The sequence below is a fragment of the Nilaparvata lugens genome, chromosome 2, assembly GCF_014356525.2.
Source record: "Nilaparvata lugens isolate BPH chromosome 2, ASM1435652v1, whole genome shotgun sequence".
Classification (NCBI taxonomy): Eukaryota; Metazoa; Arthropoda; class Insecta; order Hemiptera; family Delphacidae; genus Nilaparvata; species Nilaparvata lugens.
In genome coordinates, this window is record NC_052505.1 from 42,342,586 (window position 1) to 42,414,674 (window position 72,089).

The 72,089-nt window shown below is 35.3% G+C and overlaps 2 protein-coding genes and 1 long non-coding RNA gene across 3 annotated transcripts; 1 reads left to right on the top strand and 2 right to left on the bottom strand.

Annotated features, from left to right (window-relative positions):
• The first annotated feature begins 12,905 nt into the window (after window positions 1–12,905).
• LOC111046671 lies at window positions 12,906–13,781 on the top strand. The gene has a single exon (XM_039420082.1). It carries the CDS (start codon window positions 12,906–12,908, stop codon window positions 13,779–13,781), a length of 876 nt encoding a protein of 291 aa, XP_039276016.1.
• Window positions 13,782–24,752: 10,971 nt separating this feature from the next.
• LOC111051538 lies at window positions 24,753–28,662 on the bottom strand. The gene is made up of 2 exons (XM_039420083.1): window positions 28,272–28,662; window positions 24,753–25,741 (listed from the first exon to the last, which is right to left on the bottom strand). Exons 1-2 carry the CDS (start codon window positions 28,660–28,662, stop codon window positions 25,005–25,007), a joined length of 1,128 nt encoding a protein of 375 aa, XP_039276017.1. The 3' UTR covers window positions 24,753–25,004.
• A 21,083-nt stretch (window positions 28,663–49,745) lies between these two features.
• LOC120349892 lies at window positions 49,746–50,015 on the bottom strand. The gene is made up of 2 exons (XR_005570491.1): window positions 49,978–50,015; window positions 49,746–49,877 (listed from the first exon to the last, which is right to left on the bottom strand). It is a non-coding gene; the product is annotated as an uncharacterized LOC120349892 (long non-coding RNA).
• Between the last annotated feature and the right edge of the window lie 22,074 nt (window positions 50,016–72,089).

Genomic DNA, 72,089 nt, shown 5'->3' on the forward strand with positions numbered 1-72,089 from the left:
TTTAATTTCCTTATTTTCTACTTTGATTTCTCGCATCAGGTCGCTCATTGCATTTTTCAGCATAACTGTAAACATACTACTAGTTTGGTCCATTAGTACTTTTGTTAAGGGATCTAGTTCAGTGTTTGATAATATGCTATGTTTCCCCAGATGTTGTTCTGACTCCTGAAGTGCTGGATCCGTGAGCTCCTCTTTGCCCCCCTCGGTGTTGACATCTACTACCCCAGTGTTCAGTGGTGCATCGGTGGCTTCGATCTGAGTGGACGACAATTGCTGTAAACCTTGAGGGTCGAAAATTATAGAACTAACACTTCCGGGTTCCCTCTCCTGTGGCATATTGATGTCGTCCATTGTGGGATTTGATGTACTAGGTGTCGACAAAGTGGGATCTGGGCAACCACCGTTTATATATGAAACATCGGAATTAGCCGGAGTGTGATTCATATTGATACTGTGTTAAAATTGAAATTTTATAGAATGAAAAAAAAATTCAAGCAACAAGGCCTTTATAGTGGTCCACAAGATAGAATTTATAAGTGAGTAAATAATATGGTGACAGTGATAGAAGTTTCCAAAATATGGATAATTACACAAACAAAAAGGTATTTATTAATTGCTATGTAATTTAAAGCTTATTTTATCTTAGTTTCTCCCTAGATCTGTTACTTGCCCGATATGTATGTATTGTCAAAAATGGCCCACGTTTGTGGGTCATAGATGAAGAATTTTCGAGCCAAGAAGATAGCCTCTCATAGAGTCACTTATAATCTATGAAATAAAAATTCCTTTTAGAGATTCCGATCAACGTATTAATGCAATTTTATAATCAGGGTGTGGATGTTTTGAATAAGTTTGATAATTTATTGCACTTTCAAGCCTTCATGAAATTAATTGAATGTTCTTTCCAAGGGTGTTCTTATGAATTTCTCAATTTACTATGGATATTTCATCAAAATGACCTGGTTTGTTTGAGCGATCGGGTTCAGCACAGAGGTCTTTTTTTGGCCGTGGTTGTTGGTGATGTCCTCAGCGGCGGAGTTGGTCCAGCCATGCAGCATCGTCCTGGTCCCCGTGTAGGCTCCGTCCGATTCAGCACGCAGCGGTCCTCTTCACTGTTGTTTGATGCGCTCGTTGTCCGTTGTCCGTCTCGATTCTCAGCCCAAGCACACTGCAAAGTTTTTTCGGGCAGCTTCAGTGCGATTTATGACAGGGCAACAGTAGTTATTCAACAGATTAACAAGCACTCCTAATCCGGTCTATGATATCTTGAAAATTTTAAATAATAGACTGTGAGCTACCTAGAGTGAATTCAATAATTATCTTGGCTATTGACAAAAAATTGATTGAACAGATTATTAATTCAACAATGTGTGATCTATCAGCACAGAATTATACAGCTCATCTAGTATAATTCACTTGTCTTCGTAGGTAGTTTAAAAATTGCAAACTTTCATGTGTGGTAATTTGTTTTGTAGGAATTTCTGTATTCTTAGAAATAACAGTGTTTGAAAATTGTGATTTTTCACGTGGTCTTCAAAGTTTTTCAGATCAATTTTAGATATTAAAGATGTTAAAAAGTGAGATTTATGAGCTTGATCTCATTACAAAATAGTGCTCTGCAACTTCTGTAATTATAGAAATAGAAGTTTTACAGTGATTAATTACTTTTCCGGAATGGTATGCAAGTGTTGGAGGTTAGGCTTCCTCTACCTTGAACTACTTTACTTTGAATATTTGCTAAAATAAATTAGTAAAATATAATTAAGCTCTCAAATAATAATCCAGATAGTTTGTTTTTATAGAGTGATAATTCATTTCTTTCGGTATTGCGTTATTGATAAAGATTTTCCAAGATTTCCACTAATGTGTTTGGTGAGGCTAGTTTTTCTTTTTTAATTTCCATTTTCCTCTCCATAATCATGATTTTCCAAGGAAATATTGAGCTAGTCGTGACATAGGCTCCCTTTCCGGCGAGTAACTAATTCCAGTTGGTCGGTGGAAAATACATAAAACGTCTTGTGAAATATTTCCTTATTATCCATTTTATCTACTCTATCATTGATTATTATGACTACACTCATTCAACATAGAAGATGTTCGTACAAGCAAGTACTTATTATTTTTGTGAGGTTTAATCCTCGTGATTTTTTATAATTTTTCATTTTAAGTTCTGCTTTGATTATTATGATCAACATAAATTATTAAACAATTATAAGTACACTTATTCAACATAGAAGATGTTCGTATATGCAAGTACTTATTATTTTTGCGAGGTTTAATTCTCGTGATTTTTTATAATTTTTCATTTTAAGTTCTGCTTTGATTATTATGATCAACATAAATTATTAAACAATTATAAGTACACTTATTCAACATAGAAGATGTTCATACATGCAAGTACTTATTATTTTTGCGAGGTTTAATTCTCGTGATTTTTTATAATTTTTCATTTCAAGTTCTGCTTTGACTCTATACTGGAGAATAGATCAGCTTGAATAATACTGCATTGTGCACCAGTGTCTATTAATGCTTGCACTTTCTTACCGTACATTCTATAAATGCTTGAAATTGTTTTAATTCGTTTTCTTCATGTCCTGTATCTTCTTCTAATAAGTCAGCGATTATCTCATCTCTGAATATGGTTCTCAATTTCATGGGGGTGGAACTTTCGTCCTCTGGGAAATATCCGATTGATTTACTCAGTAGTTTGGAGCTAGAAGCGGTTTCGTTATCCTTCGAAATAGGTTCAAAATTATTTCTTCTTTCGTAGTAGGCCTGTTTATCAGTTTCGTTAATCAAGGGTAGGCTATCTCTGTTTCGCAGTGGTCTCTTTCCAAAAGCTGTTATTTCCGATAAAGTATTACAGTCTGTTTCAATTTCTTTTTCGTTACCAGTAGTTTCATTTGAGCAATCCGACTGTTCACAATGCTTTTTGAAGCGCGTACGTTTTCGATTTCTTATACGCGAACATCGGTACCTCGCGTGTGATGTGTGATTGTTGTTCTTTTCATGAAAAATGTATTCTCTTTCCCGTACTCTATTTGGAGTATTTTCTTTAAAACGAGTGTGTTTCCTCTTCTTTGCTTCAGACTCCTCATCACTGTTTCGTTTTCTAAATTCTATTCCCTTAATACAATCAACAACTCCTACACAATCAACATTATTCACACAATCTACATTCATTATACCTTCGGTTTTTTCTCTCTTCCGATTACTCTCACTTATCTCTCTTTCATTATAAGTACTATACAGCTTACTAGGCCTGAATAATTTCATTTGATTAATTTCGTAATCCTTAGTACAAGTTTCAGACATCTCCGAATCATCATAATTATTGTTTATGTTATCTCCCACATTTGCGTCTGGTTGAAGGATAGCACTCGATTTTTGCGTAATTCTCTCAATTGTTTCTTCTTCTATCGGTACTATCCTTTCCTTTAGTTGTCAGATATTTTTATTGGTGTCCCTGAATTTGAATTTTTGCTACATGAATTGTTGTTGCTGGGGTCGCTGCTGTGAGGGTGGCTCGGTCGTGCATTGCTCGGCTTCGGGCTCTGTGGCGGGTTTGGCAAGTGTGTCTGCTTGTGGGCGTGGGAACCTCCATCTCTCATATGCTGACTCTCGTGAAATCTGCGTTGATTGTCGCGGTGTTGTTGGCGTTGTTCCTGCGGTCTCTGATGCTGCTGCTGCTGGCGCTGGTCCTGCTGTCGCGGCTGTTGCTGCTGCTGCTGCTGTCGGGGTCCATCTCCTCCCTCATACATCCTTCGGCCTGCTTCCTGCCTGCTAGGCTCCAATCTACGAGGCTCCCATAAACGAGGCTCCCATCTGCGACTGTCAGGATACGTGCTGTCTGCTTCTCTGATGCCTGCTGATAGCCGCTCGTCGTTGTTGGTTGCATTGAGTCTTTTGTGATTGACTCGTGGGTTGTTGTCGTTTATTGTCTGAATTCTATTCAGACAATCTTCCAAGTCACGCAGATTATTGATTTGAGGACAAGAGAGTGCTGGCTGAACGTTGTAAGGGAATTTCTGTGTTATTATCTGAACTAAATTAATTTCGGAAAGTGGGTTATCCAATAAAGAGTTGAAATATTCTATTTCTGCTGCAAAATCGCTATATGTATCTGTTCTACTGTTGAAACTGCAAGTTATTATCTTGTTTAAAACAGTTTGTTGTTTTGATAAGGACCAGAATCGGTCTAGGAATGCCTTAGTGAAGTCACCCAAATTATTAAAATCCTCCATACGACTTCTAAAGAATGTTAGAGCTTCGCCTCTGAGATGCTGAGCCACAAGCTGCAGACGCCAGATTTTCCATGGTATCGTTTGAAGTTCATTTATAGCTATGATTTGATTAACGAATTCTTTTGGTTGCGGGGTTTTCGGGGTATTATCAAATTGACCTAGATTTGCTAACAGATTGGATGCACCCCATACTTCGTATCCATTAGGTGATTTTTCCTTCACTAGTTCATTGATAAGACAGGTTTCTTTTATTTTAGTAATTTCAGCATGTGTTTTGTTAATCTGACTTTGTAAATGAACGCGAACGTTTACCATTTCATGTTCTTTAATCTGACTTATCTTCTCATTTATCTCTATGATTGCTTGCCTATTCTCTGAAATTTTCTCGGAATGCTCTTCAATCTTAGCTGAGAACTGAGATGTTACTTGTTGAGTACTATTTTTAATCTCTTCAGTTAAATTCCTATGACTAAGCTGCATAGCAAAAAGACTCTTCATTGATTCAGCTAGACTTTTTAAAGTAACTTCATTATCGTCTCGATTACTAGCTTGAGGAGAACTAGCAGAATTTCTTATTGAAGTGGGAGAAAAATGAGTTTCACTAGATTCAGATTTGTTTCCTTCAACTTGTGTTGATGATAAAAGGGCCAAACTTTCTCTACTGAATTCATTGTTTGGTAATCTATCTTGAGATTCGGATTCGGCATTATTATTATTAGCCATCTTTTTAGATTAACCTTTCCTATTCTATCGACTCTAGGTAATATTATTATCAAAACTAAAATCAATTTCAAGGCGCTAATAGCAACAATTACGATAACTGAGAGAATTTATCTTGGAAAATTTCTAACATAAAATTTCAAACACAAAAATTCATGCAGCCAAATTACATTCCTATGAGAATCTCCAAACGTGCAAAATAAACATCAAACACAAAATAATACGAGAAATCTTAGACTAACTGTTTCTGTGGGAATAAACAAATTCAATATGCTTATAAATTCTAATAATTTGAGAATTTCTTTGAATATTTGAGTCAAAAATTATTATGACATTGATCTTTGATCTCCCGTATTGATAAATCATATACGGATTGTGACTGAACTGAGCGCAAATGAGTCGCCTCAAAAAATTGTTGTAAATAAATTAATTTAATGAAATTGGAAAAGATCTTATATTGGCTTGTGCAATTATTGATCGAACTTAATGCCCCACGTTGGGCGCCATGTGTCAAAAATGGCCCACGTTTGTGGGTCATAGATGAAGAATTTTCGAGCCAAGAAGATAGCCTCTCATAGAGTCACTTATAATCTATGAAATAAAAATTCCTTTTAGAGATTCTGATCAACGTTTTAATGCAATTTTATAATCAGGGTGTGGATGTTTTGAATAAGTTTGATAATTTATTGCACTTTGAAGCCTTCATGAAATAAATTGAATGTTCATTCCAAGGGTGTTCTTATGAATTTCTCAATTTACTATGGATATTTTATCAAAATTACCTGGTTTGTTTGAGCGATCGGGTTCAGCACAGAGGTCGTCTTTTGGCCGTAGTTGTCGGTGATGTCCTCAGCAGCTGAGTTGGTCCAGCCATGCAACGTCGTCCTGGTCCCCGTGTAGGCTCTGTCCGATTCAGCATGCAGCGGTCCTCTTCACCGTTGTTTGATATGCTCGTTGTCCATTGTCCGTCTCGATTCTCAGCCCAAGCACACTGCAAAGTTTTTTTGGGCAGCTTCAGTGCGATTTATGACAGGGCAACAGTTATTCAACAAATTAACAAGCACTCCTAATCCGGTCTATGATATCTTGAAATTTTTAAATAATAAACTGTGAGCTACCTAGAGTGAATTCAATAATTATCTTGGCTATTGACAAAAAATTGATTGAACAGATTATTAACTCAACAATGTGTGATCTATCAGCACAGAATTATACAGCTCATCTAATATAATTCACTTGTCTTCGTAGGTAGTTTAAAAATTGCAAAAGTTTCTGAGTAAAATTGAATGAATTAGAAAATTGAAATGATTCAGTATTAGATCTGTATGGGAAAGATTTATAATCGCTCTCGAACTGATTTGATAAAAAGAATTGTATTGAACAAATTTTTAAAAGTTCATGGATGGTTTAGATCTAATAAATTCGATGTAAATTTGAATAAACTTGAGAATACTTTGAAATGACTTTGAGATAACTTTGAGGCGACTCACCGGATATTGTCTACATTGGCACACAGAAAACACTTATGACATGAATAGTCTGGAGATTCAGAAATTTGGCTGCTGACTGTCTCGAGCTGACGTCTCCACAGCTATTTATAGTGTGTCGCCATTTTGACTAGCTTTTGGAGTTCATAAACATTTTAAGTTTTGAATCTCCATCACAATAATTCAGTTCAGTATTACAAATTTTAAGTTAGATTAAAATATTCCCACAGAAACTAACAGAGAGCAGATTTTTATTTTATTTAAACAAAAGGATGTGCAGGCTGCTTGAGTCAAGCTCCACTCAACATGTCTCGAACACAAAAAACTACAAATACAATTTTTTGGAGCTTAGGAATTTGAAATTTACAGGTAATGTGCACCAAAATTCCTCCTTTCATGTGTGGTAATTTGTTTTGTAGGAATTTCTGTATTCTTAGAAATAACAGTGTTTGAAAATTGTGATTTTTCAAGTGGTCTTCAAAGTTTTTCAGATCAATTTTAGATATTAAAGATGTTAAAAAGTGAGATTTATGAGCTTGATCTCATTACAAAATAGTGCTCTGCAACTTCTGTAATTATAGAAATAGAAGTTTTACTGTGATTAATTACTTTTCCGGAATGGTATGCAAGTGTTGGAGGTTAGGCTTCCTCTACCTTGAACTACTTTACTTTGAATATTTGCTAAAATAAATTAGTAAAATATAATTAAGCTCTCAAATGATAATCCAGATAGTTTGTTTTTATAGAGTGATAATTCATTTCTTTCGGTATTGCGTTATTGATAAAGATTTTCCAAGATTTCCACTAATGTGTTTGGTGAGGCTAGTTTTTCTTTTTTAATTTCCATTTTCCTCTCCATAATCATGATTTTCCAAGGAAATATTGAGCTAGTTGTTACAGTATTTATAACTATACGGACTTCTTTTAAAAACAATGTTATATAAGAAATGATCAAATGCCAAAATCCAATTAACTTATTGCTGATTGTAGCCAATATTATTTTTTAAAGTGGCTTATACTTGACTTTACTTGTGAATAAATTGATAAAATTCAGCAACTAGAGCCCATAAAATATCCTAAAATATTATTTCAAAAAATGAAAATATTTAAATAATTACCTTCTTTCACATAAAAACACCTACTTAAAAAATATTCTTGCTTGCAGTCACAAATAGTTTTCCATTGCCCATCATTCATTCATGACAAATCTTAATCTATATTGACTTGTTCTATAGCAGCTGCTATCAGCCTTGATTTATACTCAATAATGCAATTTCATGAGCTCTGTTCTCATCACCAGCCCCACTGTTGGATGCGAGATGTTTATATGACGTTATATTTAGCAATGCATGTGCCCTGCTTGGCTGCAGTCGGTAGAGCAAAGATTTTTGAATAAATTTAATATTTTTGTGACTTGTGAAAGAAAAATACCACCAGTTTCTCACCAGCTCTCCCAGGAGCTCAAATAATTCTCTGCTTACGATGGCTGTAAACGTCGACTGCTATAACAGTTCACAGTTCTTATGACTGATGGTTAACTCCACAAATATAGATGCAGGAGAGGCAGATAGATAAAAGGGCTCTGATTTTTGTACTAGACAATATGGTATCGTCACCAATGCCACCCGCCACCATCTGAAAGGGGTCAGCAGTGTAAGATGATACCGAGTGGAATCAAAGGCGATACTCTATCAGAATACCTTATGAAATCTATTAATTTATATTGCTGCTGCAACTTAATACTATGACCCTTTAGTTCTTCCAAATCTGATGCGATGGTTCTGAATAATTTAAATAAATCTTGAGAATGTATTATTTCCAAAGATTTAATAATCAATGCTGTATATCAACGATTCATCCAACTTATTCGGTGAAGAATATAGTTGGTTCATAATTCAAATACCATGTCAATACTGGTAATAATATAGACTATAACAAGATTGGTCATGCATGAAGATAGGATCATAAATAAAGGGTACACCATTCAACACATAAAAAATATATAATTAAATGAAAATATCAATGAGCATTAATAAAAAATAGAGCAACAAATATGAAAATAATATGAGAAAATATATATATTAAGAAAAAATATCACAGATAGCTCACTAAATATTTTACTTGGCTTATCTGCATTCATTAATATCATGAGATTCTTTAACCAGCATATATTCTTCCAACTTATACAGCTCAGTTGTCGACTTGCTGTTGCTTGTCAAATAGAATTTATAAATGTCACATCCAATAAATATGAAAAAATATAAATATTAAAATATATCTCAGGGCTTGAGTTTGGCCTCTGGTGGAATTCAGATAAATCAATCTATCTTATGAACATGAGCTTCATAAAAAATCATGATAAATTACTGATAAAAAAGATAAATGAGTGAGCATATATAATAAATCAAATATTAATAAATCTTTCATCTGTGCATACTTAAATATTTGAATCTCATAAATTGTTCTTAATAGTATTCCCTTTTTGTTTCAATATTTGTGCAAATTTCAATATTACTTTTAATCTTTAAATAACCCTTTCGATGAGCTAGCTTTATTTAATTGTGATTATATTGTAGCACTGAGGGCTCCCTTAATAACTTTTCAAATAAACTCATGTGTCGATTTTTTCACAAAGATGATGGCGATCCAGATTCGTTTCGATGTCCTAGGCCTTTTCTGGTGGGCTGCTGTCATCTTCTCCAATGGGACTATTTAAATTTAATGACTCATGTCATTTGGCATGCTTGCTTACTAAACCCTCTGATCATAGTCTAAGTGAATGCTATTTATATGCAATTAATTTGCCACAAGGTGTCTGGCTAATTCTCAAAATATATAGCTCGACTGATTACAAAGGTCGCTCACTAGTAAATACCAAAGAACCCAACCTCAAAATATTATATATATTATGAAATAAATAGCAATAATACTTTTATTCTGATTTGGCTGTTCAAAATCATAGCCTTGAGAGCAGTTATTATCTAATCTAGACCGTTGACACCATATCTGGTGATAACAATACAGCTGCTTGCTCGAGACCTATCGATTTCCTTTCATTACAAGATTTTGGGGAATATCAAAAATTATATTCTTACATGGTAGGCCGATATTACTCGGCGATTTGTGTAGATTTAATCGAGTATTTTACGTTGATGATTATTTTTACAGATGAAAGGAACTTTACAATCAACATTAAATTATCAAACACAAACAATTAGAAAACAATTTATAGTAGTAATAGACTAACTTGATTCAAATTTTTTTTAAAGTTTTCATGATTTTTACTTTAGTGATAGAACTTGAAGGGGGGGGGTAAAACCATTTTCCCAAATTTTGAGGTACTCTCTAGAAAGAATATATCCCCCCTGGATAAGCCACTAGGTTCAGAGGTTGGAGCCCCCTGGCTAGACATGTAAGGCGATTGAAGCGAGCCTGTTGGCTAGTACAATAACACAAAATCTGTATGCAGCTTCACTTTTTGGATACTCAATATTCTGCATTTTGGCGTGTTGGTGCATATTGTCACAAAAACAGTGCGGTACTGAATTTCATTAATTATGATGTTATGATTCCTAGATGTCGAGAGATGTATTACCGTCCTTTTTGAAAGTATATTTCGTCTGTTATTGTCGGTGCATCTGCAAATTAAATATCAAGTGACATCTTTGTGCCATATGTACCAGATAACTTCTATCTGACAATGTATCTCTTTAGAATTAGAAATTCATCAAGTCGAAAACTGGTGGAAAGTTCACATGAAAAAAACAAAGAAAGAAAACCATGAAATAATAATGAAAAATAAACCCATGTTTATTACGAAGTTGAAACCTTCTTTCATAACTTGAGAACTATCAATCATAGAAAAGGAAGGTATCAGCATCAGCTACAATTTCTACTATAGGAATAATTATCATTCACCTCACATGATAATAGCATCAATTCATGAGCAATAAATTTTCTTATAAACTTCCATCTCTGTGCATTTAATACTCTTCTGGCCGAATCTCGGATCTCAGATTTGTAATAATGTAATCGATACTGTGTTAAGTATTGAGAAAACATTCTCTATCCATTCGAGCTATTGTGTTATAACTTGCTAGAAATTTGCTCGTAGCCTAGAATGAGATTGGAAATAAGATCTAAACTTTCAAAAGTATTCCATATAAGTGGGAAGTGGTTGCAAAAAGCCGACTTTCCGGTTGCATTCTGGATATTCCTGCAATTTGAAATTTGTAGTTCAGCTGATAGCTGATTCCAGAGTTCGTGCTTCCGTTCCACTAGCAGCTAGCAACTTCCGTCCTATATTGTTGAAAGATCCTGCCAAGCGTAGGAAATCAATAAATTCTTTGGCTTGGATATACTAGAGCGATGCAAACGCTTCACTCACTTTACTGTGACTATCAAATAAACCCTCACGTTGGATGCGTTTCTGGTTGGATACGAGTTCTATCCACTTTGGAAACGTTTACTTGCAGACAAAGCACTTTTGGACAGAAACGAATAATGAATGCCACTCTTGGAACCAGAGCAAAGCAAACATGTAGCGCATGTGTGTTTCACCTTCTTTGTGCATGAGGAAGGATGCGTATCTCTCACTCTCAACGTTTTCACATAATATCACAATATCAGGCACCGAGCTTCGCTCGTTATTTTTATTTATTTATAAACAGAACACAATTCTCTAAAATGATCGTGTTTATACTTCTCAGCTGGCTGTGAAGGGCCCCCCGGCTGAGCCACACCGCCCCTGATTATTGATTTTGATCTTGTTCACACAGAGAGGATCTATTGCCATAATTTCAGTTTTCTCATACGATATGTTCAAACCAATCTTCTGTGAAATTCGTTCAAGACTCAATCTGTGATCTAACTTATCTCGTATTCACCGTAAATACAGCCAGATCATCCGCAAATCCTAGTGTACTGCACTTTATTGCGTCTCGACCTACCCCTATCTCAACTCACTGGGTTTTCTACTTGCCAAATTTTTATCATATAGTCCAGTGCAATATTAAATAGAAGTGAGGAGAGCTAATATCATTATCTCAGTCCAGTCTTTATTGGGAAAGGTTCAGAAGGCTCTCCTCTGAGTTTAACTTTTGACTGTGTATTTTTCAAAGTCAATCCCATCATCTTTTTCAACTTTGGATGTAGACCATAATACTCAAGAATCTTCAACAAAGTTGGTCTGTGAATGCAATCATACGCCTTCTTGAAATCAATGGATGCTATGAACATCTCTGTTTATTATTGATTTTAAATTTCTCAATCATCAACTTCAAAGCAAGAATCTGGTCAGCACAACTTCTGTAAGGCCTGAATCCTCCCTGATATTCCCCTAGTTGATGTTCCAATACACCTTTTGATCTATTCAAGATTATTCTGAAAGAATTTTTCACGTACAGTCCAACAGAATGATTCAGGTAGTTTATCCTCCACAGAAAGATTCCATTCCTCATTCCACCACAAGTGTTTCATCCTAGGCTTCACTGGAGCAGTCTCTTCTGCTATTATTTTTAGTTTAGAAACGAGGTTGTCTAAATTCTGAGTACTTCCCGTTTCTTCATAAGTTCTCCTCTTATATGCCTCGTTTCTCATCAGAGATGCTGGTTCCATTCTCCTTTTAACTCTCACAGGCGGCCTTCTTCTTCTTCTGAATGGTGTTAGGTTGATTTTGATCTTGACAATGTAATGATCGGATCCAGAATTGGTTCCTCTCAATACCTTTACATTCTGAATCTCTCTATGAAAGTTTTTATACATAAATACATGATCAATTTGACATTCATCTTTTCTAAAATCAGGATGTTTCCATGTTTTCAGTCTATGTGGAAATCTTTTAAAGCAGGTTGATTTAGATGTTAGATCATTATTTCTACAGATTTCAATGGCATGAAGGCCATTCCTGTTCGTTCTTATCTGTGTTGGCCATCTACCTATAATATATCTGAATCTCTTCTCCTTTCCCAGTTGAGCATTAAAATCTCTTACCAGAATTATTACTTGATCTGGTGGTACTTTGACTATTCTTTCACCTAGAAGATCCCAAAACTTTTGAAGTTCTTCCTGCTCTTTTTGTATGTTGTTTTTATTGTTAGTTGGAGCATGAGCATTATTATAGTATAGATCTTGTTTGCCGACTTAAAAGTCAAAGCTTCGTCACCAATAGTAACTTTATCAATTTGACAGAGATAGATAAGGACTAACTGTATAAATCGAGTAATGATTGAGAGCTCGACGAGAGCGGTCGTATCGGAGTGGTTGCTGAGTCAGCTGTGCAAAGTTTAAACGTTCCGTAACAAAATATTTCGTGCTAGTGAACCGTGCTGTAGTGAATATTTTATTTGAAGATTTAAAAATGTCTTGTTTTATTTGCTCTAAATCCGTTCGGAATTCAGGTGAGCTGATTTCATGTGTCGACTGTGAAGCGAATTTTCATATAGGATGTGTGAAAATGACCAAGGACGATGCGGACTACATAAAGAGAAACAAACAAATTTGGAGATGTAGCAGCTGTTCCTCTACACGTCGCAAAAGTATGGTGAGTGAATCGACAACAGGAAACAAGGACGTGACTCTCCAAGAACTCGCAGGAGTTCTTGAGGTAATTGCAGGAAATCAGACGTCGATGAAGGAGAATATTAAGAAAATGGAGTTGGAACTTGGGAAATCAATTGAATCATGTCATCAGGCGATTAACGACATAAATAAGAAGTTTGATGAACAAAACAAGCAAATTAGCACATGCCTCATCAACATCGATAAGCTTTCAACAGAAGTAGCTAGCCTCAGGAAAGAAAATGCAGAACTGAAGGAACGCGTCGAGGATATGGAACAATACTCAAGATCGAACATGCTGGAAATAAATGGTATACCCAAAAAACAGGATGAAGATGTAACAGAAATCATTTGTAGAATGAGCGAAGCATTAGGACACAAAATAAAAGCAGATGCAATCGACATTTGTCACAGACTTAAACAACGAAATGAAAACCTACCTCCACCAATCGTTGTCAAGTTCGTTCGTAGAACAGACAAACAAGTAATATTGAATAAAAGGAAAGTTACGAGGCAGTTTTCTACAAAGCAGATGGGAGAAACAACGGACCATCCAGTCTATGTGAATGAAAGTCTAGCACCTACGCGAAGAAGGATTTTCACCATGGCGAGAGAGATCTTCAAAAGAGGCGACATCAAATACCTATGGATCAAGGAAGGGAAGATTCTAGCTAGGAAAGAAGACGGAACACCAGTTATTGAACTCAAGAACAGTGAACAAGTGAAAAAGTTGAGCGTCAAATACCTATGGATCAAGGAAGGAAGATTCTAGCTAGGAAAGAAGACGGAACACCAGTTATTGAACTCAAGAACAGTGAACAAGTGAAAAAGTTGAGCGTATTAAGTGCATCTAAGCAGCCAGGTAACCAAGAAAATAACAGTGTCAGTACCGTAAATAAAAATGTCATCAGAGATAAGTAGCAGAGAAACACTAATTATTCATCAAAATATACGCAGTCTGCGAAGTAATTTCGATTTATTCTTAGTGCAAATGAGGAAATTAGAAAACAACCCGCTAATAATAGTCTTGACAGAAATATGGATACTAGAGAATGAAATAGACTTATATCATATAGAGGGCTATTCCGTACATGGTAATTTCAATCATAACTACAGAGCAGGAGGAACTTTGGTTTATATAAGCAGTGAGATAACGTTCAAAACAAAGACAATAGTTTTTATTTCAGCGGACTGTGTACATATATCTTGTTCATATAATAATTTTGAATTTCAGTTGTTGGCTGCTTACAGGTTGCAATCAAACTCACCCAAAATATTTCTTAACGAATTAACCTTGTACTTAGAAGAAATATTTAATATTAACGAAAACAATGAGGTCCCTTTCTTTTTCACGGGAGATATAAATATAGATCTTTTTCAGAACACCAGAATTATTGACGATTACAAATATTTAATGAATAGTTTTGGATTTGAATCACTCAATACTGATTACACTCATAGGTCCCGATTTTCCAACTCTTTAATAGATCATCTTTACTTAAAATCCGGCAAAAATAGAACAAAACTGAATAAAATTAATCTAATTCCAGAAATACTACATTTAGATATAACTGATCACAGTACAATCATACTTAAAGTTGAAGGATTGAAGAGATCCAACGAAGAAGCAGATACAAATTAAAAAAAAATATGCCTAATCAATTACCGGAAGTTGAATAATATTTTATCATCGATTGATTGGGATAGAGAAATACCAGCAGTATCAGTTGATGAGGGATGGGAAAATTTCATTGACATTTTAAAAAGCGCTATCAGAGATTCACAAGAAAATCTTCTTTTAGAAAATAACTTGACACAGAAATATAGGTCGCCATGGATAAATAGTTATCTGATCAAGCAAATAAACTTAAGAAATGAATTATACAAGAATGTTATCAAACAACCTAATAATGACGACTTAAAACAAATATACAATACATTCAAAAATAACTTACGTAATGAACTGAGAGAAAGAAAACAATATTATTATTCAAAACTGTTTAGAGAAAGCCAGGGAAACATTAGAAAGACGTGGAAAACAATTGACGCGTTAATAGGATTGAAAAAAAATAAAGAACCACTAAAACTGATTGTTGATGAGCAGGGAAATAGCATACATGATAGTAATAAAATTTCTAATTCGTTTAATTCTTATTTTCTAAATGTTGTGAATAAAATGAATGATGAATTAGAACAAACCACATTGCAAACTAGGGAAGAGTCTGCTAGAATATCAAAAATAAGGTTTCCACACAATTCTCCAACAAATTCAATTTTTCTCCACCCTACAAATCCGGAGGAAGTAGCAAGTACAATAAGAAAATTGAAAAATAAATCTTCGCCAGGTGTAGATGGGATAAGCACAAGCATGATTAAAAAAACTTACATGAATTATTTGAACAAATTAACCGATCTAATTAACCTAAGTATTGCCAAAGGAAAATTCCCAAGCATGTTCAAACACAGCGTAGTTATACCTATTCCTAAAAAGCCAAATTGTAAAAACATAGATCAGTTCCGCCCAATTTCACTTTTACCGGTTTTTTCCAAGATTTTAGAAAAAATATTCAAGATTAGACTTGAAAACTTTTATAAAAATAATAACTTTTTTAGTGATAACCAATATGGTTTCCGTGAAGGAAGAAGTACAGAAGCGGCAATTAAAAATCTCATTTCAAAAATAAATGACAGTTTTAGTGTTAATAATAAGTGTGCAGCTCTGTTTCTTGATATATCTAAAGCATATGATGCAATTGATAAAAACATGCTTCTAAAAAAACTTAATTTATCAGGAGTAAGAGGAATTGCCAATGATTGGTTAAGATGCTACCTATCTAATAGGAGTCAAAGGGTCAGAATTAACGATACGTTGAGTGAACCCGGGGACATTACCATAGGTATTCCTCAAGGATCAGTGTTATCAAGTACTTTATTCCTGGTCTTTATTAACGATTTGACGGATGGTGACTTACAGGGAAAGATTACATCTTTTGCAGACGATACAGTTATATTTTATTCGGCCAAAACAAATCAAGAACTTAAAAATAAATTAGAAATGGATCTTAAGCACCTTAGGTGGTGGTTTTGCGAAAATAAATTAACTATCAACACAGACAAATCTAATATAATACAATTTAATCTTCAAAACACGGATCAGGAGTTAACTAGTATTTACTTCCATAAATTAGATTGTGCGCAACAGGTGAATAATTTATTGTGTAACTGTGAAACTATAAAACAAGCACGTACAGTTAAATATCTGGGCCTCATATTGGATAGTAGGCTCACTTGGTCAGATCATGTACAGAAGATAAAAAATGAGTTATTTGTATACATAAGGAAGTTCTATTACCTCAGACAGTTATGTCCAAAAGAAGTATTGTTACAATTATACCATGCAATTATTGGTTCTAGAATAAATTATGGAATAATATGCTATGGGAGTGCATACAATGTTCATATTAAACCTGTGATTACTGGTCAGAAACATATATTAAAAATAATTTGTAATAAACCTAAACAATATAGTTCAATGATGCTCTTCAGAGAACTGTCAATATTATCAGTGAGACATTCTTTTCTATTCAAAGCATTGCTGGATTTAGCTGAAAATAATTTCGATATTCAACAGATGAGAGAAAGAATAAACCTCAGGAATTCACAGGACATTAACCTCCCAAAACCAAGATTAGAACATTCCAGACGACACTTCAAATACATAGCTATAAAAATATTCAATTCACTTCCAGTAACAACAAGGAAAATAACGTCACGTCAGTTATTTAGAAAAGAAATCAAGAAATTCATTTTACAACTAGACAACCCGAATGATTTTTTTTACTAAATTAATATAGGTCTAAATTTAGTATAATTTACACATTACATGACATGAACACTGCAACAATCAAAGATCATTGAACTCACAAATCCCGTCCGGTATGCGTAAACAGTAAGACAGTATCAAATTTCAATCACTGTATCTTTCTTCAAAACGGATTCATTTATGGTATAATTACATCAGCACTTTGAAAAAAAAACGAAACGTTAACTATGAATAAAATTGAACTAAATATGAAAAAAAACAGCAACCACTCCGTACATAGTTTTAAGTTTTGTGTAAGTGTGTGTGTGTGTGTGGTGTGTGTGTGTGTGTGGTGTGTGTGTGTGTGTGTGTGTGTGTGTGTGTGTGTGTGTGTGTGTGTGTGTGTGTGTGTGTGTGTGTGTGTGTGTGTGTGTGTGTGGTGTGTGTGTGTGTGTTTGTGTGTGTGTGTGTTTGTGCGCATGTGTGAATGTGTGTGCGTATGAATGTGTGCGCATATGTGAATGTGTGTGCGTATGAATGTGTGCAAGAATGATTATAAATATTGACATATTGATTTATTTCAATATAATACCATATTCAATTATTATGTACTTCATGATATAATATTTAAATTTGTATATAAATATTTTATTATATATATTCAAGTGTCCCCACACAGGGTAGCCTATAGGGAACACATATTAGAAATTAGGAAACAATATTGTATTTGATTTTTGGAATGCATTTGATTGTATAATTATTTTTTTTGAATAAAGAATTTGAATTTGAATTTGAATTTGAATCAGATAAGGCAGATATCAGATACAGCAATTATTAGCCATATTATAAAGATTACATCAACATTTTAACAGCTTATTTATTCCCTATAAAAGACTACCTAAAGGATATTGAGGTTAGGTTCGCTAGTAACAGCACATATCGGCAACATTTATAACTGCCAAGTGAGAGACATACAATTCTCTTAGCAACAATCTGTTTATATAGTTGTGTGTAACTGGTAATCATAAAACACCGGGGGTTTGGATCTGCTTGGACAGAGGGGTTTTGGATTTAAATGGAATATTGTGAATAATAAATAGAAACTATTTTATTTAAAAAAACATACTATTCATTATCAAACAGCAATAAGCACAAAAAATCTGAAAAATAATACATTTTTATATCGCATGATGATTGTTAGAAAATTGAACATTGTCTGTACTTGAACCAAGATTCGCCCTAACGACCAAATGCACCAATCAGGGCACAGTATTCAATTGGTGCTAACTTGTAAATAATTTAAAAATTCTCCACGTGGATATTATTGAATACAATAATATATTCTTTTATCACTAAATTGTATGAGTAGCTCTAGGTGCATGTGTCTGTGATTTTTTTAGAAAAATATTAGCCTGTTTAAATGTATTCAATCAAAGGAACTACTTATTTGGGACACAACTACGTCATCCTGTTTTAGTGAAATCCACCAATCACAGTTAACATTTGAATTTTTGGGAATTGGGAAAAATAAGGAAGTACCTTCCCAAAAGGAAAAGAGACAATCTGCCCACTCGCCTGCCACCACTACTAGAGATAGCAGCCCAATTCGAGAGACAGAAATTTTAATCCTTTTAGATCGAAGTTAATGTGGTAATTCTATCAATTTTCAATAACTCAGTGAAGTCGAATTATGACATGACATATGTTTGCTGTTTCCTACTGCGAGGACTATACTGATTTAAACAGAGGAAAGGAGCTTGAATCGTACAGACTGGAGCCACACTACATCAACGATCTAAAATTTATCATTGCAAGTGAGTTATATTTTAAGGAATTTATTCTAGAGGGTATTAGCTAACAACTCTCCCAATCTCACTTAATTATAATGTTTTGAATATGTTTTAAACATTTTAATGTTTTTAATAAAATTCATAATGGCTAGAAACAAGGAAGTATAGAGAGGGGAAATTCTTTACGTGCTATCTTGAATGCCAACAAAAACAGCAAGGCGGCGGTGCCTCATGTAGGGAAAGAGGAGTAGTGCTGAGAAATAAGCCATCAACAAACCTGGAAAAGTATTCACAAAAATAATTATTGCAAATGATGCTGAACCCTAAAAGCATGGAATTCTCAAGGGAATTTCCGTAATTGCAAATAACTAAATTGGTAAAGCTGCTGACAGAGGTTTAGAATTTCTCGAAGCTTCCCTCAAAATTAAATGCCGCAGAATACAGTGAAAGATATTAGCCAACTACTTTGTGTATCATTTTATACAGAATGAAGAGAATCTACACAGGAAATAATAAATAGAAGCCTAGAGTATAGGTCACAGTGGTATTACTAAGGGATTTCGTGGGCACTTCGAGAAGATGGAAACAGACCTAAGTATTCTGATTCTAGTGTACCTCAGGATATCCGAACTACTTGATGCGCATTTGGTGGTCTTGTCTGGGCCGCATAATGACCGACCGACTCAAATTGGTGGATCCAGTGTTCATTGAAACGATCATAGAATGGTTATCATCGATGATGGAGAATTTTAGTTTTTTTTTATTTTTTCAAAATTATTGTACTGATTTGTTAAGTTCATTTACTTTTGTTTGTAAATTGTCAGTGTTATGAATAAATTTCAATTTCAATTTCAATTTCAATTTCAATTTCAAAACTCTAGTAATCACGTGTCAAATCACAATAAGCTATTCCACAACATTTAATATTACACATTTTCACGTAAACATGATTTTATCTGACAAAATGGCACTTTTTCAAAAAAAAATCATTTGTTAAGAGTATTTTTTTTTAATAACTACTTTCGATGATGAAAGTTCTTTGGAAAAAAATAATTCATTATCTATTCCCGCTTGTTTCATCTTTTGTTCTGGAGTTACGATTTTTTATGTAATTCCACCCCCTGTGGGGGTTGAGCATCGTACTCAAGAATGTGTTGAAAACCAGAATTCACTCACAGTATCCCTGGTTGTTGTAGGAGGCAACAAAGAAGGAACCCACTTCCAAAACCCTTCTTCTCCTTCTTAATATGCTTTGGAACTATTCATTTCTGGGATCTCACTTTTTCCATTGACTTGGCTTGTGTCATTCTTCACTTCTTTTCCTATCTGTCGGGCTTCCTTGGCCATATTTTTACTTCTTCTTAGGCCAACCCAAGGTTTTAATGTGAACCGTGCTGATTGGTGGTACTTTTATATCGTGTTTCTAACGGTGCCTGCAGGATATCAGGCACCCTCCTGTAGTATTAAGCCTTACCTGGACATGCGGGGCTCTGTCGGGGTTGACTCTACTACCATAGCTGTTCGTGGAAACCACATAAACAAACCAAATCCCAAAGCAAATCCAAAAGTATCCTTGCCTTCAAACCAGTGGGATTTGCCCCATCAGGGCAGTTTTGGAGGGGCAAAAAGAAAAACCCAAGACATCAGAGACTTGCATTTTTAAGATTGCCATCATGGATAATCTCTTTCTTGACTAGAAGTACAATACTATAGGTTTTATCGATGGAAACTATCTGATACTAGTCGGCAGGCTTGCTTCGCTCGTCTGCATTTTTCATATGGGCATGCTTCTTTCCATCAAAAAGTCAAAAGAGACTTTTAGGAACCGTTTGATTCAAATTATGTAGTCCAAGATGGAAAAAATCGTGTTTCTATTGGAATGAATAAATATTTCTCTGTAGAGACTTTGTAAGGATATTATGAAAATTATTGTATTCAGTTCAGGCATTTAGATTTTGAGAAGGAATGACGTGGTTAACTTTGTGACATTATTTTTGGTGTCACATATGCCCTGCTGGCAGCAGTCGGTAGAGCAAAAGATTTTTGAATACTTTTAATATTTTCATGCCTCCTGGAAGAGAAATACCACAAATTTCTTATCAGCTATTCAAGGAGCTCAAATAATTTTCTGCTTTCAACGGCTGCAAATGGCGGCTGCTTTAACAATTTACAGTTCTCATGACTGATCTGGTCGACTCCACAATTATAGATGCAGAAGATGTAGATAGATATAAGGGTTCTGATTTGTGTACTAGACAATATGGTATTGACACCAATGCCACTTGGCAAATCAAAGGCGACACTCTATCAGAATACCTTATAAATTCCAATAGAATTAGAATATGACCCAAGGGTCATAGTATTGAGTTGCAGCAGCACTATAATATAGTGCTTAATACTCAATACTATGACCCTTGGGTTCTTCCAAATCGGATGTGATATTTCTGAATAATTTAAATAAATCTTGAGAACGTAATATTTGTGAAGATTCAATAATCAATGCTGTATATTGCCAATATATCCAACTTATTTGGTAAAGAATATAGTTGGTTGATAATTTAAATATTTTGTCGATAATAGAAATAAAACAGACTAGAAATAGATTGGTCATGCATGAAGATAGGATCATAAATGAAGAGTACACCATTCAACAAATAAAATATATAATATACATGGAAATATCAACGAGCAATAATAAAAAATAGAACGATAAATATAAAAATAATATGAGAAAATATATATTGTAAAAAAAAATATTACAGATAGCTCACAAAATGGTTTCACTTTGCTTATTAGCATCAAATAATATATCTCATGCTTCTTTAATCAGCATGTATTCTGTCTATATGAAGGCCTACAGCTCAGTTGTCGACTTGCTGTTGCTTGTTGAATAGAATTCATGAATCTTACTTCCATCAATATGAGAAAAAAAAAATTGAAATATCTCAGGGCTTGGGTTCGGCCTTTGGTGGAATTCAGATGAAATAATTCATCTTGGGAACATGAGCTTCATGAAAATTCTTATAAATAACTGATAAAGAAGATCAATGAGTGAGCATATATAATAAATCAAATACTTATAAATATTTACTCTGTGCATACTTAAATATTAATTTCTCATGAATCGTTCTTATCAAGACTTTCCCTTAAGGTTTGAATATTTGCACAAATTTCAATATTAAGTTGGATTTTCAAATAAACCTTCGACGAGCACTCTTTATTAAACTGTGATTGAGTCATAGCACTGAGTAGATATAGAATGGCAACTCTAGCGCACTGCGCCAAAATTCTCCACCTAACCTAACCTAACAAAGGAAAAAATTTTCAACCTAACCTAACCTAACTTGGGAGAAAATTTTCAACCTAACCTAACCTAACTTATGGAATAATTTCCAACCTAACCTAACCTAACCTAACAAACCTAACCTAACCTAACATGAAATCAAGGTCAAAGTCAAGGTCAAGGTCAAGCTCAAAACTTCAAAAACTTCGTCGTAAAAAAAACTTGGAAAAAAGAAAGAAAAAATATATATAATAATAATAATAATAATAATAATAATAATAATCAAAAATAAATAAAAATTAAAAAAAATTAATAATGAAAAATCAAAAATTAGTAATAATAAATCAGAAGGTCTCCCACTCACCCTGGAGTGTTTATATAGTGTTCACAACAGTGGGAGGACCATCAGTGTTCAGTCAAGAGCTATAGAAGACACATCTGCCACGTTCAGTTCTAGGACCCGACGTTTCAGCACATTGCAGCACAGCTACACACTTCTCTTTGTGAAAAAGTATCCTAGGACACACGGCCACCATTTTGATCTTCAATAAAATAGCATATGTTCAATAAAAATAGCAATGAATTGCTGATTTTTATTCCTCAAATCCTCTTCACCCACATTTAGTAATGTAAGAAGAAGTGATCATTCTATAGAATATACAAGGAGCTTGAATATCCAAACAGTAATAAGATATCCTCTGGGTAGCATGTATGCTTTCAGATATGGATTTTAGAGTGTGATCAAATCATTGTATCACAAGGAATATTTTTCCTAGTTATATTTAACATATAGCATTCCATAGTATTCAGTCAGTGTTCAGTTACTGTTCAGTCACTGTTCAGTTACTGTTCGGTCACTGTTCAGTTACTGTTCAGTTACTGTTCAGTCACTGTTATCACTTACACCCTGAGTAGCTTGTGCCGCTGTGCCCAGAGAGGATGGAAGGATAGGGACAGCAGCCAATGGGCCACTGTGCCGTGGGAGGATGGAAGGATATGGACAGCAGCCAATGGGCCGCTGTGCCCTGGGAGGATGGAAGGATAGGGATGGCAGCCAACGGGCTGCTGTGCCCTGGGAGGATGGAAGGATAGGTACAGCAGCCAATGGGCCGCTGTGCCCTGGGAGGATGGAAGGATAGGGATGGCAGCCAATTGGCCGCTGTGACCTGGGAGGATGGGTGGAAAGGGATGGCAGCCAATGGGCCACTGTGCCTTAGGAGGATGAGAGGATAGGGACGACAGCCAACGGGCCGCTGTGCCCTGGGAGGATGGATGGATAGGGACGGCCGCCAACAGGCTTCTGTATCAGGAGAGGAGGACAGGGACATACAGCAGCCAATGGGCCACTGTATCAGGAGAGAAGGACAGGGACATACAGCAGCCAATGGGCCACTGTACCAGGACAGTAGGTCAGGGACGTATGGCAGCCAACGGGCCGCTATAGAAGGACAGGAGGTCAGGGACATATGGCAGCCAATGGGCCGCTGTACAAGGAGCAGTAAGGTTGGGAGCGGAATGCTGCGGTCTGGGGCTTGTCCGGCGTTTAAATACTCTCCCTAAGTAGAGGGGATGGAGTTGCGCCGCCTCCAGAGGCGGTAAGTTTCCTCTTGATGCGCGGAAGATGGTGCACCATCGGTTCCCTCCTTATCTCCGTGGTCAGCTAGCTTTGCTGATAGCCGAGAGTCTTTCAATAGTATTATTAATTATTTTTTTGTCACAATTTCACTTTGTGACACTGTTCAGTCACATGACTAATGGCCACGCCCACCAGCATTAGGGGCATCAATGGGGGGGGACCTATTGATCTGGTCATGCAGGAACTGTAACTCTACATGGTCATGGAGACCTCCATCACACCAGATTAATATGTCCATGGTAGACCTACTGGATGAAGATGTCCATGGGGGACCCGTCACTCTAGATCAACATGGCCATGGAGACCTGTTGCTCTAGATCAAAATGGCATTGAAGGGAGACCCATCACTCTGGATCAACATGGCCATGCTGCTCTAGATCAAAATAGCATTGAAGATAGATATTTTCAACGACTCCCACTCCACCTCCTCCATGACTTATTTAACATGGGCATCCTCAATGACACAGTCAGTATTGAAAATGTCTGTATGGCATGGTTGGGTCGTCCACTCAGTGGTCAGTCAGTCAGTTCAATTACTGATCAGTCACTGTTCAGTCTTTGTTCAGTCACTGTTCATCCACTGTTCAGTCACTGTTCAGTCAGTGGCACTTGGCATCCTAATGTACTTATAGCTAAACTATATCTAAGGAGATGGTATGTAATAAGTAAACAGTTTGGAAAACAATTAGCTCTTTATTGATCAATTCATCATCTATTTCATTGAAAAGTTTACTACAAACAGATATATCCCTGTTCCATAATTGAAGTTGTTTACTATATTGAGTGTGCAGGAAATTAATGTTTCCATGGTGTTTCTCCTTGGCCCATGTCAAGCAGGTGATGTCTCAGGTAGTAGACTCCTTTTTCAGCACTGGTCCTTGGCAAGTCCTTCCTGTTGATGTCTGATAGTCTTTGGATGTTATTCTGTGATTCCTGTAGAACACTGTTTCAGACAGAGACAATACCCTGTCATTATTGTTGAATCACCTCACAACCTCTTTCCTTCAGGTAATTGATGCTCCTTTGAGTCAAAAGTATAGGTCTAGTAGTATTTATCACCACTACATCATCCTCCTCCTCCTCCTCCTCTTCCTCCTCTTCCTCCTCCTCTTCCTCTTCCACCTCTACCTCATCATCCTCCTCCACCTCCTTATCAGATTCCTCTTCCTCATCTTCTACATGATCCTCATCCTTCTTCAGATCAAATGGGAAGATTGATGGAAAATTTGTCTCACCATAGTCACCCCACTTTGAGAATAGGAGTACCATCTTCTTTATTGTTCCAGATACACAGTTGATCCACAAAATGTCTGTTCTTCACAGATGATTCCAGCACAATGAATCTAATCTGCTATGTATCCAATATATATCCAAATTTGTACAGCATTATGATTTTGATTGTACCTCAATGTATTACCTATTGTCTAAGGTGTTGCTGTTCTCTGCTTTCTCAAGTAAAGACCTTCACCAACCTTCGATCTCTGCTATCTCAAGTAAAGACCTGTACCAACCTTTGGTTTCTGATGTCTCAAGTAAAGACCTTGATCTCCTCTCATTGATTTTTTCTTTGATGGTTGAATCTTTTGTTTCTTCCCCTTCTTAGCCACCCTGCTGACTTTCTTCAGTGATCTTTTCATACCTCCCCCAAACTTTGCCTTAGCCTTCATGATGTTGGTGACTGCTAGTGCTGCAGCTTTTTCCAACACCCCTGTATCTTCAGATCTCACTCTGTCCCAGGCTCTCTCTGCCAAGATGCTGTCTGCTACTGCTCTGCTTGCTGTATCACCACTCTTGGAATAGGCAATATCATGCTCCTTGCAAGCCTGATCAAGTTTATTGATTCCTGGATCACCTTGTGCTAATTGCTTCTCAAGTTTTGTTCCTGGTTCACAGTACTGATAGCCAGGGATATGAAGCTCAACTGGTAGAATGTCGATTGCCTTATTAACTATTGTACTAGCAGCACCCTTGATAGCTGACAGAACACCTCTTCCTCTATAGATCTTCTGACTTTTCTCCTTACGAAAATCATGCCTTGGAGCAATAGATCCTCTCCCAGTCACTTGTCTCTCAGAATGTATTTGACTGCCATCTCTGCCATCATCCAAAAGGCATTTGATTGTATTCTCATACTTGGCTTTGTTGTAGTTAACAATCTCACCTCTTGAATCATTGTTCTGTCTGTGCACACTGGTCCAGTTCAATATTTCTCCATAGGCCTGTTGTGCCATGCTATGAATTTGGAAAGTTTATTTGGAATTTAGAATTTAGAAGCACATACAATATAACTTAATAAAAGGGATTCTTGATAAACATACCTAGTGCTACAGAACGGGAATCCGGAAATGACAAGAGACACAACGGAATAGAGAGAATATATCAACTATATTGTCACCTCTTACACTTAAATTTAACAATTAATAAAACAAAAATGAAGTTACATCATGAGAACCAGAAAATAAAATTACTAAATTTAGAAAGTTATCTCTGATATAGATAATTTGTTAATAACCTACTCTGGCTGCTTTACATTGAAAACGTTTCAGATTGAATCATTAGAAGCTTAAAGGACTCTAATTTCAGAAAGAATAATTGAAAGTTATCATAGATATTGCTCAGAAGTTAATTATAAATAACTATACATATGTTAAGAAAAGATCAACATAAAATTCAGGAAACTCTTAGAACATCCAGAACACACTTAGAAATTTTTAAATCACTATCAAAATGCTATCAAATGTTAATCATATCCATTCTGTATCTTTGTAATTATTATGAAAGCAGCAAAGACAAATATTCCTAAAAAATCACATCACAGAATTCTACCATGGAAAACTATTCAAAAAATATATGTCATCAAAACAAATTTAGAAAAGGTTAGGGTCCTTGAAACTCCATTTGATACTTTACAACTTTAAAACCAATATTATTTTAAAACATTAATTTATCAATAAGGGACCTTTAAAACATTTCATATACTAGTTCAACTTTTAGTTGTTTAGTAGATTATCAAATATAAATTAAAAAACTGAAATTCCCAGCTGGATCCTTACAGAGAAAATATGGCCTCATATTTCAATGTAAAGATACAACCAGAAAATCTATTACTCAAACCTAATTAATAAAATTAGTAATCTATCTATCCCCAATAATATTTCAAAATTACGATATAACAAAAAGTCTAACTCTTTTTTTTGAAAGTCTATAGTTACTAAAACTCATTCTGTCACATCCGGAGTTCCTGGGACATTCATTTAATTTGGAAAAAAAAATGTTACCTCAAAGCTGTTTCTTCAACTCAAATTTAGGCTCAGTGATTGAGCTCTACCATCAGGAGACAGCATACCCCAAGCTTCTAGGACTGCCATCGATTCAGAGGTGTCTCAGCGGCTTAAAGACACACGTTCATGAACCCATAAATTGATGGACTCGTACATTGATCCCATACTTTGATGGAGCCGAACTATGATGTTCCCATACTTTGACCGCTGTTAGAATAAAAAATAAACTAGGATAATACCAATTGACTCAACTTCAGTTATATCATAAAGTCAACCTACTTTAGGTTATATAAAAAAATCAATACTTATTACTTTAAAACACAAATAGACATTACCTACTTCAATATCTTGATTTAATAGAAAAGAATTTATTTGTAATCAGGGTCATGCCCTTCATACAGAGAGATGAGTACATAGTATTCCATAATAGGCCTACATAAATCACAAGTTGATTGAAGAACTTTTCATAACAAGGTCTTTCGAGTATTGTTGTTGGTTTGTTCAATCAGTTCTCTTACATAAATTGCATATATAGTGTAATTCAAAAATAATAAATTACTTAAATAAATTACATGATAGGTGTTTCCTTAAGAATCAAGAAAGCTTTTCATTAGAATCAACAAACAAATGAAATCTATAACACAAAATACTGTCATTATCCAGGCTAATAGCTTCCTCTACAAAAATAATTTAAAATCAAAAAATTTCAATTTCTTCTAATAGGTACTCTACATTTCTACGTATAACATTCAAATGTATCTAAATGTATCACAACAAATTTAACACTCTGATGGAAGCTTCCATTGATAATCATTTCCTTGATTATATTATAATTCATGACATACCTTTAGTAGCGGTTATAGGAGGAAAATCTCCATTGTGAGGTGACAATTTGATATCCTCTCTTCTTAAAGCATTTACTGAGGCAAAAGAAACTAGAACATGCTATGGGAACAGATGGTTCCACAGCCAAATACTAATCAAGTCTAAAGCTGGCATAAAAGCCATGATTAACACAAAATACTGATCAGACTACATTTTGTACTGCTTATGACAGAGGACAGATGCTGAGGACAGATGCACTTTGGTACACTTGCCTGGTCTAGGAGCTGTGTGATCATCCATACTAGATAGACCTAACCAACGTTAACTGTGATTGGCAGTTACCATTTTATTGAAAATATTCATCACAATTTCTGCCAATAGAAAGGAACTGTACAACTACAATTTAAGATACATTCTCCCACCAAGTGACAGCAAGAGAGGTCATGAACCAGCACTGATGCTCCAAGAAAATTGTTGATTTTCTTAGTACTATAACTTCTACGCACACACTAACAAAGTAGACACAACATGACACAGAAAACCAAAACAGCGAAATCCATTTTCATAACAGGCTGACTTCTCATGATAATTCCCAAAATCCTCATCACTCACAATTGTAACTATGAATACTGCTACACTGTCTGTCAGCGGATTCAACTAATGCACGATTTGGATTCTTCTTGAAAATCAACTCACAAAGTCCCAATGTAGCTGTGAAGGTCTTTTCTTCCTCATCTACAGGGTCAGTCAGCACAATTTCATCACCATTCTCTCCAAAAGCTAAATACTTATTGCCCAGGTAGTAAGCATTGTCTCTCACTCTTGGCCCAAAAGTGTCATCAAAATTGTCATTGTCCTTGCTCAATGATCCTCTAATGTAATCAGCTACCTGTTTTCCAGCTAGATCAGTTTGATCAAGAATATTCTGAACTGTTGTACTGTGACTTTCATTCAATAATTGTTCAATATTCTTATCATCATCCTGTCCATCTCCAGACAGCTCCTCATCACTGCTATCTTCATATCCTCTACTCATATTTTACTCCTCACCCTCATCCTCTTCAAATGCCTGCTTTCCTGCTTTCCATAGTTGTTGTCCAACTCATGAGGTGCCTGCTATTGGACTTGAAACTTCTCCAGTTCCATTTGATTCAAATGTTGGTGACTCTTCATCAATGCTAGAGAGTTGGAGCTTATGTTTTGCTTTCCTTGCACCAGTAAGTCCACGCCTTGTATATGTGGCATGTTCAACAATTGGTGTTGTTGGTGGAGTAGGATATATGTGGTGTGTTGAGGCTGCTGAGGAAGGACGATGATCTGATGATGGCAACTCTGGCTTGGATTGTCTCTGCCTACCCTTCACATGCCTGGAGTGCATTTTTATTCTAGGCTTTAGATACCTGGGATGCTTCATGGATGCTCTTGATGGAGGTAGTTGTGGTTGTTGAACTGGCATCTGTTGGAGAGTTTCGACTAGGTTGGCTAGTGGCTCAGCTAGAGGTTTAAAGTGTTCCACATGTTTCTCTTCAATTCGTCTACCCAGCATGATTTCCTTATGCCTTCTTTAGATTTCATGCTTCAGCCTAGCAATCTCCAATATGGTAGGAGCAACCTCCTCCAATGTTGGCTTATGGTTCCTTTGTTTGATATACATACTGGACAGTGTTTATCAGTCTGAGGTCTGAGAGCTTGAGCTCAGCTATTTATACATCTTGGACCAATTCCAAGTGTCAAGTGCGACTGACTGAACAGTGACTGAACAGTAACTGAACAGTGACAGAACAGTGACTGAACAGTGACTAAACAGTGACTGATCAGTAATTGAACTGACTGACTGAACACTGAGTGGACGACTCAACCATGCCATACAGACATGTTTAATACTGACAGTGTCATTGAGAATGCCCATGTTAAATAAGTCATGTCTATACATGGAGGAGGTGGAGTGGGAATTGTTGAAAATATCCATCTTCAATGCCATTATGATCTAGAGCAGCATGGCCATGTTGATCTAGAGTGATGGGTCTCCCTTCAATGCCATTTTGATCTAGAGCAACAGGTCTCCATGGCCATGTTGATCTAGAGTGATGGGTCTCCCATGGACATCTTCATCCAGTAGGTCTACCATGGACATATTAATCTGGTGTGATAGAGGTCTCCATGACCATGTAGAGTGACAGGTCCTGCATGACCAGCTCGATAGGTCCCCCCCATTGACGCCCCTAATGCTGGTGGGCGTGGCCATTAGTCATGTGACTGAACAGTGACTGAACTGTAACTGAACAGTGACTGAACAGTAACTGAACAGTGACTGAACAGTAACTGAACACTGACTGAATACTATGGAATGCTATTATGTTAAATATAACTAGGAAAAAATATTCCTTGTGATACAATGATTTGATCACACTCTAGAATTCTGAAAGCATACATGCTACCCAGAGGATATCTCATTACTGTTTGGATATTCAAGCTCCTTGTATATTCTATAGAATAATCACTTCTACTTACATTACTAAATGTGGGTGAAGAGGATTTGAGGAATAAAAATCAGCAATTCATTGCTATTTTCATTGAACATATGCTATTTTATTGAAGATCAAAATGGCTGCCATGTGTCCTAGGATATTTTTTCAGAAAGAGAAGTTTGTGGCTGTGCTGCAATGTGCTGAAACCTCAGGTCCTAGAACTGAACCTGGCAGATGTGTCTTCTATAGCTCTTGACTGGACACTGATGGTCCTCCCACTGTTGTGAACACTATATATACACTCCAGAGTGAGTGGGAGACCTTCTGATTTATTTTTATAATTTTTATTTATTTTTGATTTTTCATTATTAATTTTTTTTTATTTTTCATTTTTTTTTTTTCATCATTACTATTTTTATTTTTTTTCTACATTTTTCCTTGACCTTGACCTTGACCTAAGGTTAGGTTGGGTTAGGTTTGTTAGGTTGGGTTGAAAATGTTTTCCTAAGTTAGGTTAGGTTAGGTTGGAAATTTTTTCCTAATTCAGGGTAGGTGGCGTATTCTGGCGCAGTGCACTAGAGTCGCCATTCTATATCTACTGCACTGAGGGCCCTTTTTAATAACTATTGAACTCATGTGTCAATCTTACACAATTATTGATGGCGGCCTGGATTCGTCTCCTGTGTCCTAAGCCTTTTCTGGTGGGCTGCTGTCGTCCTCTTCAGTGGGAATACTTGAATTTAACAACTCATATCACTGAGTTATATTAATTTTATTTTTAAATATATCAATCAAAACTTAAACCTTTAAAAATTATTTAATGTACAACAAGGGATTCAGTCTAATGCTCTCATAATTGGTGGGTGTCCCTGGTGACCTCTGGCAAGCAAGTGGGTATGAGTCTTCCCCTATTCTTTCTCAACGATACTTCCGACTTTCTAATTTGCATAAAATTTAAATATTCTCTCCCATTGGTGGATTTTAAATACTCCATGATGACGTAATTTGGTACTGTCAAATAGTCCATAACATAACAGCATATTACTATTCATTTGTTGAATATTTTAGTCTTAAACTCTTATTTTTTATCTTCACTACATAATTTTGTATATTCTATAACAATAACAATTTTTTTATAATTTTTATAAAGACCACGTGGAGATTTTGAATTAAATCATTTTTAGCACCAGTCAAATACTGCATTATGATTGGTACATCCCTAGACTACAATATGTATTAATGCAATTAATTGAATTGAATCCCATTTCCTTTATCTTTTTGTTTTTTTTTTATTATTTACGTTCCTGCTCAATTATATAATCAAAATTTTTGTGTTTTCCTAATTGTTTTTGGCGACATTTATTTGTCATACTAAATCCTCTTATCCTAGTCTCAGTGAATGCTGCCTAGACACAATTAATTTGCTACAAGGTGTCTGGCTAATTTTCAAATATACGGCTTGACTGATTACTAAGGTCGCCGACAAGCTAATGTAAAAGAACCTAACCTCAAACATTATTATTAAATAATTACAACAAGACTTTTATTTTCATTTGGCTGTTAATAATCATAGCCTTGAGAGCCGTTATTATCTTATCTCTAAACAATTGATACTGTAACTGGTGATAACATTTTCCAGCTTCTTGTGCTGAGACCTAACAATTTTCTTTCAATATTAGTTTTTGGTAAACACCCAAAAAATATTGTTACAACTTACAAAACATTCATATCAAACTCTCTCAAGTATGAATTTTCCGATAAATGAAGAAATTGCATAGAAAACTAAATGAAAAACTGGAGAAGAGAAAAATATTACACGGACCTGTGGAACAGATGTAAACAATGTAAATAAAGGGCATTGGAATAAACATTATTCACAACTTTGTATAACCGTAATTTCTCAATGCAATATAATGCTGTATAAAGTCAACATTGATGTTTAGATGTACATTGTGAGATCATTATGGAGTCTCCTATTTATAAATAGTGAGGAAAGGCCCATTAGTCCTACTTGTGGTTGTAAGTAACGCAGTGAATCCTCTATAATGGGGGTATCCACGATCTTTGTGTTATCAAGTTGAAGTGTATGTTGAGTCAGTTGCAATTCAGCTGAATTCTATTCCAATGTACTACTATAGCAACTGACTCAACACATGACATTTTAACTCGATAACACAATATTGTGAATACCCCTATAAGAATAATAAGAAATATGTTGACTTTCTAATGATATTATTCTTAAAGAATAATCAATGAGCCCCAAATAGCACGTTATTTGATCTAGAAACTTGCCATCCTGGCCTATTTTTACTTTCCTTGCCCTATTACCATAGGTAAGGAAAGTATTGCTTTCCGGAAAAGATTAAGGTACCCCAATTTCTAAATTTCTATACGTTTCAAGGTCCCCTGAGTCCAAAAAAGTGGTTTTTGGGTATTGGTCTGTATGTCTGTATGTGTGTGTGAGTGTATGTGTGTGTGTGTGTGTGTGTGTGTGTGTGTGTGTGTATGTGCATGTGTGTATGAGTGTATGTGCATCTGTGTACACGATATCTCATCTCCCAATTAACGGAATGACTTGACATTTGGAATGTAAGGTCCTTACAATATAAGGATCCGACACAAACAATTTCGATCAAATACGATTCAAGATGGCGGCTAAAATGGTGAAAATGTCAAAAACAGGGTCTTTCGCGATTTTCTCGAAAACGGCTCCAACGATTTTAATTAAAGTTATGCCTAAAATAGTCATCGATAAGCTCTATCAACTGCTATAAGTCCCATATCTGTAAAAATTTCAGGAGCTCCGCAACATCTATGCAAAGTTTGATTTTAGATTCTCAATATTATCAGGCTTCAGATACAATTTGAACAAAACATTTTGAGTGGAATAGATTGAGCATAAGAATCTCTACAATTAATGTTCAGTAACATTTTCACCTAAAATTAAAAATAAGCTCGAAATTCAAGAAAATGTGATTATTCAATTGCAAACTGTTGGCAACGGTTGATTCTATTAAATTATTCACTATGAAGAGATAGCCGACCTCGTGTGTCTCCAGCGTTATTGCCCTGTCACCAGCTGGCCCAAATCTTTGAATAGTAGACATGAGATGCGCGGGAACACTAGCGTCAGGTGATCAATTTTCATAACGGAAAGGAAAGTTGTGTGAGTGCGCCACACCAGATTTTATCAATAGCAGTTCAAGCCTCAAATAGATTAATCCATAGTTGTATCAGTCTATGGTAGCATTTGAGTCAGTTGGTGGTTGTAACCAAATTTATAGTTGGATTTCAATTGATAATACAGGCCTATAATCACATAGAAATATCAAATAGAATTTTCTTGACTCTCCATTACCGTACATAAAAATATATTTTATATGTTCTATTTGACTTGTTCTCTTCTACCAGATTTGGTGGAAAAATTCTGGAACTCAGTTGTTTGTTGTGTACCAAAATTTTGAGTTATTAAATAGAATTTATTCTATCTTAAGTAAGTAATTTTCAGTTCCCATAAAGATAGTAAATTTATTCTTGTTCATTGGCAACTTAGCCAGCATTTCTAAAATCATTATAATTATGATCAGAATCTTATTAAAGTCCTTGGTTCCCACGATCCCACTTGGAATTATCTATTCTCACGACAGATTTAGACGCCAGAAGTATGCTGAATCAATCCCATAATTCTAAACTTGCAAAAGGGAAATAACTTTTCTCTCCTAGTTTCCTTCTTGCTTGAACGTATCACCTTCCTTATTTACTGAGGAGAAAGAGAGTGGGCGAAGAGAAATTCACAGGCGATCGGGTAAATATTTTAAAGTTTTATGGTAGAACTGATCAGTCTGGAAGCCTCTGAAAACTAGGAGAGCGATCATTCTAATCCCATCTGTCATAGTGTTAACTGTTTCTTGAGATTTTCTTTTAATTTCCAGTAATGTTTTCGTTTGGGGGTACATTCTCATTCTCTCCAGGAGAATTTAATTGATTGTCCAAGTAAATCGGACATCTTTTGAAGTTACTTTAAATGTAGGCTAAGAGTAATATTTAGAAGTAAAGTCCCCCTTTTGAGAATACAGTAATAATGGGATAGCTTGAATTAATAAATGACGATTGATTGATTCCTCTATACTTTGGATCTTCAATACCCCTTTTGGGTTTCTGTATCGGGCCGAGAATTTTCATTGTAAAAGGGCCGGCGACTTCTTCCAACCATGGATGGAATCGTACGTCATTGAATGCTGATGAGGAGAGAACAAGACTAGCTCCCTTTTGGATCTGTTGCCGCGACGCCTGAACAATCCTGGAGGACGACCAATCATCTTCACCCTTCATCCATCTCCGCCAGGGACTCTGGACATCGCGATGACAACTACAAGATGAGTACTTGATCTTTCCCCATCGGAATTCAATGTGTCCCTTAAATTTTGGTCTCTTAAAGACGTAAATGCAGTTAAATTTGGTCTCTTAAAGACAAAGATAATCTTTAATTGAAGAAAGTATTTATTGTAAAGTGTTGTTTGAATTTAAATATTTAATATAGAGGCAATCAATCGTCGAATGATTTTCATTTCGGATTCCTCACCACTAGAATAGTACTAGAAATTTCACTAACCCCTCCACCATCGGGGTCTTGCACGATTTCCAAACTTAATTATAGTTGTCTGAGAATTTAGGTTCTCAAAAGACACTATAAAATTGGTAGTAGAACATACGGTTAATCAGTGAATTTTCTGGTCCTGTTTTTGTGTTGGAATTGGAAATTTAAATTTGAAATGGGAAAATTGAATTCTGATGGAATATTATTAAATTAATGAAATTTTAAAGTGATTTAATGAGAAGCAGGTTCCAGACTATCAGATTCCATTTATTTATTTAAAGTAGGAAAAATTTCAGTGATATTGAATTATCAAGCTTTTCAATTGTGTAGAAGTAATAAGTATTAATAATTAGTAGATTTGATTATAATTGGATAACATGGCGGTTACACTGGAGATAGTGAAAACGGCATTCACAAGTAACTGTGTAATTAATTAATTTTTGTCTCATAAAATTAACCCGGATGTATTAGTAAAAGATGAACTTCTGTTTAAATTGGAAATCCTAGGTTTAGATAGATCGGAAATGCAAAGTCAGACAGTTGATTGTCTGAGAAATTTGTTTAGACAAAAGATCGCTGACCTCACTGAACGTAGGCAAGTGTCCTATGAAACGTTAAGATCTCATAGCACAATAAAAGAAATTAGCTCTCGAATTCTATATTTATTGGAAGAAATTGAATCAATGTCGGAACTGACTAGAAAAGAAATTGTGAAATTAGAATCGAAGACTCTTCATTTCATTTCAGTGATTGAACAATCTTTGAAAGCCTTTCCAACAATAACACCAGATAAACAAGGAAAATCAATGACCTTGTTGTATGAAATGATAAATATGTTGCCTTCTATCATTGCTCGTACTGTAGATTTGCAAAGTAAACAAGTTAAGAGTAGGCCTCCTTCTCCAGCTAATATGAAATCGCCTAGTGCATTCTCGTTTCCAAATACATCAAATATTGTAGTTTCAAATCAACCAGGTACAAGTAAACTATTGAATATACCTTCTGTGAACATAATAAATTCGCCAACTGGAGAGGTGAATGCAGCTGCAGGCCCTGACAATAATATAATTTTGAGTCAAAATCAAAATCAGGTACAACATTCAATGTATTCAAAAATACATAACCCCATTGAATCTTTGATTAAAAATTTGAAACCTACTGATGGTCTGAACATTCATGATTTGTTATCATTTCTAACAATTGCACTAAAAATTCAGTCATTTTCTCAAATAGATGACGGCCAGATGCTAAAACTATTAGTGCCATTCACAGTTGGGCCTCTATGCGATAAAATCAGTATGGCGATCAATTCAAGTCACTCTTTTGATAAATTTCACCAGGAGATTCTGAACTATTTTGTACCACAGAGACTTATGTCAACAATAGTCAAAGATCGATTTTATCGACTGCAAGCGCCGGTTGAGCCTATATCAGCTTACGTGGTGTCAATAAAAGAGAGTGCTTTGCTATTGAGATTGGAAAAATCAGAAGCTGAAGTCGTATCTACAATATTAAGTGGTCTGAGTCCTCACGAAAGGTCAAGGTTAATTTTCATGAGCAAACCTACAACTCTAGCCCAATTAGATGAAATCTGTATCCAGGCACAAAATTTACATTTTGCAGACATCGAGAGAGATGCTTTCTATAGGACTAATAGGGATAATAACAATACACCTCAATTTGAAAAGAGACCCATAAATAACTATCCCAACAGAGGATACAGGCAGGGATTTGTATGCTATAAATGCAATGGACCCAATCACATTGCAAGAAATTGCACTAAGAATTTAAACTCCAACCTAGACTCATCAACAAAAAAAACTTAGTGTCAAAAGTAAATAAAGTAGAAAAACAATCAAAATTTAAATCAATGAAAAATAAAATTTCTAATTCTAAGAAACGTTTCATTCAAAATTTGCAAAGAAAATCTGAAAATAAAGTGTGTGGGATGATTTATTCTAACAAAGCTCTTCCCTTTGTACCAGCGAATTTCAATAATGGTGAAACTACATTCCAATGTCTAGTTGACTCTGGTTCAGCGTTTTCAATAATAAAAGCCTCCACACTTCAGGAAATAATTAGCAGTAATAAACTTAAAGAAATTGAGATCATTGAAGATCAAGTTATTTGTTCGACTGCAGACTCTTCTAAATAAGTTATGAATATGTCGTGCATTTTGAAAATTAAAATAGAAATATTCTCATGGAAATTCCGATTTTTAATTGCTGATAACTTGCCAGTTGAAATAATTTTGGGATGTGACTTCATAGAGCACTCTCAAATCCTTGTGAATTTGATAAGAAGAAACTTTTCCTTTGACTTCAGTCCTCACTTGAAATTTCATTCAATTAATAAAGATTTTTCTAACAATTCCGAAATTCAAGTTCATAATATCATGGAGAGACTGGCTCCAATGGACTTATCGCATTTGAGTTATTTTGATAGGAGTAGTCTAGAGAAATTGATCAGTAAACACGCAGATGTTCTGACTGAGAAAATTGGATCAACCGATCTAATAAAATATGATATTAAATTAACATCCAACAAGGTTGTCAGATCTCAACCGTATTCCATGAATCCAATCAAGTTAGAATATCTAAGAAAAAAGATTCAACAGCTACTAGATGAAGATATAATTGAACCCTCAACATCGCAGTACTCGTCACCTTGTTTATTGGTGCCCAAACCAACTCCAAATTCTTATCGTTTGTGCATTGATTATCGTCGCCTAAATAAGGTAATAGAGTTACAGTCAGCTCCATTAGGAAATATTCACGAATGTTTTCATTATTTTTCAAATGCTAAGTGGTTTTCGTGCATTGATTTGACTAGCGCTTATAACCAAATCCATTTGACTGAAAAATCGAAGCATCTAACAGCGTTCATAGCACCATTTAACTTGTATCAATTCAAGCGTTTGCCATATGGAATCAGTTGTGAATCAGCTGTTTTGATCAACTTAATGCAGAAATTGTTTGGTGACTTGCGTTTCAAGGGATTATTTTTTTATTTGGATGATTTGATTATAATTATATACTGACACTCTCGAAAATCATTGGAAATTATTAGATGAAGTTTTCTGTAGATTAAAACGATCAAACCTGACAGTGAACCCTCAGAAATGTAACTTTGCTGCTAACAAGATCAATTTCTTAGGTCATTTGGTTTCTCATAATAGTATTTCGATCGACCCAGAAAGAACAAAACCAATTGTTAATTTTCCTGTTCCAACTAAAGTAAAAGGAATTGAACGATTCTTGGGAATGGTGCAGTTTTTCTCTAAGTTTATCCCCAACTTAGCACAGATTTCAGCCCCATTGAATGCCTTGAGGAAGAAAAATGCGAAATTCATATGGAATGATGAATGTCAAAAATCGTTTGATAAACTAAAACAGATTCTGTCACAGCCTCCGCTTCTAAAAATGGCTGATTTCAATGAGAAGTTTATTTTGAGCACTGATGCTTCTTCAATTGCAATAGGATGTGTGTTGGGTCAGATGCAAGATGGAGCTTTTGCCCCAATCGCTTATGCATCATGTACCCTATCACCATTAGAACGAAAATATTCCACCTATGAAAAGGAAACTATAGCTGCACTTTATGGAGTTGAGAAATTCAAATATTTCCTTGAACATACAAAATTCATTCTGAGAACTGATTGTAATGCACTGCAATTTGTCTTGAACCACCCAAAGCAACTTGGTAGGATAAGGAGATGGGTTCTAAGGTTATTTGCCTTTCAGTTTACTACAGAGCATGTGAAAGGCGTTGACAAAAAGGTCGCCGATTGCTTAAGCCGTATGTTTGAAGACTCTCCTCCCGAAGTGATAGAACAGAATTTATGTAGTATAAATTTAGTAGATTTCCCACTCAGTTTCACTGATATTTCAACCTATCAGAAGCAGGACGAATTTGTGAAGGAGATATTGCAATCAGCGAGTGCTGGTAATGATATTTTTCCGTATCAAATAAAAAAGGGAATTCTAGTATGCAATGTTCGAAATTCAACTGAACCAAAAATAGTACTTCCCCAAGTTCTAAAACCTATGGTTTGCAAGTATTACCACGAATCTTTGTTTGGCGCTCATCTAGGATATACAAAAACTTTGAATAAAATTAAACAGGTTTTCACTTGGGAAGGAATATCTAAAGATGTAGGAGTATTTATTAAGAACTGTAAAATATGTGCATTATCTAAACCAGCACAGAAGGCTAATTATGGCTAAATGGCTTCCAGTGTTGCTTCTTACCCCATGGAGAAATTATTTATAGATTTTGTAGGAAAACTCCCAAGATCTTCTAAAGGTAATTGCATGATTTTTAGCTGTCTCGACGCTTTTATTAAGTATTGCTGGCTGATTGCAGTCAGAGAAGCCAATGCTAATACCGTTTGCAATGAACTACAAAGGATTTTCACTAATTTCGGTGTACCTAAAATAATAGTGTCAGACAATGGACCACAATTCAAATCTAATATATTCAATAATTTCTGTTTTCAAAGAGGCATTTCACATGTCACGTGTACTCCATACCACCCTTAATCCAACGCTGTTGAAAGAGTACATAGGAATTTGAAATCTGCACTTATTGCATTCTCTTCTCATGACCACACAAATGGGATGTACCACTCAGTTGGTTACCTCTAGCATTTAATTGTAGCTTCCATGAAAGTAGTAAGTATACTCCTTATGAGTTGATATTCAGGCATAAACCAACTCACCCACTCACGAATATATGGGTAATAGATGAAATACTGCCCCAGAAATTCAGTGAAAATACGAGAAAATTGTGGAAACAAGCTCATGAAAACCTCTTAAAATCGCAGAGTAAAGCGAAGGAAAGATTTGACTTACAAATAAGTAGAATCCCTTTCAAAACTAATGATAGAGTTCTCCTAAAAGCTAATCCAATTAGTAGAGCTGCTGATAAAATTTCGGCAAAGTTAGCACAAAAATGGTCTGGCCCATTCATAATAAAAGAATGGACTTCACCTGTATCTGTAAAGTTATTTTCCATGGATGGGAATACATTCATACGAGGTGCACATGTATCACAATTGAAATTAGATAAGAGCATTAATTCATAAGAAATCAGGTGGACGCATCTGAATTTCGTGACTGTGGTATCATGTCTTTGAAGTTGTAATAATTGAAAGTCGACTATAAACAAGAGAGAAATTTCCTAGGTAGTAATATAAGTTCATGGCCATGATTATAGTGATAAGAATATTAGGAAGATATGGGTAAAATAGGATAAATAAGTAGAATTATTATAATAATCGTAATTGGAGTATAATCTTATATAATATCAAGTTTTTATATATAATCAATTAAACTATATCGTTGTGAATAAGGCATAATCAGTTTATTATTGTGTACTCAAGTAGGATTATTCAGTTAGGTTGTAGTATTTTATTCACGTACTATAGTATTCATTGGCAATATAGAAATAGGTTAGTAGTGTTAATGTGTAACTAGATTAAGTATTGGATGAAAAGCTTGATATATCAATAATTCTCAGAGTAGTTCATTGTTCTAGTAAGGTTTCATGATAATTTTGTTGATATTATGATATCGTTAAATGAGTAATTTGAGTAATGTTGACTTCGAACGGCTAGCTCTGTTCAGAGAGAATAGGATCCAGACAGAGTCAATCCAATTTTCTCTGACTGCATTCGATGTAAGTTACTCTCTCTCACAACCTTCATGACTTGTAGTAGTAGTAAGTGTTTGCTCGGAGAACCAGTCAACGACGCTAGATCGCGCTGGGCCCGCGCTTTTCTTCGGTTCGACTGACTCCGAATGCTGTGGATTCTCCCCACACCCTTTCAATTGGCGCGCTCACCTATTCAAAATTTTGGAAGTTTTTTCATTGGCGTCCAACTTTCCTTTAACAGGGGGAGAATCTGTACCAAAATTTTGAGTTATTAAATAGAATTTATTCTATCTTAAGTAATTTTCAGTTCCCATAAAGATAGTAAATTTATTCTTGTCCATTGGCAACTTAGCCAGCATTTCTAAAATCATTATAATTATGATCAGAATCTTATTAAAGTCCTTGGTTCCCACGATCCCACTTGGAATTATCTATTCTCACGACAGATTTAGATGCCAGAAGTATGCTGAATCTGTTTCTTGAGATTTTCTTCCAATTTCCAGTAATGTTTTGTTTGGGGGTACATTCTCAATCTCTCCAGGAGAATTTAATTGAATGTCCAAGTAAATCGGACATCTTTTGAAGTTACTATAAATGTAGGCTAAGAGTAATATTTAGAAGTAAAGTCCCCCTTATGAGAATACAGTAATAATGGGATAGCTTGAATTAATAAATGACGATTGATTCCTCTATACTTCGGATCTTCAATACCCCTTTTGGGTTTCTGTATCGGGCCGAGAATTTTCATTGTAAAAGGGCCGGCGACTTCTTCCAACCATGGATGGAATCGTACGTCATTGAATGCTGATGAGGAGAGAACAAGACTAGCTCCCTTTTGGATCTGTTGCCGCGACGCCTGAACAATCCTGGAGGACGACCAATCATCTTCACCCTTCATCCATCTCCGCCAGGGACTCTGGACATCGCGATGACAACTACAAGATGAGTACTTGATCTTTCCCCATCGGAATTCAATGTGCCCCTTAAATTTTGGTCTCTTAAAGACGTAAATGCAGTTAAATTTGGTCTCTTAAAGACAAAGATAATCTTTAATTGAAGAAAGTATTTATTGTAAAGTGTTGTTTGAATTTAAATATTTAATATAGAGGCAATCAATCGTCAAATGATTTTCATTTCGGATTCCTCACCACTAGAATAGTACTAGAAATTTCACTAACCCCTCCACCATCGGGGTCTTGCACGATTTCCAAACTTAATTATATTTGTCTGAGAATTTAGGTTCTCAAAATACACTATAGTTGTTGCAAGTGAAATAGAATAGCATAATACAACAATAGAGTGGCACAATCATAATAATTTCACTCGATGAGAAAGAAAAATATGAAAAACAAAGAAAGTGGCAAAATCGTAATAATTCACTCAATGAAAGATTTAAGAAATGTTACTATTCCTCAAAAATGATGAAACATGAAATTATATAAAACAAAATTATGAGAAGATGCTGAAATAACATAAAAATTAGGCTGGAATTCACATCATTACATCTTATTAATTAATGTTCATAAGTGAAGCAATACCACATGAATTATGGCATTATGTTGTGGTACACTTGTTGATGATGGTGTGGTGTATTGTGCATTTTGTATCGATTGTGGATGTGGATACTGAGGGTGTGAAAAGTATGGATGTGGATTGTGTGTGGATTGTGCTCCTAGACTGCTCCCTGCAAGCCATATATGTCTCATTATGTTAGTAATTTTTGTTCGGGCTTCATATTTCTGCTCCTCATTGAATCTCTTCAATTGAGGAAGCAGTGGCAGCAAGAAATACTTGTCCTCATCGACCTCTTCTTCACTCTTTTTTTTCCCAAAGGATGTCTAACAACGCCTCCTCATAGTTATTGGATGAAGATCGTCTCTTACGTTTCTGTAAAATCGGAGAATTTTTGGGGTCCTGACTCTCAAAAACAGAGCTTGAATCTTCCTCATTCTCGCTGTCTCTCTTATCAGAACTGTTTGATGTGCTCCTACATTTTATGGAGTCACACAGAAATAGGAGTTTTCTATTTCCGTTTTTTTTTACTGCCCCAGATCCTGACGGAATATTTTTTTGAAATTCATATTCTCTCTTGAAGCACGTCCTCAGATTCTTCCACTTTCTCTGTGATTCCAGTCCTGAAAATAAATAAACCCAGCTCATATATAATAATTTGAAAACTATCTCAAATGCCCAAATCAATTTGATTTTTGCATTGGTAGCATGCTTAGAAGCACACTCAAATCAACCAAATATCTATTTCATTTCCTGTATGGTGTGTATTATTAGTCCAATAATGTTAAGAATCTAAATTTCTATTGTTTTAGATATCTAGCTACTGGTAACAGTATCTCATCCCTACATTTCGAATATTTGTTGGGAGTTCCAACAATCAGATGGATAATCAAGGAGACCTGTGAGACTCTATGGAAATGACTACTTCAAACTAATATGGGATTAAAGTTTTTTATAATAAACTGGTATGGGATTAAAGTTTATTATAGAAAACTTTAATCCCATATCAGTGAATGAAGTTTGTAAATAGTAATTATAAAACGCAATAAGCAACTAATTACTTATACCCCAACACATATAATTTATAGTGGGGTGTATATTTATTCATTGAAATTATCATTTATTCATTGTTGAAACACTGCCGATTTATGTAGTTACATTACAATTCTATATTATCAATATTCTAATGTTTCATTTAATCTTTATTGTGATTGATAATTTTTCATAATATGTGAAATTTGTTGCATAATTAGCTGTTGTACTGTATTTTATTGTAGATTCGTGTATGAACCAGAATATATTGTAACTTACTTGAATGAATAATTCTAATTCTAAACTTACATGCCGGCTTTCAGTGAGAAAATCGTGGCTTAACATTTCAGTAGGATTCTACAAGGACACAGATTTTCCGAATTGTATTGGTGCCGTTGACGGCAAGCACGTACAAATTCAAAAGCCGAATGCAAGCGGGTCCGAATTGTTCAACTACAAATCGTTCTTTCCTGTTGTACTGTTAGCTATAGCTGATTCGAGATGCAATCTCATCTACATTGATGTCGGGGCTTTTGGTTCTTCAAGTGACTCTAAGGCTACTTTCACACGATAGGAGACTTGCAACTTGAACACTGAACAGTGAAAATCAGAAATCAGAAATCTTCTATCTATATTTTTAAGGAAGTTAGACTTTGAGTAGAAAGTGATGAGTCATACTTTGATCAAACGGTGGCGTAGTTGTTAGATCTTGCCTCTGCTTGCCTCGAGGGGAAAAGACATGACAAAACGAGGTTCCTGGATAGGAGTCACCATGTGAAAGACACGATTTGACTCCCTTAGGCAAAGGCTTTGAAAGCCTCAGGCTACTTTCACACAATAGGATATGTGCAACTTGAACACTGAACAGTGTTCACGTTTTTTTGTTGAAGTACATTGAGTCAAATCGTGTCTTTCACATGGTGACTCCTATCCAGGAACCTCGTTTTGTCACGTCTTTTCCCCTCGAGGCAAGCAGAGGCAAGATCTAACAACTACACCACCGTTTGCTCAAAGTATGATTCATCACTTTTTACTCAAAGTCTAACTTCCTTAAAAATATAGATAGAAGATTTCTGATTTCGGATTTGGATTCAGCGACCCCAAATTTTTTAAAGCGTAAGTCCCGTTTTTGAAAATATCCAAAAACAAGGAAGTTATGGCTGTTTTTAATAAAGCCTTCTATTATCATATAATTATACAGTAAAAACGAACAGGTACTGTACTAGTAGCTTAGATTAGAGACTTCAGACCGGTTTTTTTGCACAATCCGCGAGAAATAAGGAAAAATTTTTGCGCAAATCCCCCTCCCCCTCCCCCCTCCCCCTCTGCGCATGCGCCCCCCTCTCCTCCCCCTCTCCCTCTCCCTCTCCCTCTCCTCTCCCTCTCCTTCTCCCTCTCCTTCTCCTTCTCCTTCTCCTTCTCCTTCTCCTTCTCCCTCTCCTTCTCCTTCTCCCTCTCCCTCTCCCTCACCCTCACCCCTCTCCCAGTGAGGACGAGGGGGAGGAAGAGAGACAGTGAGGGAAAAAATAATTTCCCTTTTTCCCTTTTCTACTGTCAAATTAAAGTGAATCCATCTTTCTACTGTCAAATTAAAGTGAATCCATCTTTCTACTGTCAAATTAAAGTGAATCCATATTTCTACTGTCAAATTAAAGTGAATGCTAGATGAGTGAAAAAATAATTTCCCTTTGAGGGAAAAATTCTCTACTGTCAAATTAAAGTGAATGCTAGATGAGTAAAAAAATAATTTCCCTTTGAGGGAAAAATTCTCTACTGTCAAATTAAAGTGAATGCTAGATGAGTGAATCCATCTTTATACTGTAAAAAGTGATTGGTTTGCTTTCCACCCGACAGTTAAGAAAAATTTCACAAATTTTCTATGTGCTGTACAAACCGCAGGCGTTGCTTTTTAAGTGTGCTCTCCGAGAATATCTATAGTAAATTTAGTACGAACAAGCATTCCAAAAATATTTATAGATATTCTCAGACCTATATCACTTGGGGTATCAACATCATCAATATCGGTGCAGTTCTCTTAGGAAAATTCGATTTCCACTGACATTAAGTTCCCACGAGCGTGAAAGAAAACTTTTAAGTTTATGCTTGTTTAAGACTAGAGAATACTCATTGGGCAAGTTGATAACCTCTTTAAAGTCTCCTTCACTATCAATTATGTGTATGCAAATTTCACCACTATCAGGAAATGTGACATTGGTTACAGTATACCAATCGTAAGCCAAATGGTCAAAACCCCAATTTGCTTGTGGGTCTGCATCAATTGAAAATTCATTAAAGCTTGTGCAATCGAAATAAGCACTCATCTTATCAGTTCGAACGTTTCAAAGCAAATGACACCTTCTGTTGCTGCAATTCGACGCATGCTATACTTTCCTTATCTAATGTGATGTCCAGCAATGCTTACCGCTCGTTATAGATTTTCTTTTGGGGCTAATACAAACCCAGCATATTGACCAAGACCCATTTTCGATGTAATCAAATCTCCCACCTGTTCCTCAGTCAAATTATGTTGTTTAGCTTCTATCCAATTCATATTAAAACTAACTTTTGCGTAATTCCTTACAATATCGTAGGCCATTTTGTGAATGAATAATTTTAAATAATCTATAAAAGCGGGTGAACATTGCAGTCTCATCACAGTATCTTTTTCAGAATTTGTAATCAAGGTTGTTAGTTCATCATATAGGTAAGAAATCACCTTACTTTACTTTCGGCGATGCAATTTCAGCGACCCCCACTCCTCCTCCCCCTATCACGTGACCTTGGCTATACCCATCACTGCTCTTAGCCTGGATGATGTCACATTGGATTACAACCTTCTCTGCACTCACATTTTCGACTATTTACAATACCTTAACTTAAATACAAAATACAACTCTTTCCTTATGTCTACTGGGGTTATGCTTTAGAACATCTAGCTTAATTCTAATTTTATAATTCAAATCAATGTTAGAGCTCTCAAATTCCTGCTCTAACCCGTTATCTTCCTCCTCCCCTCCGAGGACAAAAATTGTGCTCTGAGGACAAAAATCCTCCCCTCCGAGGACAAAAACTGTCCTCCGTTCTCCTCCTTTGTCCTCCACTCGTTTAGCAGGAAAGAAAAAATGAGAGAAGAATGCGGAGAAGGAGGGAGAACATTTGTGTAATTACACTCAATGTTATGACAAGCTACAATGGTCATACATTTCCTAGAATAGAATCACTTAAGTTTCTGTCAGATGTTTGGAAAAACTTGGAAGACACTCCCTTCACACAAAATCTAGTTATCATTGCGCATGCGCAGTATCCTTCTCCTTAGCTGTATCCCTATAAATACTCCAGAATAATTGACATTCGCTCAGTTTGATAGTAGCAGCGAAACAGTGAACATGGCTTCTTCCAAAGTGTTTAGTGTGTCTCAGCTTTGTGGTAATAAAATAAAGCCTACCAATGAGCGGTTTGGTTTGTGGGTGTTGACAGAAAATCTATGCAATGACAACCTTATTACAGACATTGGGAGAATTGATTACACTGATGGAGAAGAACTGTTAGTGCATGATGAATCAAATCTTGTGCCTATAACAGAACCCTTTTGTGACAATATTATGCTGGTAAAGGTTTGTGGTTTGGAGGATTGTCAAGAACTGGATAAAAGACGATTTATTCTAAAGAAGGAGATGTGTGGATCATTCAATTTGTACTTGAGAGGAAAATTCTCCAAAATGGTGTCAGCTAAGCATGGAGTTAAAGCAAAGTTACCATACTTATTGGATAGTGGAAGTGATATGTCAAAGAAGATTCTACAACTGCTTGGGGAGGACAACTATAGAGAAGTGCAGCAGAAGTACTACAATCCAGTGGGGATACCATACAAAGTAGAGCTTGCCGATGTCCCCATTGCTATATTAATGGAGGAGTTACCAACAATATTGGAGCAGCTGAGGAAGGAGCACTTCTATCTACTAGACTTGGACATAACACAGGACTTTGCTGGAATATTCAACAAGAATGGAATGTGTGACTTTCTAACTACAAATCATAGTTTCTGCTTCCAAGGAGAATATAAAGAAGACTATAATGTGATAGTAGATAACAATAAAACTGTTGGGATTGATTGCTTGACTTGGGTTAATAGTAATGTGAGGGTAAAAATTTATAATAAGTTTGTATGTCAAATCACAAGCCCTGGTGTAAATAAGCAGTTAGGTAACCATATTATAGACTTTATTGCCTGTCCAGATACAAGATTACGGGAAACCTTTACCTCTGATGCAGGTAAAATGCATGGTATTACACGTTTGGAAGCAACAATTTATAACTACAGCATTCAAAATAACTATAGCTCTAATCAATTCGACCCTATTCAAGATTGCTTGTCACTCTTAAATGACAGTAAGACTTATTTCCAAAATGCTCCTATATTTTCTGTATCCTTAGCTAAAATGTGGACTAAACTAACAAACTATTTGAAGAATAGCTGTTGTTTGGTTTTTAACAATCTCTTACAATATGTTTACTGGGGAAATAGCAATACCAAGAAATTGACTGGAGTACAATTAAATCTGCCTACCAATCCACAACAACGAAATAAAATAATATCCTATGTAATCTCTGCATTTAGCTTTAATCTACTACCTATTAATTATGTGGAAATTTTCGAGGATACAGACAACAAGGACAATATTAGTTTTATACAAAAGTGTTATATTAAGAGTGGTGAGACTTATTTCTCCAAGTCAACCACAGTTTTCTCTAGCATATCCAAAGTTGTTGACCTAGATGAGTTGGGTCTTGTAGCAACAGGTAACTTGATACCACAAGTCTTAAGAAAACGAGCAAACATAACCTGTAAGCTTCTCCCGTACCCTTTTCCAAAAATACAAAATCTAAAATTTTTGTCAGATGTATGGAAAAACTTGGAAGACACCCCATTCACACAGACAGAAGTGGAGCAGTATAATAACATCACAATGCTGGAAATTAAAGGAAAAGTAAAAGTAGGACAGTGCAAAAGATTAGAGAATCTACAAGAAGGAACAGAATTAGTCATTATTGCAATGAAAGAAGTGTACAATAGAAACAAGATACGGGTATATCCTACAATTTGAAAATCTGGAAGAATTGTATGTCTCAAACTATTGGTTGGAGGAGGAATTTGAGAGCTCTAACATTGATTTGAATTATAAAATTAGAATTAAGCTAGATGTTCTAAAGCATAACCCCAGTAGACATAAGGAAAGAGTTGTATTTTGTATTTAAGTTAAGGTATTGTAAAATAGTGGAAAAATGTGAGTGCAGAGAAGGTTGTAATCTAATGTGACATCATCCAGGCTAAGAGCAGTGATGGGTGGAACCAAGGTCATGTGATAGGGGGAGGAGGAGTGGGGGTCGCTGAAATTGCATCACCGAAAGTAAAGTAAGGTGATTTCTTACCTATATGAAACCAAATATATATTATAAAGTACAATAAATTATCGCTAGAGTGTGCTTTTCATAATAATAATAAGCTAGAGCAAGCTAATCTGTTAGTAGTGATCTTGTCTTTGCTGATACAACATCAAGCTACTGTACTGAGATGGATCAGTGGAGTCTTCAGATTTGTACGTTCAATTCATTATAGATAGACATTTTGAATACCATTCTGTTCCTTTAGAAAAAATGTTCGGATATTTCATCTAAAGGAACAGAATAGTTTTGGACTGTGCCTGTTGTTCTACCCGATCATATTCATATGATTTGTAATTATATCAACGAATAAATAAATAAAATCGTAGGCAGACAATTGAAAAATTACAAGCTTTGAGTAAACTGGAAAATTACATGCTGGTAACCTCATGATCACAAACAGAGAGGTATGCATAGAATTCAATGTAATAACAAAAATGAGCCTTGAAAAACATTCAAAATGTTATGTATTTTTTAATGCTGTTTGTAAAAAAAAAAATGTTTATTTGCGGTCTAGATTCCATCATAATAGGTGAGCATTGATAGCCCAATCTTTGTAAGTATAGTATCTCATTAATTAAACTGAATTACAAAATATACATAATATATTGAATTATATCAAAGATCTTCATTTATTGCTTTTTTGTCAATTCGGATCTTAATCTTTCTAAATTCAAAATCAATTGTTTCATGTGTCTGTTTCAACGTGGAATTAGTGAAGAATTGAAAAGTCGCATGTGCATAACCTTTATTTGAACAATTTATTTTATGAAATTGGGATGAAAAGAAGTTTTGGACTGTAGTCTGACAATAATTACACAGTCTATCAATAGAATTAAGAAGGTTATAATAGAAAACAATGCTCATTTAACAAAAGAACAATTAAATAAACTTATCTGGAATTTTTTACGAGATTCTTCAGATGAGACAGGCTTAGAACAAGATTGATAGCATATTCTGTTTAATTTCAGATTGGAGATGGATTCAATTTCATTTGATAAGAACTATTTTTCGAATAAAATCGATAAAAAATATAGATGTTGTTATTTCGAACTTATTGACAAAACAATATTAGAATTGAATAATTTCGGAAAAGAAGGACTAATGTTTGAGGAATATTTAACATTTATAAAACCTGGTAAAAGTGAAGAACAGAAGTCAGAACATATAAGCGTATGTTATATTATAAATAAGAATATAGTTGATAGATATCGAAGATGCGAATTAAAGGAAATTCCTGAATTTTGCTATTGTAATTCATTAGGTTGGTTGAATATTAAAATGTCTCATTGATGATAGAAAACACTGTCAAGATTCATGTTTGAAAAAATGATCCTTCCTTGTTGAAGGATCTAACATGGAGAACAATATTGTCCTCGGAGAAGAGGAAAATTAAAGTAAAAATGAACTTACATGTGTTGATTTGACGAAATGAAATAATCGGATAGGCTTCTCTCAGCTAGCACCTCGGCTATGATTTTCTCGATGCAGGTAAGGTTCCTTCACGAGAGCACAACTGCTTATGAGTAGTGAGGTGAGAAAATGCTGTGGAAAAACAATGTAACCAAACTGTAACACTAAATATATATTATAAAAATCAACACTTTCACAAAAGTATGAGAATGTAACAAAAAGTTTTACTTACAATCAATAATGTTAGCGGTGACCTCTGTGGAGTATGCAGTCCAATTGTGATAGCCCTCCTCCGCAGCTAGTACATGTAGTGCACTCAATCACTCTCCAAGTTGCATTAAGTGATAAGAAATGTGTTTTTATATATAGCTTGATGTACGCACAAGCTGACATCGCTCGCTTGCTCACTCAAGGCCGGGCAATGCCCTCCCGACCTTCACAAGGCCGTGTCGAGGAGCAGAATGGATTCACTTCAACTGGCAGTATAGGAAGGCTGGATTAAAAAGGAACTTTGGATTTCTCTTTCGTAATAGAGGAAAAAGCAGTAGCGAGAATAGAAGATAACGCATGGGGCCATCTGTTTTTTTTTTTTTTTGACTGCTAGCAGTAGCGAACGATCGATCATAGTGGAGAACAATTCTCTATTCTCTCTTTACTCCTCATTCGTAAAATGCTGTGCTCCGCTACACGGAAAGAGCCATTTTACAGATGATGAAGTAAAGGAGAGCAAACTCAACACACATGGCTTTCGTAATAGAGGAAAACGGCACATGCCAGGAGGCTCGAGTTGGGTGCAAGCCACATATAAAGTGAATAATATGGATTCACTTCAACTGGCAGTATATGAAGGCAGGATTAAAAAGGAACTTTGGATTTCTCTTTCGTAATAGAGGAAAAAGCAGTAGCGAGAATAGAAGATAACGCATGGGGCCATCTGTTTTTGAAATGCATTTCAAATAGATGAATTTTTTGCACAATCTTTAAGCTTATGCGAGAGACAGAGAAACGATGGGTGTATCACACTCTCTTGTACCCTCCGGATTATTCAATTTGCAATCACTTTATAATTTTACAGTATAAAGATGTAACAGATTCACTCAGTATAAAGATGGATTCACTTTGCATTTAAAGATTTTAGGGTTGCATTTAAAGTAATATCCTTGCACTTAAAGATCCTTGCAACTAACTCTAGAACGAGAAACTTAAAGAGTAATAGGGTTTTAGCACATCTACAAAAGAGTTTCTTATCTATACTAGACTGGGATTTAATCTGTCAGTATAAGTTGAATTGGGTTCTTAGAGATTCATGATGCTGACTTAAGATCTGACTGAGAGAATAATTTGAGCATATCTTCCAAGGTTGACTCTCACTGTCAGTATAACATTAGATGGAGTCACTTTAATTTGACAGTAGAAATATGGATTCACTTTAATTTGACAGTAGAAAGATGGATTCACTTTAATTTGACAGTAGAAAGATGGATTCACTTTAATTTGACAGTAGGGAATTTTTCCTCCAAAAAGGGAAATTATTTTTTCCCTCACTGTCTCTCTTCCTCCCCCTCGTCCTCACTGGGAGAGGGGTGAGGGTGAGGGAGAGGGTGAGGGAGAAGGAGAGGGAGAGGGAGAAGGAGTGGGAGAGGGAGAGGGAGAAGGAGAGGGAGAGGGAGAGGGAGAGGGAGAAGGAGAGTGAGAGGGGGAGGAGAGGGGAGGAGAGGGGGAGGAGAGGGGGAGGAGAGGGGGGCGCATGCGCAGAGGGGGAGGGGGGAGGGGGGAGGGGGATTTGCGCAAAAATTTTCCTTATTTCTCGCGGATTGCGCAAAAATTCTTCCTTGAACTGTCGATATAAGGCTACTTGTACTATACAGTACGTAAGTACTGTAGCTATTATAATACAACTTACACTGTATTCGTGTAGGAAATTTGGTAGGTTATTTATCTTGATTTCTGAAAATACCCCAAAATAAGGGAGTAAGATAACTTTGAAAAACCAAAGTTTTCCTGCCGATTGAAGAAACATTAAAAATTAGTCTAAGACATATTATGTCTTAGGATAAAAACGTGTAACAAATATCATATCACTATTCAAGCTATCAAGCTTTTCATAAATTTATTTGTCTCCTCATGGCAGAAGGTTTGCGCCCAACCTTTTCACTTAAACATTTCTATGATTAAATTGTGATAGAGAACATTATCGTATTGATCTTCTAAATCCAGTTACTAGTTACATGTACATCAATTTCGTAAAATTGATTTTTTACCAACTAAAATCGACAAGCCATGATTGTCAATCTTACTCATGATACAAAGCTTTGTACTATGATACATGGTTTTCATTCCGTATCATTCTTTAATAAAAATAAAACAAGATTCTGGTTTCAAAGCATCAAAGTTGCCAGGCTGGTCTGAGCTATTCATGACTTTTTTTCAGTATGCATTATCAACTCAGCAGTTCTAATACACAGACATCACTACTTGGAATGCCATGACATTTTCTATTCTTTCAATTCCTATTATTACCATAGATCGATTCAGATCAGCACAATGTTTATACTGTATGTTCATAATAGATTTTTCTTATTGTAAAAAGAAATAGTCAATAATTGCTGGGAATTTAAAGTGATATTCAACGATTTGAACCCAATAAATTGGATTGTTGAATGACAATTGAAATTCAGTGAATTTTACTGTACAACATTCCTTTTCCTCCTATTTTATTGGGTAATGAGTGGAGATGATTTATGATTTCATATTTGGATTCATCTTTTCATAGTTCAATATTTTTTTGGAAAACTAGAACTTTTAAAAATTAAAAATGTTTATGTATAAACTTCTCAGGTGTTCAAAAACTTCTTAAAACCTTTGCCTGTCCCTTTGTGAGGCAGGAGTATTATCATCTTAGTATGTACTATATAATCATATGATAATGGAAAGCTATATTAAAAACAGCTATAACTCCCTTGTTTTCGGGTATTTTTGAAAATGGGACTTATGCTTTAAAGAATTTGGGTGGCTGAGTCCAAATCCGAAATCAGAAATCTTCTATCTATATGTTTAAGGAAGTTAGACTTTGAGTAAAAAGTGATGAGTCATACTTTGAGCAAACAGTGGTGTAGTTGTTAGATCTTGCCTCTGCTTGCCTTGAGGGGAAAAGACATGACAAAACGAGGTTCCTGGATAGGAGTCACCATGTGAAAGACACGATTTGACTCAATGTACTTCAACAAAAAAACGTGAACACTGTTCAGTGTGTTCTGCAATGTGAGAGCAGTGTGAGAGCTGCAAAATATGAAATATGATCTTCCGTAATATGATATTCCAGGAGTGAGGTCTCTGCCGTGTGAAACTGGCCTAATATCTTCAAAAAATCGGCTTTTTCAAAGCTATTGGAAAAAGAAGAGCTTCATGTTCCTGGGTCAACAAATGTTCCTCTCTAAACCTAGTGCCACTGTTGTTCGTCAAGAACTTCATGAATGTGAGTGATAAGTCAAACGAGCTCCTTTAAGGCCTTTCTATGTACAGTGGGGGAATTAATCAAAAAGCGCTATTCAAATCAACTTAAATTAAAGAAAAAGTCACAACGTGTTGAGTGATATCACATAGTTCATAAGAACATTTTATAAATTTATTTGATATATGTAGGAAGCTTACTTCCATGCACGGCCCGAACTCATATAAATCCCTGAGATCTCATGTTTGAATATTAATTTGTTAATTATTATTCTTGCTAATTGAGCAAAGTATATCATATCAAATGTATAGACCAAACAGGTTTTGACGTGACAACGTCTTATAAATTGGTTTGCCGGGTGACACTTCAAGAGACTGTGTTACGTTCCCACGTTATGCGCTCACAATGAGAGCGAGTGAGAGCGTTCGTTTCGGTTCACGGTCGTCTGGAAAGAGCACGAATAGGAGCAGTGGCGAGCAACCAGCAGCGACCCGAAGCATTCACCTGGAGAGAGAGTGAAACGGAGCTGTCAACCTGTGCAGATGCCGCAAGCAATCTCCTGCAACTGCGCCACTACTTGCGCCACGAATATGAAATTCAGTGCGAGATTCTTTGTATAAATTGATGTTTTAAATATAATTCTTTGTATAAATAAATGTTTTAAATTGTTACTATTACTTCATCCTTCTTCCTACTATACGAATGAATATTCACATTAAAATTATTTTACCACTCTAAGTCGTTGTCACATAAAACTTTCGCCCGTATATTCATTTGTAGAATTCTGAATTGACTGGAAGTCCAAGCATCAGTATTAAATATAATGTGTTTATGAATTTGAAACTCACTATTGTGAAAGCTATTAAACCCTGTGATAATTGTTCAGATTTTAGAAAAGAATTTATTCAAAGAAAATTATAGATATAAGGAAATTTTATATATATTGAAAAATTTATAGATATCGAATATTTTATATATATTGTTTGATGGGAATATATTTTGTGTTTTATGTCAGCATACAAAATCATAGAATTTTTTATTATATCCTAACTCATCTCGTGATATACAGTTTGAGCTGTTTTGATACCAATAAATATTCAGCAGCACATAAAATTATTGAATCAATTAATATTGATCTTATTAAGAGCACTCAGTATTTATCATCCTTTGATGCATTTTAGTCTGCCAGAACAAGTATATTGAAAATTATATTAATAAGGTTCCAGTTATATCACATAAGGATCCAGAGAGCTTCAAGAACTGGCGTACGTTAGAACGCTAAGGCGTACGTAAGTTCTAAGGAATTTTAGAAGAGTAAATTGGTGAATACCTGTACTCATGACAAGCGTTTTAAGGATCAACTAGAAAAACTATAGTTGGTCTTTATTATTCTTTATTGTGTACATGGTTACTGATAATCAGTCATCAAATATTCTTTTGATTTCCTCTTTGGTATTCTTCAAGAACTTCAAAGAAGCAGCGGTAAGAATTAATAATCACCGGTCATTGAACCCTATGGTGACTAATTATATTAAGAAAATTCATGTTTTTACCCCTGAGCTAGAGCTGAGGTTTGAACCCAGCAATTTTGCGAGCCGGACGGCCTTAAATTTTTGTGAATTTATTCGCAAAAGAGGGAACTTAGCAACTGCTCTTATAAATATCAAGAACATTGTATCATCTGTGAAGGATTTGCAATTTACCACTTTACACAATGGCTTCACAACATGGGGCTCTATCATAAGAGATAACCCCTCCAAGGAGCACAACTTTACACAATGGCACCACAAGCGTGAGGCATGATGAAAAGCTTACCTACTCAATCACACTATCAATGATTAATGAAATTATTGATAAAATGGAAAGCTGCAAGAAACATAATCTGAAGTTGATTCAACAAGATATATCTGATGATCTATTGTAAGTTTCTGGCTAAAATAAGTAAGTTGCTCTTCAAATTGAAATTTTTCAAGCTGCATAAATACAGACAAACTGTATCACACGAGTTGGATAACGTAATTCGCATAATAGAGAAAAATTGGATGGAAATTTCCATAAAATTTTACAGCAAATTTTTGATCTTGATCTTTTAATCTAGATATTGTATGCTGACCAGGGTTATAGATTATTTGAAATACAACCGCATTGTTAGTATTAAGGAAGATAAGACCCTACCTAAAATTTTAAGAACTATATTAATGTAAAATATACATGTTGGCAATCATACCTGTCACTAGATGTTATTTTCGTAATATATGTACATGACACTTGAAACTTTTAACACCACACAATTTTATCCAGAATAGGCACTATCAGTGAGTCCATTTTAATATTCTGGTAATTTGGTAGTACACTTGGCTATTTATTTGAAGTAATACATAATAATGTCACCATGAACCAGTCACCGGCTAACTCACAAATTTCCTACTTTAGCGACCACCCCCAAAACCCTACGACCATGACACCGGCAAATCAACAACCCCAGGACAATGCAGCGGAGACCCCACGAGAGAGAGAGGGAAGCAGCATATGCTCCATCAATTTTGACCCGCAAAACCTGGCCCAATTGTCTTCTACTGGAATTGATAATGTCGTCGATGTGGTAAATTCCGATAAGAATCCAGCTGGCGGAGATGAAAGAGTGAGGGCGTTCAACCCGGTACCGACGTCTCCGCAGATCGCTCCAAGCGCCGCCGAGGGAACAGAGAAGGCCGCCATCCAGTTGCCATCCGATGTGACCAGTCAACTGCCATCTGCCACCACCAACCTGGAAAAACGCAATATTACCTTAGACTCTTCAGTCGGCTGTGTTACAAATCACCTAATGAATGATTCCTCGAGTGAGTTTAAACTCATGATCAACCAAGCTATGGCAGAGTTGATGAAAGAGATAAAAGCAAGCCAGGATAAAGGGGAAGAAAATACCAAAATCATCCAAAAAGATGTCAAAGCTGTACAAGGAAGTGTGGAAAAAATGGAAGAGAAAGTTGAGGGAAAATTCTCTGAATTCAAGGAGGAAATGAAAAACATGATAGACATCAAGATAGATACGCAATCTGCAGTCATAAAAACGTTAGAAACCCGCATAGATGATATCACATGCCAAGTGAATGAGCGGTTGGATGAGGTACCCAGGGAAGTAGGAAAACAGGTGGATGTATTAGGTAAGGAGCTAGGCACCACTATCATGGGAACTGTCAAGGAAAAGGTATTAGAAAATTCGATAATTCCTACCGTCACATGCAACCCAAACCATTTGTGGATCAAATAAAAGGCGTTCAAGAACTGATGCCCACCTCTTGGTTAATGTGGCGTTTCCAATTGTCCAGTTTATTACTCGGTGAGCCGCTGATGTTTTTCCAGAGCAGAGTGCGAGATTTTCAGAGCCTGGATGATTTCTTCTCCCAGTTCCTGCAACAATATTGGAACAGGCATAAACGGATGACCCACTATCAGAAATTATATCATGCACATATGATAATAGAGGCAGACAATCCTATACTGAGTTTGTGACTAACATAATGAATAGAAACTATCAGTTAGACAAATCTCTAGCTGATTCATCACTGGTCCACATATTATCAAAAAAGCTTCCTTTCAATGTTCATATGACACTGGCAGTATCTTCGATTTCCAGTTGTGAAGAACTGATAGAACATTTACATTGTATCCAATCTGTTACTTCTGAATCAGGTCAGATAGATGATTGTGCAGGAGATTACAATCCTTCTCTTCAGCATAATAGCAATAGCCTACAGAGAACCTATAATGGTGATAATCAAATGTAAAATGCCGGAGCAAACACTCGATATCCAAAACACAACGGAAACATTAACAGGGGTCAATCATTTGAAAATAATTCCAGAAATAGACCCCCATATTAAAATAATAAACAACCGGATAAAGGAGCATATTATGATAACAGAGATCGCTTGAATAGAAACAATAAACAAGAAGTAAATTTCACAAAACAGGACGAAAATAATCAAAATAATAACAGAGCAGATACATCATATACAGTGGCATACACAATAAAAACAGACCAACAACAACCTACAGTAAATCAACCACCAGAACAAATCCACCACCGCACCAGCCCGCCACCAAATAAAGAAGCCAAACATGCATCAAACTCAACCTGCAAAAAGCAACCCATATTAAGCCTACTATTTCCCCCCGAGGATCTACCACCAATAACCAGCCCACCACCGAAAATAACATGCAGCATTAACACAGAAATAATTAAAGAGTTGCCAATAATAACATCAGAAAATGATATACCGCCTCCATGCACCGAACCTGTATACAAGCATGCAACACCCTCACAACCTACCCGATTCGAGCAGCCACCACCCAAGCACCATTGGATCTACCCGCGGCACACTAGGTTCAAGGGGCAAACCACCACCAAGGCAAGCCGAAAGTGTGACCGGCAGGACGACGTCGGAGTGAAGCCTAGAGTCCAACACCGGAAGGCCCACCGGAGAAAACAACAGGGAAGGCCACAGAAGAGAGGTTACCATCCGCATGCCAAATTCAAGCACTGCAAAAAGGACATTAAGAAACCAAGCAACCAGGGAAAGAAGGCAGCATACAGAGAGGAATACCGGCACCAGGATGAGATGAATAATTGGACGAACATGCACCCGAAGCACACGTGGTTCAAGCAAGCAGCTTACCGTCGTGATTGCAACTACGGAATAAAGGAAAGGAATATGCTTAAAAACAATGAAAATTTAATAATGGATACAGGCCTAGAAAATGATAAAGGAAGGAATTATTATATGGAATTATGGAAAGATGAATTGTGTGCATTAAAATTGAAGGAAGGGATGAATTGTTCATTGGAGGAAAGAACATCTGTTTATTGTTCACCAAGAGGTTATGTTACAAGCTTAACAAGTATGCTGATTTATTTTGTTATGATTATTGGTATGAAAATGATGTCAATTAAAAATTATGTTGCAAATATAATAATGGATGGTAAAACGTGTGAACTAAAATCGAAAGGAATAGTACATTGTTTATCGAAAATGGAATTATACGATTGTTGTTTATGGAAAGGTTATGTGGGGAGAAATACAATAAATACATTGATTTACTTAGTGATAATGATTATTATGGCTGTGATAGCAATTAAAGAAAATATTGTTAAAGTACTGATGAATGAGGGCGTGATATATGTTGAGAGAATCAATTCAAAAATTTTCAAAACTAATTTGAAACTCAAAACAGTTCATGATAGACAAAGCAAATACTCTAAGTTATCCAAGATAAGAGTGTTGATGGAGAACCGGTCGTCAGAACCGACGAACAATTCACAGAATCAAAGCTCAATATTTCTAATCTCAGACCATATTATCGAGACACTAAGCGATAAGGAAGTAAATAATAATATTTTGATGGAACATCACTGGTGATGTTCGTACCAGACGAACGCCGAACAATACACTTAATTAGCAGACGAGTATCCACCTCGACCAGCAACACCTGAAAATAAAGAAATAGAAAATTTAGAAACCACCTTTAATACCATCCTCACTAATAAAGCAATAGAATAAATAACTTCCAATTCAAAAACCAGCTTACCGTATATCGATGAAGGAGCATCAAAATGGCGACGGTTGATAAACAGAAGCCAACAAAAATCGCCTGTTCACCGCAAGAACCAAAGTAGCCAATGCCTGATAAATCGCCTAAGTTGATACCCCAAAAAAGGTTCGAGTGTCATATAAATGCGAATTAAATATAAACATATTGTAAAAAGTATTATATTATTATTATTAATGTGTAAATCCAAGGGAGAAAATAAATAAAATTATCTGCCAAATGATAAAACCGCCTAGTTACCACCAAAGAATATTAAGCCAAAGTTTCATGTATCAAATGAATAAGAAGTTCTTGTTAATAAAATTTACCAAAGATTAGCCATTAAAAATATTCATTGTGTAAACGTAAAGCCCAAATTAATTAAGAGAGAGAAATCAAAATGTACAAGCCACTGTTCTATGTCGAGGGAGAAGAAATTTTATATTTTGCAAGTCGGAGAACTATAGCATTGTTAGGTTGGCAATGATTTTGCACTAACGTTCAAATGTGCTTCCAGCCTGAGGGTGGAGTGGGGATTGGAAAAAAAATATTTATGATGTGTATGGAGGAGGAGATAATTTATACTTATGTATTGTATGTGGTAGGAGATTGGCCAATGTAAGGCGTATGTATTTGAATTGAATTTATTCATTATTATATGTGTTGTTGAATTGTTAGGAGACAGGATTCTCAGTAGATTTATTAACAGGCTTTGTAACATGTGTGATTTCTGATCCAAAACCAACAGGATCATAAAATTACATTATATTCTCGAATTATCGTTTTATATCAGAAATCAGAGGGCGTATTGTGTCACGTGGTATTTTAGTACCATCAAATATTTTGAAATGAACCAGTGAATTCTAATAGAATTATAAAATGGAAAAGGAAGTTAGACCTAGTCAAAGGATCAATCCACTTGAATCGAATATTGTTAGCGATAAAGAGTAATTGTATTATCTAAAATGATAAGGAAAAACATGCATAACTGTGATTCAACAACTAAGGAATCCATTGGCAGAATTAAAAATTATAAAGCAGCTTACTTATTATTGGCGGATTATAAAAAATAAAAGTTTGTATGTACATTGAGGTTAGAATTATTTGTTTACACTTTTAAATGAATCAATCGATCTAGAATAAATCGATAGTTATTTGAATCAATACTTAGCAAATCAGCTGATTGTCGATCAACCAATATAGGTTGAATTATAAAAATTTACTCACAAAAGATGTATTATATATACTAAGGAAGGTTGATGTATAGAAATACGGACAACTATTATTGCTGTATAAATATTTATTATAATCTAAAAAGCACGAAAATCCAGAGTATACAAAACTCATATAAAAAACTAAATGTATATTGTTTATTAACATCGTATATCGCGATTTATTTATGAATATAATTTAAGATAATCACTCCATATATTTACAGAAAAACTTTTTATTTGATTTTTCTTTTTTCTCTATTATAAAGTTGAAGAAGCCCTGATTCTGAAGCGACCAATTGTATTGAATTTACTAAATTGAAGGCCAATCAGAAAGAAGCTTACAAATTGTTCAAGGAAGAGATAAAATTTTTCTGAAAACCACCTTCTTCTGGCTTAAGATCTTGACCTGAGAGGATGAACATAGAGTTTAGGGTTCTTTCTTCCTTTAAATTTCAAAAATTACCAGGCCAACCCTTTTTTAAATGTGAAATATTTGTATTAAATGTTAAATTATCTGTGAACTCAGTGTTGTTGAAGAGTTCGTAATTGTAATTATTCCCCATAAATATATCTTTAATTTAGAAAGAAATCTAAGAGAAATCTGGACCATGCGTTAGCCCAGCAGTGACGAAAGAGACCGGCCTAATTAATTATTGGAAATAATTAATTCAATCCACGAGACCGTCAAGAACTTCATGAATGTGAGTGATAAGTCAAACGAGCTCTTTTTAAGGCCTTTCTACGTACAGTGGGGGAATTAATCAAAAAGTGCTATTCAAATCAACTCAAATTAAAGAAAAAGTCACAACGTGTTGAGTGATATCACATAGTTCATAAGAACATTTTATAAATTTATTTGATATATGTAGGAAGCTTACTTCCATGCACGGCCCGAACTCATATAAATCCCTGAGATCTCATGTTTGAATATTAATTTGTTAATTATTATTTTTGCTAATTGAGCAAAGTATATCATATCAAATCTATAGACCAAACAGGTTTTTATTTGTAGAATTCTGAATTGACTGGAAGTCCAAGCATCAGTATTAAATATAATGTGTTTATGAATTTGAAACTCACTATTGTGAAAGCTATTAAACCCTGTGATAATTGTTCAGATTTTAGAAAAGAATTTATTTAAAGAAAATTATAGATATAAGGAAATTTTATATATATTGAAAAATTTATAGATATCGAATATTTTATATATATTGTTTGATGGGAATATATTTTGTGTTTTATGTCAGCATACAAAATCATAGAATTTTTTACTATATCCTAACTCATCTCGTGATATACAGTTTGAGCTGTTTTGATACCAATAAAATATTCAGCATCACATAAAATTATTGAATCAATTAATATTGATCTTATTAAGAGCACTCGGTATTTATCATCCTTTGATGCATTTTAGTCTGCCAGAACAAGTATATTGAAAATTATATTAATAAGGTTCCAGTAATATCACATAAGGATCCAGAGAGCTTCAAGAACTGGCGTTGTAAGTTCTAAGGAATTTTAGAAGAGTAAATTGGTGAATACCTGTACTCATGACAAGCGTTTTAAGGATCAACTAGAAAAACTATAGTTGGTCTTTATTATTCTTTATTGTGTACATGGTTACTGATAATCAGTCATCAAATATTCTTTTGATTTCCTCTTTGGTATTCTTCAAGAACTTCAAAGAAGCAGCGGTAAGAATTAATAATCACCGGTCATTGAACCCTATGGTGACTAATTATATTAAGAAAATTCATGTTTTTACCCCTGAGCTAGAGCTGAGGTTTGAACCCAGCAATTTTGCGAGCCGGACGGCCTTAATTTTTTGTGAATTTATTCGCAAAAGAGGGAACTTAGCAACTGCTCTTATAAATATCAAGAACATCGTATCATCTGTGAAGGATTTGCAATTTACCACTTTACACAATGGCTTCACAACATGGGGCTCTATCATAAGAGATAACCCCTCCAAGGAGCACAACTTTACACTGTGCAGGATGGTTTCTCACAGCTTGGCGTTGTTGTCATTTGAGATGGGTGTCTGGCTTGGAAGTGTTTCGGCCGCATTGCAGGATGACTGTTAACGGTTGCCGGAAGATCAACATCTGGGTTTTTTCGTTATTTTCTGTGATAGAGAAATTCTGATTGCAGATTCGTTCTCAGCGACCCCAAGTTTAGCCTGGAGGCTCAGAATGTCAACAATGTTTTTAAATAATTAAAAATCATCATGAAAAGTCATTAATATGGTAGTAGGCTACACCACGTTTCTGGAAAATTTTTTGAATTTTCCAAAAAAGTCTCACTTTAAATATTCCAATAATAACTACTTCTACTATTTATCGATTCCAACATTATTTCAGTGTCAAGCACAAATGTCCCCCCATAAAAATCATTAACCTGCAACTGAAATATCAAATTTTTTAATAAGATTGTCAATATCATTAATTTTGAAATTCCCACCATCCATAGGCCTACTATGGTATCAAATTAAAATACCAATATATTAATACTATGAGATGAATGTATCAAAGTTTCAACAATTGATATATCAAACAAAAAAATTCTAACTTTTTTATGGGGCGAACTGGGTTTATTGCATTAAACAATGTAGAAATTAGGACAGTATTCCACTTTTACTTATTTAAAATATGTAATTTGAATAATGCATTCCCAAACAATTTTGAAAATATATAATTATAAATAATCAAATATCAATATTTTCATAGTAGGTTTATCGATAGTGGGTTTATTGATGATGTAAAGGCAGTTGTTGGTCAATAGCAGGAATGGCTTTGGCAATGCAACATTTGGATTGCAATGGTTTTTTGGTGTCTGTTGTTTTGTGATTTTTGTGAAAGATCCAGTTTAGCGTGAGTCAAGTGATTTTGTTTTTATTGATGTAATAATAATAATAATAATAATAGTTGGCCTCCACATCACCCCTTATAGCCAACCAGTGGCGGCTCGTCCTATGTGTTCAATGGTTCATTGAACACCCAGAATTGAACCAACTCCTATAGAATGATGAATTCTACTCATATAATTATATTTTTATTCTATACTCATGAAATTAGATCACAAAATGTTTATCTACGTAAACTTAACGTCGATTTTTTGCGGCCAGTGCCAGAGTGGCTTGCTTGAAACAGCACCGAATGGCATGACGGAACGGGTGGTGGTTAAAAGCAGTGTTCATTCCCCGATGTGAACCCAAAACATGGCTGGGTGAGGTAGTGGAACAGAGGAGGGGAATCGGTTTGCTAGCACGGATTTGGTTCACAATCCTGTTTGAACCACGTTTCCACGAGTTCATCCGAGAGTAGCCGAACCTAGCCGAGGCAAGTGAAGCATTTGGTAAACCACGGAAGGAATCGTGAGTATTCGTGATACGTATTCAGTAGCAGTGCAATCTCGATTATAACCAATAAATTCAAATTTGGAGGCAGTAAACAGTAAAAAAGCGGTAAACAAGAAGTAGAAAGCATTTAGCATGACAGTTTTGAGGTTATACGGTACGATTTCGGGTATATACTGTTTAAAGTTGTGATAGATTTCACTGCATTTTTTGTTTTATAAATTTGTTTTGAGTGTTGAAGAATATGGACTGGTAATTTCTAGTGTGTTACGTGTATTCGTTAGTATTTCTAGTATGTCCATTTTGTTTTAGTGAGAGTGTGAATATAATTTATTGTGTTAGGTACCGTAACAGCATTTTGATGAAGAAATATGAATAAGGTTCAGTATTTGTTAAAGACAAACATAATTTATATTGAGGATAGGATTGCTAGATTAACTCCCAAAGTAAAAATTAAACAAGAAAAATATGAACAGGACAAAAAATCTATATTTGTAGAAAATATGCTTAATCTTTGGGGGGTAATTCCTTGAAATTATTATTGATTACCTTAAACTTGATTATGCTCAATACTCTATAATTATCCTCTTGACCTTTCTCCCCAATAGATCATGAGGTTGAACCCCCAAGTTAAAAGATCACGAGCCGCTACTGTAGCCAACCCGTTCCACCACATGGCGCCAAGTGACTAGTAAGTATGCTTAGGCATTTTCGTGCAATAGAACGGCACATGGCCTTGGTATATTGCAGCTGTCAAAAGAAAAAACATTTAGAACTTGTATCACTCGAGCATGTTTTACATTGATCGGATTTTCCTCTTAAAAATGTTGGGTGCTTCAAAGAAGTCATGTCACCACATAGGTAGGCTATTAGCCTAATCTACACTCATCTTAATATAATGAACTTAATAGCAATATATGACTGTGGATAGATAGATAAGATGACTAATGGCTAGATAAATTTTAATGGAATAGTGAACATTATTATAAGATATCTTTATATTATACTTCGAATAATTTTGAATAGTTTATTTGAATTGAAGTAGCCCAGTAGATATCATTTAATTGCTTTCTATTAGAATTTATTCAGTTGTTTGCTGGTGCCGAAGGCTTCTTTTAGACTTTTTCAACAAGCAAGTGATTCACTTATTTATATTATTAGCTCTATTTCTTATTCCAATTTAGAAAAACTAGTTGTAGTCCTCTCATTTAAGCAATATTTATTTTATATAATGAGAGAGTGAGACTGTGTGTTTGCAACATGTGTGTTTTTTCAATTTTCCAGTCAAGAAATATTGTTTGGAATATGTTTAATCACAAATAAACTTTTGTTCCATTTCTGATAGGAGCTGTGGTGATAAAATTTTCCAACAAAAATGAAAAGGACATGGAAGCAGTAAAGACTGTCTGAAGTCTTCAAAAATTTGGTTTACCAGCAAAGAGAAATCTAAGTAAGTATCAATTTTGATTATTTTAAAACAGAATATAAAGTCAAATTTTTTTTTCTATGGGTGTTGCCCACATGAGCTCTAGGCTTGTGCTAATCATTAATAGTTAGTAATTATACAGAGTGAGTCATATGTATGGGAACCTTTCAATAAATTAGAGACTGTTGTAGATATAATACTGTAACTTTCAGGATATGTTACTGGTCAAATACTCTAACTTTTGACATACAACTGAATTTCAACCCCTTCATAAGGGGTTGACTAGGTTCAGAATATATAATATGGTGACTTAAGAGTTGTAACTCGAGTATTTTTAATGTAAACGCCCATTGTGTGGTACATTATTTCAAAGGGCTTTTTAAAACAAGAAAGATAACATCAATTAAAATGTACTATGAAACTTGAATCCAGAACGGTGGCTGATTGAAGTTACAGTTTGTAAATAAGTGAGGGGTTGTAATTCGAATATTTTTAATGTAAACACCCATTGTGTGATACATCATTATAAATGCCTTTTTAAAACTAGAAAGAATACATCAATAAAAATCTTCTATGATACTTTTATCCAAAATGGCGGCTGATTGAACTTCATCAATTATTTCTTTAAAAACTAAAACTTCAATCAGCCGCCATTTTGGATAAAAGTATCATAGACGATTTTTATTGATGTCATCTTTCTCGTTTTGAGAAGGCTTTCAAGATGATGTATCACACAATGGGTATTTACATTCAAAATCTTTGAGTTACAACCCCCTTATGAGAGGTTGAAATTGAGTTGTATGTCAAAAGGTGGAGTAGGCTATTCGACCAATAACTCATCCTGAAAGTTACAGTATTATATCTACAACAGTCTCCAACTTATTGAAGGGTTGAAGACTGTGATGTTTTGAAAATAAATATAATTTTAATATAAATTATTGTTGTTTCTTCATTTTATTAAAGCAAAAATCTCCTTATTGGCCATCCAGACATTTATGTTTTTTCCCAATGGGTGATTCAAAGCTAATACAAGCAAATGGTTGATACAAAGTCCAACAGCTGAAAAAATAAGCTTACATGAAAAATATTTGAAATTTGTCAGTTGTTGAATGATTACAAATCAAAATGAGCTTTCTTTTTGTAATTATAGTGTCCAGCTGTTAGATTGCATATATCACCTACTAGGAAAAATCCATTTGTCTGAATAGGACTTGATGGTTCAATTTAATTTTTATTCAGTTTTGTGTAAAATTATTGTACAGTTGGGGTAGAGAATTTACTTTACATTATATTGTGGTTATTCAAAAGTTTTATAAGATTTATAGTTTTTTAATGTAAAAATAAAGAACTGAAAAGGTTATTTATTTAGAATTATAAAGGTAATCCTTCTCTCTTTTCACAATAAAATATTGTGAAAATGTATTTTTAAAAACGTTATTTTCATGTGAATTTTTGGAAATTTTCATGCGAAAGAAATGACCAAATGTGGGGCAAGAAATGTAGAAAAAACGTTTCATTCATGTTCTTTTCTGAGAGTTTTTACATGTTCAGTATAACGTGAAAATGTAAAAACAAAAAAAAAACGTTATTTCCAAGTTTCAATTTCACTTAGCCTACTTTTCACGTGAAAAGTTGGAACATTTCCACCTTTTTTCGCGTGAAAAAATGGTGTTTTCTCGACTTTTCCACCAGAATATGACGTAAAACTGTGAGGACATAATTTTTACGTGAAAAAAACGCTCTTGTGTTATCTTGGACTTTCCTTCCATGCGAGGGAGAGTCATGCATATTCAAATACATTTTTAGGTTATTAAATAAATTTGCTAGCAGATTAATTCAAGAAATAAAATCCTTATTTTCTAATTTTTCAAGATCGTATACTTTGAACTGTTATTTATTCTATAATAATGTTCAAACACCGGATCCTGGAGGAAAATCTGAATGCTTCAAAAATTGAGATTGAATTGAGGTGCAGTAACATAAACCGGTATGTAGCTCAAAAAATTGCTACTTTAGACAGGTAGAGAATAAAGTAATCTGGAGCACCAAAATAAGGACCTTTCTTCATAGATAAATGACATGCATAAGGGTTATTTTAATAAACAACTTTTCACATTATTTGTCTTATCTATTTACATTCCTTAATTTTTCATCAATATGTCAATAGACATCTATTCACTGAATCCAATTTACTTATATTGATTATAGGTAATTAAACAGGTATACTCCCTTGTCTGATGCTAGTCGCAGCTGGTTTAGAATATTATAATCCTTGCAAATGTTATCTTCATCCTAAGCTGCTCTCCTAGATTTAAAAGAGGATTTTTTCTATAAAGGGGACAGGCTGCTAATAGATGGCTATTGATCTGTATTGATATCAATACAGCTGGTTATGTATTGATATCCATGGATATGTATTGATTTGTATTGATATCAATAGATATTTGGGCCAATACACATCAATACAATCCATGGATACCTATTGATGTGTATTGGCCCAAATACCTATTGATATCAATATTTTTTTTTATTGATCTCTATTGATCACTTCCACTAGGGAGATGAAGAAGAAGGTGTAAAGGTATTAAATGTTCATTCTATTTAATAATAATGAATAATATTTTATTCATCAAGAAAATATATTGTTCAATTAGTAATTCATAAATTTTCATGATTTAAATTAAAACTCTTTGTAAGGTCTAATTAATTATATTTTCACATTGTAAAAAAAACAATCATATGAAGCAACATAAGGATAGCGCTTGTTACCGCCAACCAGTTGCGGTAAGTAACCGCTACGAGCGCTGCCTCTAGTTCCTACAGAGCTATTTGAACTATCGTTCGCCGAGGAACCGTTCTCTTGAAGGAGTCGCTCTCGAGTCATCGTTCTCAGTTCACAGTGCAAAGTCGACCCTGCCACAAAGAATTCCTCCTACTTTGTGACCCTGCTTCCTGCTACGTCTTGTGTCGTTTTCCCGCTCCGAGTAGCATTCATGTCAATTCTCTACAAGATTAATCCGCTTCAAGTGTTTTATTACTGTGATACCGCTTCAATATCAACCTGAGACTTATTATTGTTGAGTATGATTCATAAAGACAGTATAGAACTAAGCAAGTTGTGCTCCCGCCTAGATGTGAGATTCCCGCATTTGTATGAAATACTTTGTTTACACCACCTTGTTGTATTGAACTTGATTTATTTGTTTGAGTAATTCATTTGATCAACTTATTGTTGGTCTGGTCCTCCGATTATTAATTGTATTTAAAAGTGTATTCGTTTCAATTGGTGTTCACTCAGTCCAACCTGGCTCCACCAGTAGAAGCTACTAAGTAATTTGTTATTGTGCCCACCTAAAAACCCTATTGGTGGCCGTAACAAAAACCCTGGTCCATCCCCGAGCCAGATAAAAGTGAACCAAGAGACCTATGGATAAGTTAGTATAAAAAGACTGTGAGTATAAAAAATTATACATCAAGTTGAAAAAGTTTGAGATTAGATATCGATTTGCACAATGAATATCGACTATTGATTATTCATGGAGTATTGATTGTAACTATTGAATGAACTTGTTATCGACATCAGAGTATCAATTGTGACTATCGAATGAACTAGCTATTGACATCATCAATTGTCAGTACATCAACATAACCTATTACTTTCCTTGCCCTACTACCATAGGTAAGGAAAGTATTGCTTTCCAAAAAAAATTAAGGTACCCCAATTTCAAGTTTTCTATACGTTTCAAGGTCCCCTGAGTCCAAAAACATGATTTTTGGGTATTGGTCTGTGTGTGTGTGTGTATGTGTGTATGTCTGTGAACACGATAACTCCATTCCTAATTAACCGATTGACTTGAAATTTTAAACTTAAGGTCCTTATACCCTGAGGACCCGACAATAAGAAATTCAATAAAATTCAATTCAAGATGGCGGAAAAAATGGCGGATAATTACTAAAAAACCATGTTTTTCACGTTTTTCTCGAAAACGGCTCCAACGATTTTCTTCAAATTTATACCATGATAAATTTCAGAAGCTCCGTAATATTCTTGAGAAAAATGGCGGATAATGACTAAAAAGCCATGTTTTTCACGGTTTTATCGAAAACAGCTCCAACGATTTTTTTCAAATTTATACCATGGATAGCTATTTATAAGCCCTATCAACTGACATGAGTCTTATTTATGAGAAAATTGCAGGAGCTCCTTAATATTCTTGAAAAAAAAATGACAGTTACTAAAAAACCATTTTTTTACGATTTTCTCAAAAACGGCTCTAACGAATTTTTTGAAATCCATACCCTGTATAGTTATTTATTAGCTCTATCAACTGACATGAGTCTTTTTCCTGGGGTACTAATGAGGGGTCCACCCAATCCTTGAGAAATGGACTTTGTAACCTCCTTCTCGTGCATGAGGTAGGTTGGTACATGGTTTTTACTTTTTCTTCTTCCATATACCGTGGGTAGGTAGAGCAGTTTATAAAAAGAACACAGTCATAGTCAAGATATTTCATCTGTAGAACAGCTGTTTTGACGAATTTCAAAAAAAATCATCGAATTTCACAATTTACATAAAGGAAAAAGTACTCTGAAAACAATTGTTTATACACATAATTATACAGTAGTCTGATCGTAGTTGCAAATATGTTGCCGTCAATCGTCATTATGTTATTCCCCTAAATTATTCTCGTTTGATAATGAGGCTTATAGTTCAATGAGCAAGGAAAGTTGTGTGAGTGTACCACACCAGATTTTTTTTGAAGTGTGACTGCAAGTATCTACATATTTTATCAACATGGAAATCTCTACACCGCTCAATGGACTGAAACAATTGAATCAATCCATTTTATCACTTTCTGAGAAATATCAGGATAATATTCCCATGAGTTGCAGTGAATATTACTTCGGTTTAGATAAAAAGTTTGACAAACTGATTGACGAATTTGAACAAATTGACCAAAACAATTTGATACCAGCACAAGTTTTAGAATTCACTGAGTTGACCGCACAGTTTCAAGAAATATTTGACCAAATTAGATAAGTAGAAGCCAAGAACGCTTCAAGTTTTTCTGCTATCAATGCATTTGTCAAGCCTCAATTGCAAATTCCCAGGTTTGCTGGAGAACCCAATGAGTGGAATTCTTTTAAGAATGTTTTTGATGCAGTAGTGCATTCAAGCCAAGAGTGGCGAAAGATGAGGCGAAATATCATTTGTTGACATCCTACCTAACTGGGGATGCACTTATGCTTGTTCAAAATCTAGCCAACACTGAAAATTGCTATCAAGCTGCCTAAAATAGCTTGCATAACCATAACAACAATGCTAGGTATTAGGCCTACTGCTTGTATAATAAAATTAATTCATTCAAGCCATCCACATTGCTTACCAAGACATTGAAGGAATTTTCAATTGAGCTAGGATCAGCCAAAAGATCCTTATTTAATATGAAGATTGATCAAGCTGATTTTCTGATTACAATGCTCTGTCTACCAAAATTACCACTGAATATTCAAGCTGAGTTTGAAGCTTTCATTCCTAATGATCAATTACCTACATTTGATGGATTAATGAGTTTTGTTGCCAATCAAGAAAAATGTCTGGAGGTAACTAACCTCACTAGCAATGAGGAGCAGATTATCAATGCCAGTATTCAGTATGTGCAACCTTCTGCTGTGAAATCAGAACCCGCTTGTTCCAGATATGCTATGAAGAGTCAACCTGGCAATTTCCAGAGTCATACCCACATCAGTGGTACCGGTAGCAATTGTGTGATATGCAAGGCCAATCATCAACTGTATAAATGTGACCAGTTCAAGCGAGAAACAGTTGCTAAGCGTCTACTAATTGTGAGACAAAACAAAAGATGTTTTGTGTGTTTGGGATCGCATCTAAAAGCTAATTTCAATTCAACCATCGGTTGCAAAAATTGTAGATCTATGCATCATCACACGCTGCTCTGTAATAATGTTAATAATCCTCATTCATTATCAGCCACCGAGAAATGAAACGCCTGCTCTGATTACAACTGCACTGCTTCATCGATGTCACCACCTGCCTCATTGATGCCACCATCAGGTTGTCCAGTATTCTCAAGCTGTCACTGTCAACCGCCCACAAGAGCTGCTATGCAAAAGCCGCCGGTCGCTTATGGTTTGCTGTCTGCCCCTGCTCCTGGCAATGTGCACTCAACCAATGCTGTAAGTAATTACAATCATGCCTCTTCTGTTGTTACACCGCCCTTGGCTGCTCTCTCTTCGGCGATATCTACTAACTACTTTCCACCTGCTGCATCACCGCCCATGGCCAATATTATTGCTGAACCTGTCAGGCCGCCGCCAGTCTCCACCAGCACCGTTATGACTCATGTGTCCTCTGCTGATGTCTTCGGTGAATGTGCTCAAGTTAAGGCCATTCATGCCTCTGCTCTGTTAGGCACAGCTATAGTTGCTGTCATTAACCAGTACAATCAACAACATTTCCTGTGCGCCATTCTAGATTGTGGCTCCATGAGATCCATCATCACTGCAAAAGCTGCCGAGCAACTTGGATTGAAAGTTACACCCGCACAAATTCGGCTCAATGGCATCTCTGAGCAAGGAACCGCTATAAAAGGCACCGCTCACCTGACACTACTGTCTAGACCACAATTCAAAACTGCCCTTGAAACTGACCCTCTAGTATTGGAACAAATAGCTGGAGATTTGCCCGCATTTCCTATCGACAGTGAGCTGAAAAATTCCCTCTCTCATTTGGACCTTGCTGACTCCACTTTTGACCAGCCTGCCAGAATAGATATGTTAATTGGAGCTGACATATATCCCAATGTTTTTGTGACATCAGGACGTTGTATTATACCTGGAAATCCTACCGCATTTTCCACCATATTTGGTTATGTGTTAAGTGGAAGACTAGATGTTGAAGATTCTCCTGCCCCACTCAAAGAAATGCAATTGATATGCACCATGTTTGCACAAGAAGAACTGCTCTCTACTGTTATGAACAAATTCTGGGAAACTGAAGACGTCTGCTCAGATGTGAAAATTTTTTCACCCGCTGATGAACTATGTAAAAGATTGTATAAAGCCACCACCTACCGAAATGATGAAGGAAGATATGTAATCACGCTTCCATTCAAACTGGAGTTGGAGGAGAAATACTAGCTGACAATTTTCGCATTTCATTTCCAAGTTTGAAGGGAAAATTATCAAAAGAAGTATTCTGTCATTCATTGCTCGAGTTTATGATCCACTGGGTTGGCTCACACCACTTATCATGTTGTTCAAACTGTTCATGCACACTCTATGGTCT

Excerpts from the sequence above, each read along its gene's own strand:
- LOC111051538 (XM_039420083.1), bottom strand. The coding sequence starts at position 28,662 with ATGAGTAGAGGATATGAAGATAGCAGTGATGAGGAGCTGTCTGGAGAT. Across the intron at positions 25,742-28,271 it reads TGCATTAGTTGAATCCGCTG|AGGCCTATGGAGAAATATTG; the intron begins ACAGACAGTGTA and ends GCATGGCACAAC.
- LOC111046671 (XM_039420082.1), top strand. The coding sequence starts at position 12,906 with ATGACCAAGGACGATGCGGACTACATAAAGAGAAACAAACAAATTTGG.